This window comes from Panthera leo, chromosome E2 (assembly GCF_018350215.1).
Source record: "Panthera leo isolate Ple1 chromosome E2, P.leo_Ple1_pat1.1, whole genome shotgun sequence".
NCBI classification, from domain to species: Eukaryota; Metazoa; Chordata; class Mammalia; order Carnivora; family Felidae; genus Panthera; species Panthera leo.
In genome coordinates, this window is record NC_056693.1 from 21,027,661 (window position 1) to 21,099,749 (window position 72,089).

Consider the following 72,089-nt stretch of genomic DNA (forward strand, 5'->3'; position numbering starts at 1 on the left):
ACACACACACACACGCACCCACACACCGCAGCCAGATGCATTCTGATCTCCCCTGTTCGGCTGCAATCAGGCCTCTCCCACTCTATGTCACATGACGATGGGGAAAAAAATGTGTTAAAAAAGAAACTCTCTCGTTTGTGTGTGTTATCTTCTCCATGAGCCATCAGTAGAGTTGAATGCCTATAGCGAGCCAACTGCTCTGTAGATTTTGTCCTGATTATTAAACACGGAATGTGAAGAGCTAAGCATATAGAAGGAAGAGTTATTCTCTAGTTTATGTAAAGTCAGCAGTGAAAATAAAAATTGTGGCATGTACATAGATGTTTATTTGCTTTACCTTATAGTCTCACTGCAGAGCTCTGTCTTCTGCGCCAAAGTTTTTTTTTTCCCCAGCGATGACAATGGATTATTTCTGTAAGCAAGTGCTCTATCCATTATTAAATTGATTATTCAAATCTCATTTAAAAAAAGAAGCCAGATGGCAATTTTCCATTATTTGTTGCTACTGACAACCACCAACCCTAAACCGAAAGATTTTCCCTTTTTTTTTTCCCTTCTACTGCTGCATTTTCATGAGGACTGAACGTAGCACCCATATTGGAAACAAATAGCCAATTACCAAACAAGATTGTCGTTATTGATTATTTTAGAATCATCTTTGCATTGACAGAGCCGTTGTTCTTTTGATGATTCCATAATTGACTTATCTATATTCAGGCACGATAACTTTGCTCCCCGTCGCCACTCGGATGTGAGCATTACTGTTGTTACTCAGTTGTCATGACAGCAAGAAACATGTTTTTACATGTCCAGCGTCCTGGTTATTTTAAGATCCTAATAAGTATGCCTTGCTAATGAATCAGAATAATGGCGATCCTGAAAAATAATGATTTTTGAAATTCTAAGGAGGCTTAAAATCTAAGCGCGAGATAATTGCTTGCACTTGTGATAATCATGAAGCATGTTCCTTACACCACGTGCACTCACGTGCGCACTCACACACGTGACCTCGTCCTCTTCTCTCTGTGAGGGCGTTTGCACATTTGTATTTGGGAGCTAGCACGCTCCGTGGAGGTGGAACTTCCCCTGGAGTACCTTTCAAAGCCAGCATATGTCCAGAGCATCTCATGGCGGGGGCCGTGGTTAGCATGTTTGTGCTTTTAGGAACTTACTGTGGGGATCCATTTTCAAATTTTTCAGTTGCTAATTTTTAGCACTGTGTGTGTGTGTGTGTGTGTGTGTGTGTGTGTGCGTGAATGCGCCTCTTTAGATGTCTTCTGCTTGTGGGTGTGTCCAAGTGGGATTTGTTTTAAGTAACTGAAACGAGGAAGGTCACACTTCTAATTGAGTGGATTCTTGCAATTCGAAAATGTTGGCCCTTCCAAGACTCCAATGCCACTTGACATTCTGGGTTGGTTGATCTTGCCAGGAGAAAGGGCATTCAAGTTACATACAAGAGACTTGTCTGCTGGAACTAAGACGTACACGGGCACAAAAGTCTTTGGAGGCGTCCTCAGCAAATGCAACTGCCTCTCTAAGTTCGAGGGGATTTTTTTTTTTTTTTCAACGTTTTTTTTTTTTTTTTTTTTTTTTTTTATTTATTTTTGGGACAGAGAGAGACAGAGCATGAACGGGGGAGGGGCAGAGAGAGAGGGAGACACAGAATCGGAAACAGGCTCCAGGCTCCGAGCCATCAGCCCAGAGCCTGACGCGGGGCTCGAACTCACGGACCGCGAGATCGTGACCTGGCTGAAGTCGGACGCTCAACCGACTGCGCCACCCAGGCGCCCCCGAGGGGATTTTTAAAACCATCTGATGAATAGTCAGTTAATTCCCTTGGTATTGAGGAGGAACTCAACAGTTTGGGCTGTGGCGCTTAATTCGAATTCTGACCAAAAGGATTCAGCTCCTTCTGTCTCATAAACTCAGGATTATAAGATTGGGATTGTTTCTCTTTCAGAGAATGCCTGGTTGTTAAGAGACCGCAAGGTAGGAGATGGGCTGCCTCCTTTTCTAGTTGTTTCTGGAGGGCTTCCAAATAATTTAACAGCTAATAATCAGCTCCAAACTGAATGTACCTCATGAACGACTCCCTCCACCCTCTCAAAGTGAAATACCCCTTTAGCATCAAGAAGCAGTTCCTGGTAGGAAGACTTTACATATTGTTAACCAGAAATACACTCCGGTTCTGCAATTCAGAATATCTGTCCTGGCAATTGTAAGAAACAAAATATTAACATATAAATGCTCTAATGGTAAAATGTGCTAGTGTACGTGTTAAGTTTCTAATCAAACATTGCAAAAATGCATTAATCAGTATTTCATAGTTCATTACAGTCTGACTAATTTTGAAATCCCTCATGTAAATTGATTAAATGTCTTCTGCAGGCAGATAAATGGGCTTTTGTTTTAAGCAACCTTTACTGAGAAAACCATAATTCTCTGGGACTCAGTTCTTGTGCATTTGTGACTGGCGGTCTGGTAGGCTAGCTCTAGATAACGTAGAATTTTCCTGTTTGCCACTGGACCTACAAGCTGGCTGTGACACACTCTATGGGTCTAAGTATTTAGTGAGCACCTACCCTGTGCCCAAGGTGGTGCTAAGTACTGAGAGACCAAATAAGAGAAGCAGGGGAGACACAGTCCTTTCCCTCATGTATGTGAACAACGATAAGCAAGAACTATACCCACTTGACCAAGACTGGTTTATAAGCTTTCTTTATTTTCCTAAAATATGAACCAACTCTAATATTTAAAAAATTTTTTAAATGTTGATTCCTTTTTTTTTTTTTTTTTTGAGAGAGAGAGAGACAGATGGAACGTGAGCTGGGGAAGGACAGAGAGAGGGAGACACAGAATCTGAAGCAGGCTCCAGGCTATGAGCGCAGAGCCAGAGGCGGGGCTCGAACTCACGAACCGCGAGATTGTGACCTGAGCTGAAGTCGCATGCTCAAACAACTGAGCCATCCCGGTGCCCCTAAGTAGCTTTTTTTTTTTAAAAGGCAGGTGGTTATTTATTTTCGGGATTCTGGAGTTGTTTTCATGGGAAATCAGGCAGAAGCCAGGAGCATCTGGAACCAGAGAAAATTGATACTCTCAGGACTTTCTGTCTTTACCTCCCTTGACCTGCTTCCATGCGTGTCAACCTCTCCATAAGACTGGCACCTTTTCCCAGGTAGTTCTGAGCTTATCTCCCAGGGGAAAGAAGCTGACTCCATGAGCTCCAGTTAGAAACTCCCCAGGAGTCACTCTGATTGGCTCGGCCCACGCCCTTTGACCAATCACTGGGGCTTCCCGAAGCCTGTATGTAATTAGCTTAGCTGGGTTAATTTCCCACAACGTCAGACCAGAGATGGGGATGAATGAGTCCAGGTCTCCTGCCAGCTCCTTGGGATGTAAGGGCAGCAATGAGAGTCAGATGTGCTACTTGAGGAAGGGGACTAGCTTCTATAACCATGAAGGGGGCGGGGGGCAGAGGATTGGGAGGTATACGGAGGTGGTCTGAGCACACCTAGTTGGGGATTGGGTGGGAAGATCTGACCCAGGGTGACGAGGTGTGTGGGGACTTTAAGAAATATGAGACATATGAGTGGCAGGACTATGTCCAAGTAGTGGTAGGTACACTATAGGCCAAATATAGTAGGACTTGGAGGCCCATCAGAAAGCTTACCCTCGAGTGGTTAGGAAACAGGGAAATATTGGATGTTCCAGACAGAAGAGCAGAAAGGTGATCTGAGCGAAGCTGGATGGGTGGAGGTGAGGTCTAAGAGATGTAGTTTGTTTGAGGCTGGTGCCATGATCTGAGAATGAGGGGAAGAGAGAAGGGTCCAGGAGTGGCAATATGGAGCTGGTGAATCCCGTGGCCTTCTCCCACGAAGAAATAGCAAAACTGGGTCTTGGACAAGGAGGGAGGCACTCGAACTTGAGAATTTTGAAGGGTGAGGTACTTGGGAGAGAAATCTATTTAGTGGGATGTAATAATAAATGATAACTGTAAGGATAGCTCACATATAGTGTGTTTTTACGTTCCAGGCACTAAGTGTTTGCACGCAATAACTCATTTAACTGGGCCCAATGACTCTATCAGGGAGATGGTGTTATCATCCCGCTTTTACAGATAATGAAATTGGGGCACAGAGAACTAACGAGTATGTTTATAATCACACAGGTATGTTGTAGGGCTGGCTTCTGAGCCCAGAGGTCGGGCTCCATAGTCTACTCAGAATGAGTTCAGTGGATACCAGGTTGAACTTCAGTGACATTGGCCCACCCCACTCGTGATGCCCAGGTTGGCAGAGAAGGTTTAGAAGGACTTGGGAGAAGGGAGAACGGCTCAGAAGAATAAACACAATTTGAGACTCAGTGGGATTGAGAGATGAAAAGTCAAAAAAGAGATTCTACATCCCAGACTTGGAGAGCTGAGAAAAGGCACACCCATTCATCAATGCTGATTTGTTTGCCAAAAAAAGTGGCTTTATTTAAGTGGCTTCAGAGTGATGCCTGAGGAGTTTGAGGAGTGATGCCTGAGTCCCATAACTGGAGCTCATGGGAAAAGGCTTTGTCACGGTCTTGCTTTTAAAAACAATTTTTTAAAAATATATACTTTTAAAGTTTATTAATTTATTTGAAAGGAGAGAAAGAACACAAACAGGGGAATGGCGGAGAGGAGGAGCGAGAGAGAGATAAAGAATCCCAAGTAGCCTCCACACCATCAGGGCAGAGCCCGACGTGGGGCTCGAACTCACAAACTGTGAGATCATGACCTGAGCTGAGATCAAGAGTCAGATGTTTAAGTGACTGTGCCACCCAGGCCCCCCATGGTCTTGCTTTTTGACAAAAGAAAGAATAAGGAGCACGTCGTCCCAGTGTGGAACCCAGATCCTTGGTTCAGTGGGTTAAGTACTTTCAGGTGGGAGCATATGGGCTTTTGTGGTAATATTTTCATTTTAATGCATATCAGAAGAAACATAATAACTGGCATATGAAAATCATGAATTTGCTGGAGCTCATTGTTAAGATGACAATACTTTTTTTTTAAGTTAGGCAAATTTTTTAAAAAAGTAAATTTTAGAATAGACAGTTTATAGGTAGGCAAAAATGCCGAGGTGGAGTTGAGAATATTATTTTGGGGAAACTTTGGGCCAAGGTCACGTGTCCAATGTCCTGGCCCCAGAGAGCAGGTCCCAGCCCACCTTGATTTACAACCAGACCCTCACCTCCCTGCTCGGGCACATTCTTTCCTTCATGGCAGCCCAGAGCTGACTTCCCTCCATTGCCAAGCACACCAGGGAGTGCCCCTAACCTTGAACTTTTCATTCCTGCTTTCCTCCCATCTGCTCTGCCTCCGTATTTATTTCTCCTTATCAGAATCCTACTTTTCATTGCAGAATCCTATGCTTTCCCTTACTTATTCCCAGGGTAGCAAACGCCAGTGCCTACCTGGGCCATGGCAAAGATCCAGGGGAAGCCGACAGGGGAGACAGGCAAATAGAATGCCTACGAGTCCTGGCTGTCCCGAGAGAACGCAGAGTCAGGCTAGATTTGGTTTTCAGGCTGCCATTTGCCACTTCTATCATGTTTATGGGGCACATGGTGAGTGTCAGACACAGGTGACAAAGGAGGTGCACTCGTGAGAGGGTCACATGCTCTGTGGAGGCGTGCACACTCTGTGGACATGAGCACCTGCCCCATGGGAACACAGTGTGGACGAGCCCCGCCTGTCCTCTGGGAGGCCTTCCCCACTGCCCATTCTTTCCCTCTGGCCTCGAGTTGATTTCTCTTTGCACGACACACACAGATCGGAACAGAGAGGTAGCATCCGGGCTCGCTGGGGAGACCCCAGGAAAATCTGAGGCGACCTCTGCCACATGCAGAGACACAGGGGATCTCCCAGCTTGGGTGTCAAGGCACGGTCTGGGTGAATCAGGCTTCACAGTTAGTCTGAATCGGCTGTATGTTCAAGGCAAAACCCACCACGGGATCCCATGTGCTGGTGGCCCAGATGTGCGTGTGGAACGCACACGCAGAGCCCCCGCACCGGCTGGCCCTCCTGTGATGACATCGTGGATGATTATCCCCATTTTACAGATGACAGAACATGATGAAAATGGCTGGTGGCTGTTCTCTCCTGCCTCTGAGGGTCTCAGCCCCCTCTGTCCTCAGCTCTGTCCCTGGCTGCTGGCTGATGCCTCTTGGGCGGCTTAACTCACTCATCTACAATGTCTCCAGAATGCAGCCATCTGGACCGGATGCTGGGCAGAGTGGAGGCCATGGGACTCTAGCACGCAGCGGTGGCGGCCTGGCGGGAAGCAGGTGTCACCCGGGGTGGACAGTGGGGCCAGCTGTAATGGATGCTGTCTCCAAGTGCATACCAGGGAGGAAGACGGAAGTGTTCCCAGCCCACATTCTCCAGTGGGCTCTCTTCTTCTGTCCTCAGAGAGAGAATGTGGGGAGAGAATTACCTGCAGGCTCAGTGACCCCAGCCCCAAGGTCCGGAACAAACCATCCAATGCATTTGGAGCGTATGTATGAAATGCAAAATCGAATTATGAAATACGGTGTCAGGTGTTCTTTTTAAATATTATTCTTAACACGACACCTCCTTTCAGCAGACGGTCTGGCAGTAGATGGTCTTCAAAGGCCCTCGAGGATCTTAAATGATTCTGCTACAGTCAGATAAAAATAGTTAAAAAAAAAAAACAAAAAAAACAAGGCAAGGCAAACTGATTCTTGAAGTGACTGATTTGTGCCTGACTTGTCACTCCTCTTAGCTAAAATTTTTGAAGTTCGGCTGGAATTTTTTCTTTTGGTTGTCATGACTGATCTCTTCAGTATTCACCGTGAGATTCTAGTAACAGGTGGGGCTGGAGGCCACAGCCTTACTCGACGTCTGTTCTTGTCACCTGTACTCACTGATGTGGGTACACGCAGGCCAGGCCGTCTCCGCAAAGGGCAAGTGGAAGGGACAGGTTTCCTTTGAGCAAATCACAGGGACTCCCGGAGCTGGAATCTGCCCACCAAATGACCTCTGATTATTTTTATGCATTTTATTTATTTTTTTTTTAGCATTTATTCATCTTTGAGACACAGAGACAGAACGTGAGTGGGGGAGGAGCAGAGAGAGAGAGGGAGACACGGAATCCAAAGCAGGTTCAAGGCTCTGAGCTGTCAGTACAGAGCCCGATGCGGGACTCGAACTCACTGACTGCGAGATCATGACCTGGGCCGAAGTCGGACGCTTAACAGACTGAGCCACCCAGGCGCCCCAACCTCTGATTATTTTTATTTCTCTTTCAGATTGATCTGAGTAGAAAACACTCTGTGTGAAGAACAAAGTGTCCCCAGTTTACTTTTTTTCTTCTTCCTCAACTTTTCAGTCTGATCTCTTCACTGCCAGATTCTGAGTCTATGGAAAAATTGATCCAATCTCTTCTGTGCGCCGTTAATAAAATTACGATTTAAGTTTTGTCCCCAAGGGCGCCGTGATGGAGAAACCACAGATATGCATTCTTTTGTTGGAAAGACACGGGAGTACTTATATCCAAATTGTTAGTTCGCCATCATTATCTGATGAGGGAACAAGACATAAAGGTGAGGTTCTGTTTTCAGAGTGAACTTGTTTACCTGGATTCTTCCCCAGCAAGCAATGAGTAAGGCCTGGAACGCATGCCTTTCACGTTTGAAATATTAATAAATCACGGGTGCCAAGTTACTCTCTCTGCGTGTCTAACATTTCCCTTATCCTGCCATCTAAGGGAAGCTTTCATGCCATGCTTCAGTGCCAAGAGCATCTTCCGGGATAAGTGGTAACCTCAGCAGAAAGATGCCTCTCAGGTTGTGTTTCACGTCTTGACAAATCAATAGTTCCAAACCTGCCAGCCCCCACCCGCGCTTAGCTCGACTTTAGCTGCGGCCCCACAGAGGCCATGTTGCTTCCTGTGCACCTCCGTGGGTTTCTTTCCTGTAGGGGGCTGTGGATTAATCGGCTCCAGGGACTTATTTCCAGGGGTGGTTTCATCAGGCTCCTTTTCCTATGTGGAGACGAGAGTGAAGTGTGGGTGGCGTTGGGACGAAGCTGAGTGGACAGGCCGTGCTTCATCCCTCTGTGAGGAAGTGAGGACAGGACATGAACATGGTCTCAGAACATGGCGGATGGAAGGGCGCTGGGCAGCCGTACTGGGGAGACAGCAGCGTGTCCAGCCTTCTCGGTCGGCCAGGAGGAGGTGGGAGCCTTAGCCTGGCACCTTCTCTGACCACGCCTCCTGCTTGGATGGGCTGTCAGGCCATTCCAAGGCTGGGGTTTTATTTGGGAGGTCCTGACGAAGCGTAAAGTGTGGATCCTGATTGGGTGGAGTGCTTCTGTTTTCCAGGCCAAGGGAATACACAGCTGCTGTCCCAGCAAAGGGCAGCGGGGTGCGTCCTTGGGTACGGAGTATGGCAAACATGTGTTGCTTTTCCCCATCCAGTCCTTGCTGTACTGTTGTTTTTCAGAGGGTAACAACTCTCCAGTTGTCTTCCAGAAAAGACCCGTGCCCTGTCCTCACTGGGTATGGTCTTAGTAGGTCTGTTATCAAAGGGTCTTGTATCCCATCCAGGCCCAGGGTGAGCACGTGGCCTCAGCCTAGCCAATTACATTCTTCCCTGGGATTTTGAAACTTGAGCAGGGCTACTCAAGAGCAGAAGGGAAAAAATTGGCAAAAAATTATTTCCAAAGGCCGTGCCCTCACAGAAACTTGGGGTAGTCCCTGCTACTAAGCCCCCAGATCCGCCCTGCTCCTGCCCTTTGCTGAGCCTGGTTCCACAGCCTTCCTTTATGATTCTGGAATGTGGCGCTGACCCAAAGCATTCTGAAATATTCTTCTTCTAAGAGTTGATTCCAGTCTCTGACAACTGACAATTACATGGCTGAAGCAAATATTTTGAGGGTCTGTGGCAGGCCCTTGTGGAATATAATTTTTGTTTGGTGGAATAGAAGAGGGAGGGGCTGGTATTACTAATTAATCTCTGACCCAGCAGAGGCCTTTTGTGATGTAGGAGGACTGGCTGGTGGGGTAGGAAACAGCATCTTAGATTGTGACAGAGACCATTTGCATACGATGATGATAATGATTATAGTAATAGTGAGTGATATCTGATCTCTTATTGCGTGGTCAACTTTGTGCTAAGGACATGACATAAAAATATTTTCACTCTCGCAAAAACCTCATGTGGTTGGCATGCGAAGTATCATCCCATTTTACAGGTGAGAAAATCGAGACCCAAATGTGAAATAATTTGATCACGGTCCCCCTGGAAGTGGTAGAGCTGGGACTTGAACCCAGGTCAGCTCTCTCCAAGGCTCTTGGTGCACTATTTTTTTTTTTTTTCTGCACTCATTTTTCAAGTTTATCTGTAAGTCTGTCCAGTGGTTCTCAACCAGGGGCAATTCTGCTCCCCAGGGGACATTTGTCCACGTCTGGAGACATTTGGTTGTCCCTCTGGGAGAGGGGGCTGCGACCGACATCTAGAGGGCCAGGGATGCTGCAAAGCGTCCTAAAAATACACAGGACAGCCCCCGACAACAAAAAAACTTCCAGCCTCTCAATATTGATAGAGCTGAGGCTGAGAAGGCTTTTTCCTCCACACAATTTGACCCAAGGAAAACTTGTGGTGCCAGAAATCGGGGCAGGTGAAACCCATAGTCGCGTGTCCACATCTCCCTGTTCTTCTTTCCTCTTTCTTTCCTTCCCTTTTCTTTCTTCTTTTTTCCCCCACCCCCCCCCCCACCCTGCTGTTTTGAGAAAAACACACAACGGTTTCCTCCTCCCTTCTTTCCGCCCCTTTCCTTTAGCCGTTAGCCACTTTTGAAATGTTTTCGCTGGCTTGGAGTCATTCAGCCACTGCTTATTAATAATTTCCCCCTTGGCATCTGCTGCCGCCTCCGTGTTAATGGCTCGGATCGGAGCGAGGCCCTCTGTGAGGAGGACTGACTGCTCATCCAAGGGGTTAACCTTCATTTTTGCTGCCCAGAAAGAGGCCTAACTAGGTGGAGGGGAGCTAAGTGCTTGAGGAACACACCACAGGGCTAAAGGCTCCGAAGGAGCCGTTGTGATCCATCAGATAAATAAATATGCTTTTCCGAAATTGTCTAAAGCTTTATTTATAGAAGGGGTCCAAATGGCTTGGAAGGAATCTACTTAAGAAGCTCTTAGCTCTTCTGGCACTCCTCAGAGTGGAATGAAACACTTTATGGTTGTTTTCTTTGCCTTAATGATGCTGTGAGGAAAGCCAAGATGGCCCCACCCTCAGGGTGGGAGCATGGGGAGGAAGCCTTGTCTCCTCCTGGGAGATGAGGCGCAAGATGACCCAGCTTGTCCCCAGCCTGTGACGTCTTCCCAGCCCTGGGCCACAGCCGTGTGGGCTGTAGGAGAGGTGGGCGCCTACCGCCCGCAAGGAGCTGCCCTCCAACTGCTGGGAGGGAGCACACAGCCTACAGGCCAAGGGCTGGGCTGGCCACCAGCAGACTGGTTGGCCAACTGATGGATAAAACTTCTATTGGATTGGTTGCCAATCCTAAGACATTTAAAAAAAAAACCCTGGTGACTTGTTTCAATTTCTTTTTTCTTTTTGTGAAAGGGAACATTGGGCCGCATCGGTCCAACCTCGCCACATGGCAACAGCTGCCCCCCCTTGAGCCCCTGCATTGTCTCTATCCTCACTCAGGCTCCTGCTCTGAGCTCCCTTCCTGGCCCGTGCAGGCAGTCAAGTCCACGGTCCCTGTCCTAGAGAAGCAGGGTTTGCTTTAGCCATCGTTCGGGAATAGTTAAGGAATGACAACAACCACAACAGTGACAGATTCAAAAAAGGGAGGGGTCCCATGATTCTGGGGTTAGGGAGGGGGTGAGGCTGGAAGTGACGGAGAGCTTGTTGGCCCATGCCGTCAGGAAGGAAGGGGAGCTGGTGTTTGAATGCTTTGTCAGTGAGGATGGGAGGCCAGGAAGGAAGGTTCTGGCTGAGGATAGTGGGGCGAGGAAAGGGCATGAGGACAATGGAGAGAAGGCTGTGCTGGGCTTGTGTGGGGAAGCTGGGGGGCACTGATTAGAGGGTTCACCTGGGGAAGGAAAGGGGGATGTGACCTCAAAGCCGTGTACCGACCCTGGGGTCCATGCCATGTGTTCAATGGTTACATGCCCATCTGCCTGCATGGTTCCCTGGGGGACAGAGGAGCCAGGGGAGCCAGAGGATTGACTGCAGGAAGCGGCAGGTTTCCTGTCAGACTCTTCCAGAGAGTCGTCCACTCTCACCCTTTCCTTGTCTCTCCCACCTCAATCCCAGATCAGGTCTCCTCCCCGGGGGGGCCCAGCACTCTGAACGCTAATGGACCCACTTGCCAGAGAGGGGTGGGGCGGGGGAGGAATGACTCGGACTCAATGACCAGGGACTCAATGTCCTTATTGGTCCCAATGCCCAGAGGCCCTGGAGGTGGCCCAGACTGGGTTATTTGGGGCCAACACACTACTAGTTCAAGGGTGGCATATCTAGTTCCTCCTTCCAATTCTTAGAAATACCCTGCCTCTGAAACAACTCCTTTCTCTCTTTCTCTCCTTCCTTCCTTCCTTCCTCCCGTTCTTTCATTCTTTCTTTCACCGAACCACATGTGTGAGGCTTTATGTAATCATTTTCTTGGCAAACTTTTTATTTGTAAAATTCCCGTAGTGTGGGAATCCAGAGGAGGTCGCTGGGAGCCCGTATGGCTGGAGAGAGGGGAGAACTTTGCTGCTCTGATGGTTTGGGCCATAGAATAGAGCCCGGCGTGGGGAAAAGACCTGGTGCGAACTGGCATCAGGTGGGTCATGGTCAAAGAGAGGTTTGCCCACCTGCAAAACTGTCCTTGATGGCAGGAAAACCCAGAGCCCCAGAGCCGGCTGGGCCGTGGAGATGTGGTCAATCCGCCCAACACGTGAGCCGGCGGGGTGTGGAGTCTCCGGGTTCCAGGCTACAAGGAACACACGCATGATTTCGGAGATTATTTTTGACTGGGGGAAAATAAATTGCATGTTCGAGGATTTGAATAGATTAAAAACATTAAAAAAAATGTTCCGCTTCTGCTTCTATTGTATTTTTACTTTATTGCTGGTGATTTCTCCTTTGACTCGCTAACGGGAATGTATTTTTTCTTGGTGCCGCCATTACCTCTTCCTGCTACTTTCCAGGTCACTAATTTTTCTGCTTAGAGTTCATTCTGTTTAGACTGATATGCTGTCTCTTTTAATGAGGTTATTTCTGGGTTATTAGCCTTCCTGTTATATGATACCTTATGTGGAGGCCCTAATTGATGTAAATCAAACACAGCTCGCAGAAAAAAAAAAAATCAAAGTCATTCTTCAGATATTTGGTGGATCTCGGGGCATCTCAGGATTTCAGTATTTAAAACTACGTCTTCGACAAGAGGTTACATGTAGCTAATAACACAAATAAATCCTTTCTTATTCGTAAATTAGCAGGTTCAAAGAAGTGGAAATTGAAAGAGAGCATTGGCATTTGGGTTTGCTGAATAAGCTTTAGACAGAAATTAGGCTGAAAAGAACCGAGTGGGAGGGGTGTAGCTGTACAGTTCAATAACCTTGCCAACATATTTTTATTAAGGCATTCTTACATAAGCCATTAAGTTTTAGGTTAATTTTTACAGATATTTTCTGGCCGCACTTCACGAAGAGTAGTAGAATGAAGCAAAAGAATTTCCTCCAGAGCTCTCCTAGGCGTCCTGGCTCAGCTCCCCTCGGGAGGGATTGGGGGCTATTTGGTCGTCAGAGGGCCCCATTGTTATCTTGGCATTAGCAATAGGAGGTTGGGTTTTTTTTTCTTTTTTTTTTTTTTTCCTTGTTTTGCTCCTGGACATTAGCTCTGTCATGGGAGATTCTGACGTGCAGGCATATTATTTTTATCTCGAAAGAAAAGAAAAATATGGTTTGCTCTCCTTTTTCCTTAAGGTCTTGTTCATTCATTATGTTCCCTGCCTGTCTCAGAGAGAGAAATTGATCTCCGCCTGGAAAGGCGTGGCCAGCTCGCGACTCTCCAGAGGGAGAGCGTCTCCGCAGAGCTGGGGGCTCTTGGTGGGTGCAGGTTTGCACCCGAAGCGGGGGAGGTGGGGACAGGGCACCCTCCAGAGACCACACCGAAGGTGCGGGAATGCAGGGATCGCAACACCTGCGTTCAATGCCAGTTCTGTCCCTTAACAACCATGCGAGGCTAGGGAAGGGCTTACCTGCTGATTAAAGCATGAGAAACTCTAAGGTAAACCCACCTGACCCAGCTCTCCAGATACCCAACGTCCCCCGGAGTGGTCAACCCTCCTGAGACACACACACCGCCCCTGGTTTGGCAACATGAAAATATCACCTGCACAGGTTGGTTCATGCGTGTGGAGAAAAGCAATGTGGAAGCTTCCAGACATCGTACAAAATGTTTTCCGCGGGGTCTTGCCAGCGACAGTTACGGAAGTCTGCGGAGGGCCCGGGAGGACACCACCATTGGGGTTGGGGCCCAGCCTCCCGGTCACTGGAGGCTCGGTCACAGGGCGCCTTGGGTTCACACCGAGGTCAAGGCCTCCGAGGCTTCTTTCCCACGGGCCTGAGCCACATCTCCCCACTGCGTGCAAAGGTGAAGAGAGTGTGGGGAGGCTGAAGCATGGCGGAGATGGGGTATTCTGCTTCATCCTCGGGGTGGTGGGCTTTTCCCCGGGGAGGAGGCCCGCTGCCTGTGGGCCTCTCGGGAGACACCAGTTAGCCAAGCGTCAGCGCCAGGGTGTGGGCTGTTCCCGCATCCTGCCAGGAGGCGCCCCAAGTCAGGTGAGCCCACGGGTCCCGCGCCCCCGGAGGCCAGAGGGTGATCCACATCTAGGCCGGCTCCTCAGAGGGCAGGAGAGCGGGGCTCCTCTAATTCCATCTGATCCATTTATGAATACTTGCAGTAGCCTCCTGTCACGGAGCCTGAGTTTCTGGAAGAAACACGCCGACCTTGTATCCCTGAATCGTGGAGAAGGAGAGAAGGATGCAAAGTTCCTCTAGTGCCGGGCGGCCCAGACTTCCTCCAGGATTATTCACTTGTACATTCTTTTTAAAAATAAACTTCCTTTTGGGGCACCTGGGTGGCTCAGTCGGTTAAGCGTCCGACTTCGGCTCAGGTCACGATCTCACAGTCCCTGAGTTCAAACCCCGCGTCAGGCTCTGTGCTGACAGCACAGAGCCTGGAGCCTTCTTCGGATTCTGTGTCTCCCCCTCTCTCTGAACCTCCGCCCGTTCATGCTCTGTCTCTCTCTGTCTCAAAAATAAATAAACATTAAAAAAAAAATTTAATAAAAAAAATAAGTAAATAAAAATAAACTTCCTTTTAAATGTTCCGATCCAGTTATTTACTTTTAAAGGAAAGTATTTGCCAATTTAATACCTGGATCCATATCAATAGCCGTAAAGAGGGGATAGTTCTGAAGTGGCTACAATGCCCAGCCCATCGGCCCACTCTGCTGCCCCCAGAGTCTCACGCGCACGCACACACACATACACACACACACACACACACACACACACACACACGCGCGCGCGCGCGCCCACGCGCGCGCAGCATGGTGCGTGAGACACACACCCATCCCACACATCCCACAAGACGCACACGCGTGAAACGGTACACGACACCGAGAACACGTGGTACGCTCACCCCACACAACGCGCAGGCGCACAACCACGTGACCGCTGCCAGACTAACACCGTGGCCGCCCCCGCCGTAGTCGCGCAGCGCACGCAGAGCGCAGGCGCGCGCCGGCCACACCCAACGTACACGCCCTGAATCCTGCTGCACACAGAGCACGCCCCCACCGCAACGCCTGCGAAACTAGCACACGACGCAGCCACGTCTGCCACGACACACAGCAGGTACGATGTGCGGGCACACGCGCGCAGAGTCCACACTCTTAAGAAAAAGAAAGGTGGAAGGAAAGCCCGGGAAGTGGTGTTTTGGGTAATTATCCGTTTCCTTGCAGTGCTTTTCTGCATTGTCTAAATTTCCTACAAGGAGCAGGTATTGATTTATAACATGAGGAGAGGATCACCATTTTGTCAGCCAGTGGTTCCTTCCTGTGGCAGCCCCTGGCCCCCGTGGGTTCCTGGCAGAGGAAGTTGCTGGTGGCCTGGGGAATCCAGGGATTTTCTGCGAGGGCGTCGCTCAGCCCTTGGCCCCTCCATCTGCCCTGCCTCGAATCTAATTTGGCTGCAAGGATGCCAGGGTAGGGGGCCCAGGCTCTGGCTCCCTGCAGGGTCTCCGGCTCAGTCCTACCACCCTACCCCACTCTCCCATCATTTTGTTCCGTGGAATGGAGTTTGTTTATTTGCACTTACTTTGTGTATTTACTTATTTTGAGTTTATTATATTTTGTTTATATGTTTATTTATTTTGGGAGAGACAGAGAGAGAGACTGCACTTGTGTGTAAGTTGGGGGAAGGGCACAGAGAGAGAGAGAGAGGCAGAGAATCCTAAGCAGGCTCTGTGCTGTCAGTGTAGAGCCCAACTCAGGGCTCGATCCCACGAGCCGTGAGATCATGACCTGAGCCGAAATCAAGAGTCGGACGCTTCACTGATGGAGTCAACCAGGTGCCCCTACTGATATATTTTTATAGGTTACAATTGCAGAGGGCTGACCCGATGTCCAGAGGCTATTAGCCACAGTGATGCATAATATTCAAGCAGAATTGCGGTCAAGGATGCAAACTTTGTCTCCCGCCTTCTCCATCAGGTTGAAGAGTGCAACAGAGTGGGCGTTCACCTTCTGGCTTTACAATTTGTTCTGCTGAGTCTGTACGTCACCTGATCTCTTGTAGGCTCCCGGAGCCACATGCTTCGCCTTCTGATGGCAGCCCAGAGTCCCTGAGAAGTGTCGCTTTGGCAACTGGAGACCTTCCGAGCTCCCTGCTCCTTTTGGGGGCAGTGATGACACGTCTGGATTCGAGAAGGAGCAAAGGCCCTGGGGCTCAATAAGCATGGTTGTGTTGCCATCCTGAGGCGAGACACCTGGACAAGATGTGTGAATACTAGGGTTTCTGATACTGATACAAACTTGTTCCAATCCAATCCAACAGCAATACCAGGGTTACCGTTTTCCCTCTGAGCAAGGCTCGAACAACGTGTCAGTCTCCAACGGGACAGTACATACTATACGATGAATAAAATCAGGTTTCCTATTTTGTCTGTGTTACCCGAGAAGCCGAGGAGATCACCGACATTGGGTGCACGATGCCAATGCTGGTGATTTCGTAAACAAGCTAGGAAAGTGTAATGAGCAAGGAGACGCACACACACGGGTGTATCTACCAGATGGACTTTGGCGGTGTGAGGGAACAGGGACATGGAAACTGGAGCCTGAGGTGTAACAGCGGATGAGCAAAGCTACGGCTGAGAAAACGAGTTCACGCCACAGGAACAGCACGCATGGACACCCTGAGGCAGGAGAGGACAGACGACGCCCAGGATCTCAAAGGAGCAGAGTGGCGACAAAAGGGAAAGCCGGTGAGCCCACACTGGCTGAGACTGAAGGGCTGGGGCGGGATGCAGACCAGGAAGCCACATCAGGTTTTGGTGTTTATGTGCCGGGCAATGTGACATGTGAAGGACACGTTTTCAACAAGTATGCAGCAGTATGTAAGGCATTCAAAAATATGAAAAAGAACACGACCCACACCATCTGGGCTCTACATCTCTCTGCCTCCAGGTGGAGTCTTGTTGGCTTGATCTGTGCTCTAGTGGGTTGACCCCTCTGCACCCCCCACTGGCTTCCTCTTGCATTCGTCCAGGGGGAGCCCAGCAGGAGACTGGAGGACATAGCAAGTGAGGGATTGATTAGGTCAGGCTCCATCTATGCAGCCGTTTTGTTCCTGGTAACTGCCTCTTTAGCTCAGCCGGTGGGAAACACCCCAAGGGCCCTTGTGGTGTCCCAGCACCCTGTAAACAGCCCCTCAAAACTTACTCAGTCGAGTGTGCCTGCTGTTTCCTGCAAGGACCCACCTCCTGGGCTTAGGAATAAAGGACAGGGACATTTGTGTGTCTCTCCTCGGTTAAAACCCCTTCTTCTCCCTCAAAAGTAACCACTATACTTCATGCTGTGTTCTCATCCCCTTGCTTGGTTTTCTGCTCTTAGCCCCTCACTTACAGCCGCAGCTCCCAGCGCTCTGCCCCGCACTTTCTATTCCAGTGCAGTCTTGGGATCAACTTCCAGTTTTCAGCAATAGCATTTTTTCGTTGTTTTTGTTTTGTCTGAGGACTTGCTCTGGCCATCAAAGTCTACTTTGTCCCCATCACCGCATGCCAGAAGTACCCGGGGATTAATACCTCCTCCCAGCAGCCCTCAAACAAATATGGACGGGAGTTGGTGCATACATACTCCAGCTCCCTCACCTCTCCGATGAGATATCCTGGGACACAGGGTTTCTCTGGAGGATTAAGCTCTGCTTACCCAGCAAGGAAGGTGCTTTGACACTGCACCTCTCACTGGCTCCCTTCCCCTCCCTCTCACTACCTCTCTTCCTGACTCGTGTTTTCTAAGATCGGCTCTTAATTTTTTTTTTAAAGTTTATTTATTTTTGACAGAGAGAGAGACAGAGCATGAGTGGAGGAGGGGCAGAGAGAGGGAGACACAGGATCAGAAGCAGGCTCCAGGCTCTGAGCCGTCAGCACAGAGCCCGACGCGGGGCTCGAACTCACGGACCTCGAGATCATGACCTGAGCCGAAATTGGAGGCTCAACCGACGGGGCCACCCAGGCGCCCCAAGGCTCTTAATTTTTTTAAAAAAATTTAATGCTTATTTATTTTTGAGAGACGGGGCACAAGTCAGGGAGGGGCAGAGAGGACACACAGAATCCGAAGCAGGCTCCAGGCTCCGAGCTGTCAGCACAGAGCCTGATGCCAGGCTTGAACTCACAAGCCGTGAGATCATGATCGGATCCGAAGTCAGACACTAAACCGACTGAGTCACCCAGGCACCTAGATCAGCTCTTAATTTTACCTCACATTCCCTTTTGTGCAATAAGAGGTATGTATCTTTAAGCAAACAAAGTATTTTGCATACTTCTAGGCTTTCTAAAATTGATATTACATTGCCTGAAATTTTCTGTAACTGGTATCTGTTCTATATCGTGTTTGTTAGATTCGCCCATAATAGTATCAATTTCTGTGATTTGTTCATTTTCACTGCTGCATAATATTTCATCGCACACACAGTCATTCCCCTTTGATGGGCCCATAAATGTTTCTTTTGCTATTTGAAGCAGTACCGCTAAGAACATTCTTATCTTCATATCTTTTTTGTCTATGTAACAGGTTTTCTTGGCTAAAAACCTAAGAATAGAATTGGTGGCTTCTAGGGGATGCAAGTTTTCAGATATAGTTGTTCTCTAGAGTGGTTGTACCAAATGATACGCTCTCTAGCAGCGTTTATGATTTCTGTTGCTCTCTCTCTTGCCAGCACTCGATATTGTCAGACTTTCCAACACCTTCTTGTGTTGGGAGGTATCATTAGAGTTTCAAATTGCATTTCCTTGCTTAATGGGAGGTTGAACATCTTTTCATATGTATGGAGGGGGTAATTTTTGTGAATGGCTGGTTAATAATTTTTCTTTGGGGTTGATTTTCCTGTATTTTAATTGTTTTCAAACCTTTCAACATTCTGTGTATAATTATTTCTTGATTAGATAAATATTAGACACTAGACATATCTTCCAGTCTGTGGCTTATCTCCTCATCCTCTTATGGCGGCTTTGAATGAACAGAAGCACTACAGAATTTAAATGTGGAAACCGTGGCATGATGTGGTTGTGCTTTTATAAAGGACTCTCTGGTGCTGATGAAGGGATTGGAAAGTCGTTAAGGGAAAACCAGTAGAGGAAAACCCACTGGGGACCACTGGCTGTAACAAATCAGAAGGAATAGTTGGTAGTCGAACTAAGGAAAAGACAATGAAAAGGAGAGTTACTAGTACATCCAAGAGAGATCTTGGAGAAGATTTTATAAAGATTATAAAAAAAGTAGATGTTAAAAGTCACTGCCTGGAATTCAGGTTCCAGCCAAGATGGGGTAGCAGGGTGCAGACTGATCTTCCTACCTGAAAAAGAGAGACAACATATATATTTGAAAAGTTGCATTGACTATGAGGCAATAGGAGACCCAGATTCCTAAGAGATGGGAAATAAATTAGGAGATCCCTAAATGAGATGCCCCCGCCTGCTGCCTGGGAAGAGGTTCCAGACCATAGTGAAGGGAAAGGGAGCTGCAAGGCAAAAATGGGAAAATTTACAAGTGTAGTCAGAGATCGGACACCCCTCTCTCATTATTGATAAGAGAAGTTGAGAGAAAAATCATTAAGGATATAGAAGATTTAAACAGTACTACCGACCAACTTTCCGTGATCAGTATCTATAGAACCTCCCGTCAAACAATAGTGGAACACACTATTTAAATTGTAACTATGGCTTTACCAAGACAGAATATGCGCTAGACCACAACGATAAACCCAGTGAATGTGAAAGGATTCATATACTGTCAAATATATGTTCTCCAGCCACAGTAGTGGTTAGAAATAATAACGGACAAATATGTGAAAGATGTCCCAATATTTGGAAAATAAACAACACGCTTCTACATAACCTGTTTGTCAAAAAATACATAAAAGTAGAAATGTGGAAGGATTTTGAGCTGAATGGAATGAAAATACAGTACACAAATGCTTGTGAGAAGCTGATTAAAACAGCATTTGGAGGGAAATTTATAGCACTAAACATCTATATATAGAAAAGAAGAAAGATCTCAAACAAATTACCTCAGCTTTCAGCTTAAGAAACTAGAAAAAGAAAAGCAAATGAAACTCAAAGTAAGCAGAAGAAATGAAATAATATAAATCAGAGTGGAAATCAATGAACTAGAAAACAGAAAGACAATCCAAAAAAATAAATGGAACAATAACTATTTTCTCTGAGAAGTTGAATAAAGTCAGTAAATCTCCAGCTATTCTGATCTGGAAAACAAAGAGCAAAGGCAATAATTACCAACATCAAAAGTGAGAGTACTCTTTCTATGGATATTAAGAAGTTAATAAAGGGATATTATAGGTACCTATATATAAATTATATATATATATATAACTATATATAAATTATATATGTATAATTTATATATAAATAGCTATAAATAAGTTAGTTGACTTAAATGAAATAGAGAGATTTCTCAAAAGACAAAACCACCAAAAATTACTCAAGAAGAATTAGATAGCATGAGTAGCCCTATATCTATTAAAGAAAATGGAATTTTAGTTAACAGCCTTCCTTCAGTCCATTCAGTTTCACTTGTGAGATCTACCAAGCATTGAAAAACGAAATGGTGCCAGTTCTACACAAGCATCTGCAGAAAATGGAAGAGGAAATTATGCTTCCCAGCACATTCCATAAGACCAGAATGATCCTGATACTACAAATCAGACAAAAAGTGTATAAGATAATTAAAGTCCAATATCCCTCATGAACATAGATGTAAAAGTTCTTAACTTTGTTTTAGTAAATCAAATTAAAGAAGTATAAAGGGTAATGCATCATGAGGAGAGATTTGGGAAACATTGAGGGAAGTGAGGTGGAGGGAGGGATTTTTGTAGTGAGAGACTGAATTGTGTTTAAATACTTCATGGACAGGAACCAGCACTCACAGAGGCAATAATGGATGGCCCCAACATTTTTAGATTGGAGTTTGTCAACTCTGGTTGTGTATTCAAATTGCCTGGGGAACTTTGAAAAAATCCTGATGCCCCAGCCACTATCCCTATCTACTCCCCTACCCTGCACCTCCCAAGCTGTCACTCCCTTCTGGAATGAGCCTGGGATTTTCTCCTTCTCCTTCTCCTCATTCTTCTCCTTCTCCTTCTCCTTCTCCTTCCCTTTCTCCTTTTCCCTTCCCCTTTCCCTCCCCTTCTCCTTCCCCTTCTCCTTCCCCTTCCCCTTCTCCTTCCCCTTCCCCTTCTCCTTCCCCTTCCCCTTCCCCTTCCCCTCCCCCTTCTCCTTCCCCTTCCCCTTCCCCTTCTCCTTATCCTTCTCCTTCCCCTTCCCCTTCCCCTTCTTCTTATCCTTCCCCTTCCCCTTCCCCTTCCCCTTCCCCTTCCCCTTCCCCTTCTCCTTCCCCTTCCCTTTCCCCTTCCCCTTCTCCTTATCCTTCTCCTTCCCCTTCCCCTTCCCCTTCTTCTTATTCTTCCCCTTCCCCTTTCCCTCCCCCTCCCCCTTCTCCTTCATCATCATCGTCATCTTCTTCTAAATAAGAGCTCATTAGGGATTCAAATGTGTAGCCATGATTAAGAACCTTGTGGGGGGGGGTGGCAAAAAGAGTGAAGGGAAGTAGGATACAGACTTCCAGTTATGGAATGAATAAATCACAGGAATAAAAGGAACACCATAAGGGAATATAGTCAATGACATTGTAATGGTGGTGTGTGGTGACAGATGGTCGCTACACTTGTGAACAGAGCATAATGTACAAACTTGTCAAATCACTATGTTGTACACCTGAAACTAATGCAACATTGAACATTGTGTGTCAGTTATACTAAAAAAAGAAAAAAAGAGAAAAGAATCGTTGTTCTGAAAGATACGGTCTGGGATGCCAATCATAGGTGAAGCAATTTGCCTTAGGTGTGAGGAAAGCTGCTCATTATAGCAGGAAGGAAGGAAGGAGGGAACAGGTGCCGGTAAGTTTGAGAGCTTGATGGGGAATATTAAGGTAGGTCCGCTTCGTCGTCTTACATTTTTAGGAATCTCTACAAAAGTGATCATATAATTCTTTTAAAAATATTATTATTGCAGTATAGTTAACATACAATATTATATTCGTTGCAGAAGTACACATAGTATTTCGACAATTCTATACATTACTCAGTGCTCACTGTGGCAAGTGTAGTCACCATCTGTCACCGACAACATTATTACCATGTTATTGACTATATTCCCTATGCTATTCCCTCTTAATTCTCTTCATCTGTTTCACTCACCCTCTTCTCCCACCCCTCTGGCAACCACCAGTTTGTTCTCTGTATTCATGAGTCTGTTTTTTTGGTTGTTTGTTCATTTGATTTGTTTTTTAGATTTCACATAGATGTGAAATCATGTGATAACTGTCTTTTTCAATATGACTTTTTTTCACTTGGCACAATACCCTCTAGGTCCATTAATGTTCTCCCAATGGCAAGATCTCATCCTTTTTCATGGTTTAGTCAATATTACGTTGTATATATGTATGTATGTACTACGTGTTCCTTTTCATTCATCTGTTGATGGGCATGTGAGTTGCTTCCATATCTTGGCTATTGTAAATAATGCTGCAGTGAACATAAGGGTGCATATATCTTTAAGAATTAGTGTTTTCATTTTCTTTGGATAAATACCCAGTAGTAGAATTACTGGATCATATGGTATATCTACTTTCAATTTTTTTGGAGGAACCTACATACTGTTTTCCGTAGTGGTGGCACCAATTTACATGAGGGTTTCCCTCATGTACAGTGAGGGTGCATGAGGGTTTCCCTTTCTCCATATCACTTTTCTCCATATCACTTGCTATTTCTTATCCATTTGATGATAGCCATTCTGAGAGGTATGAGATGATCTTTCCTTGTGGCTTTGATTTGCATTTCCCTGATGATTAGTGATGCTGAGCATCTTTTCATGTGCCTGTTGGCCATCTGGATTTCTTCTTTGGAAAAATGTCTATTCAGTTCCCCTGCCCATTTTTTATTTGAAATGTTTTTGTTTGTTTGTTTTTTTTTTGTTTTGTTTTTGGTATTAAGCTGTATAAGTTCTAGATGTATATAGTTTGAATATTAACCCCTTTATCAGACATATCACTTGCAAATATTTTTTTCCCATTCTGTAGGTTACATTTTTGTTTTGTTGGTTTCCTTTTCTATTGCAAAAGCTTTTTATTTTGGTGTAGTCCCAATAGTTTATTTGGGACATATTGCTTGTCTTCTTTTAGGAATTTTATTGTTTCAGGTATTACATTTAGGTTTTTAATCAATTTTGCTGATTTTTGTGTATTGTGTAAGAATTGGTCCAGTTTCATTTTTTTTGCATGTAGCTGTCTTGTTTTCCCAGCATCATTTATTGAAAACACTCTTTTTCCCTATTGTATATTCTTGCCTCGGCTATTGCAGATTAATTGACCATATCAGTGTGGTTTATTTCTGGGCTCTCCATTCTGTTCCATTGATCTATATGTCTATAAAAATAGACATAGACATAAAAATAGACATAAAAATGTAGGTACCATACTGTTTTGATTACTATAGCTTTGTAGTATATCTTGAAATCTGGTGTTGTGATACGTCCAGCTGTGTTCTTTCTCAAGACGGTTTTGGCTATTTGAGTTTTTTTGTAGTTACGTACAAATTTTAGGATTATTTTTTCTAGTTCTATGAAAAACGCTATTGGTATTTTGATGGGGATTGCATCACATCTGTAGATTGCCTCGGGTAGTGTGGTCATTTTAACAATAATAATTCTTCTAATCCATGAGCATGGTATATCTTTCCATTTGTTTGTGTCACCTTCATTTTCTTTCATTAGTATCTTATAGTTTTCAGAGTATGTCTTTTACTTGCTTGGTCAAATTTATTCCTAGGTATTTTTTTCTTTTTGGTGCAATTTTAAATGGGATTTTTTTCTTAATTTCTCCTTGCGAATTCAGAAGTATAGAAATGCCATGTCATCCACAAATAGTGCAAATTTTATTTTTTCCTTACCAGTTTGGATGCCTTTTTTTTTCTTGTCTGCTGCACCTAGGACTTCCAATACTATGTTGAGTAAAAGTGGTGAGAACGAATACCCTTGTCTTGTTCCTGTTCTTAGACAAACTCTAAGTTCTCAGTTTTTCACCACAGAGTGTGACGTAAGCTGTGGGTTTTTTATATATGGTCTTTATTATGTTGAGGTATGTTCCCTCTAAACCTACTTTGTTGAGAGTTTTTATCATGTATGGGTATTATACTTTGTCAAAGGCTTTTTCTGCGCCTATTGAGGTAATCATAATGGTTTTAATCCTTCCTTTTGTTAATGTGATGTATCACGTTGATTGATTTGTGAATATTAACCATTTGTATTCCTGGAATAAATCCCACATGATTGTGGTGAATGATCCTTTTAAAGTATTGTTGAATTCAGTTTGCTAGTATTTTGTTGAGGATTTTTACATCTATGTTCATCAGGGATATTGGCTTGTAGTTTTTTCTTTTCTTTTTATGTAGTGTCTTCATTTGGTTTTGGTATCAGAGTAATGCTGGCCTCATAGAATGAATTTGGAAGCTTTCCGTCCTCTGTTTTTTTTTGGAATAGATCCATAACGTATTTAGAAAATTTTGTTTTATTTCTAAACACTGTGGATTTAAAAATATATTTCATACTTGTTAATTTCTAATTTAATTCTAATAATTTAATTCTGTTATAGTCAGAGAAAATACTCTGTATGATTTCAACGTATAATATTTGCTGAGTCTTTTTAAATCTCTCAACAAATGGTCTGTTTTGGTGAATGCTCCATGTGCACTTGAAATAAATATGGATTTTGCTGTTGGATGGAGTGTTTTATTAGGCTCAGTTAGGTTAAATTGGTTGATTATATCCAGATATTCATTTTCCTTATGGACTTTTGTTGTTGTTAACTTGTTCTATTAACCACCGGCAAGAGAATAAAAATCTTCAGTTACAATTCTAAATTTGTCTATTTCTCCCTCTAGTTTTGTGAATTTTTATTTCATGTATTTTGAAGATCTGTTGTTATGTGCACATGCATTCAGGGCAGGTCCTTTACGAGTTGAACCTTTATCAATATTAAATGTCCCTCTTTATCTTTAGAAGTATTTTTGACTTTGAAATCCTGTCTGATTATAATATAGCTGCATAGCCTTTCTTGTTCTTATTATTTGCGTATCTCTTTTCATCCTTTTACTTTTAAACTTATCTCTGTCTTTATATTTAAAGAGTGTTTGTTATAGGCAGCGTATAGTTTGGTCTCAATATCTTACTTGAACATTAATGATACTTAGTAGTATTATTGATGTCAGGTTTAAGTCTAACAATGTATTTTCCTATTTGCTAGTTGTTCATTTCTTTCCACTTTTGGATTAATGGAGAATTTTTAGTGTTTCATTTTTTAATCAAAATATAACTGACATATGATGTTAGTTCCAGGTGTACAACATAATGATTCAACGTTTGTATATTTTGTAAAATGATCACCACAAGAAGTTTAGTTACCATCTCTCACTTTATTTTTTTATTTTTTATTAAAAAAAATTTTTTTTAACGTTTATTTATTTTTGAGACAGAGAGAGACCGAGCATGAACGGGGGAGGGGCAGAGAGAGGGAGACACAGAATCTGAAGCAGGCTCCAGGCTCTGAGCCATCAGCCCAGAGCCCGACGTGGGGCTCGAACTCACGGACCACGAGATCGTGACCTGAGCTGAAGTCGGACGTTTAACCAACTGAGCCACCCAGGCGCCCCACCATTTCTCACTTTATAAAGTTACAAATTTTTTTTTCTTGTGATGAGAACTTTTAAGATTTCTTTTCTTAGCAACTTTCAAATTTGCAACACAATATTATTGACTGTTATCACCATGCCGCTCGTTACATCCCCATGATTTACTTATTTTATAACTGGAAGTTTGTACTTTTTTTTAATTTTATTTTTTAAAATTTACATCCAAATTAGTTAGCATATAGTGCAATGATGATTTCAGGAATAGATTCCTTAGTGCCCCTTACCCATTTAGCCCATCCCCCACACACACCCCCTCCAGTAACCCTCTGTTTGTTCTCCATATTTAAGAGTCTCTTCTGTTTTGTTCCCCTCCCTGTTTTTGTATTATTTTTGTTTCCCTTCCCTTATGTTCATCTGTTTTGTCTCTTAAAGTCCTGATATGGGTGAAGTCATATGATATTTGTCTTTCTCTGACTAATTTCGCTTAGCATAATACCCTCCAGTTCCCTCCATGTAGTTGCAAATGGCAAGGGATGAATGTATAAAGAAGTTGTGGTATATATATATATGTGTGTGTGTGTGTGTGTGTATATATGTGTGTGTGTGTGTGTGTGTGTGTGTGTGTGTATAGATATATACAATAGAAACATGTGCGTTTTGACCACAAGTGGTCAAACAAGTGAAGCTTGTTTCACCCACCTCCCACTCTCTCCCCTCTGGCAACCACAGTCTAATCTCTGTACCTGTAAATTTTGCTCTGTTTTTGTTTTTTCATTTGTTTTGTTTTTCAGATTCCAAGGGTAAGTGAAATCATATGGTATTTATGTTTCTTTGCCAGACTTATTTCATTTAGCATAGCCTTCATTTATTTCACTTATCCTCAGGGTCCGTCCATGTTGTCTCAAATGGCAAGATTTCATTCTTTTTTATGGCTGAGTAGTATTCCATGGGATCCATATATCTATCTCACGCTTTCTTTATCCTCTCATCCATTGATGGACACTTGGGTTCTTTCCACAGTTAGGCTGTTATGTTGCAACGAACATAAAAGTGCACATATCTTTTCAATTAGTGTATTTATTTTCTCCAGATATATACCCAGAAGTGGAATTACTGGATCATAAGATAGTTTTATTTTTAGTTTTTGAGAAACTTCCATACTGTTTTTCATAGTGGATGCATCATTTTCCACTCCCAGCAACAGTGAATGAAGCTTCTCTTTTCTCCACATCCTTGCTATTTCTTATCTTTTTTTAATAATAGCCATTCTTACAAGTGTGAGGTGATACCTCATTGTGGTTTTGATTTGCATTTTCCTGATGATTAGTGATGTCGAACATCTTGTCATGTGCCTGTTGGCCATCCGTATGCTCTCCTTGGAAAAATGTCTATTCAGGTCCTCTACCTATTTCTTATTTGGAGGATGATGATGATGATGATGATGATGCATGATGTATGATTTCTTTATGTATTTTAGATATTAACCTCTTACCATATATATGATTTGCAGATACCTTCTCCCTTTCAGTAGGTTGCCCTTTTATTTTGTTGATGATTTACTGGCTACGTACAGTTTCTTACTTTGCCGTAGTCCTATTTGTTTATCTTTACTTATGTTGTCAATGCCTTTGGAGTCAGGTGCAAAAGAATATATCCAAAAGTGATGGCAAGGAACTTACTGCTTTTTTCTCTTCTAGGAGTTTTATTATTTCTTGTCTTACATTCAAGTATTTAATCCATCTTGAGTTCATTTTTGTGTGTGGTGTAAGATAGCGGTCCAGTTTCGTATTTTTTGCACGTGGCTCTCAGTGAGGCACTTCTCAACCATGACAGCAATGCCATATTCCACGTAGTATAGAAAAATAAGAGGATGTATGATTTTTAACTCAGTGAATGTATAAAAATTTACCTATTGTATAGGCAACTTCTTACATAAATTCCCCAAATCTCTCCCTCCTGGTATCACACACTTTTGTAATCTCCCACTCTTGAGTGAGCAACTTAGAAAGTTGCTTTGAATGAATAAAATACAGCAAAATTAACGGGAAATTATTTCATGATTAGTTCACAAAGGATTCCTAACACTCTTTTGCATTTTCTCTGCTTGCTTGTTATGATGAAGTAAGCGGCAATACAGAGAGGGCCATGAGGCAACAAACGGAGGGCTGGCTCTTACCAACAGCCAAAGAGAAAATAAGGCCCCAATTGCAAGGGCTTGCAAGGAACTGAATCTTGCCAACAACCACATCACTGAGCTTGGACATGGATCGTTCTCTGGTTGATCCCTCGGAAAAAAACTTCAGCCTCAAATGTCATCTAAGGGTAGTCTTAGAGACTTAGAGAACCCACAAAAGCCATGACTACATATCACAAACATTGTGATATTATAAATGTTGTTGCCTTAAGTCCTTAAGGGTTGGGATAATTTGGTACACAGCGATAGATTAACAATACATTTTTCCTACCTACTATTTTTGGACATTCCTCCCCACTCTTTTATTTGATGTTATAAATAATGCTGAAGTAAATAGCCTTGGGCACATCTTCCTCATCTTCAGAAGTGAATTTCCGTAAGTGGAGTTGATGAGTCTAAAGGTGTGAGCAGTGCTCACTTTGGTAGTGCATCTAATAAAAACTTGGAATGATACAGGGAAGACTGACATGGCCACTGCATAAGGATGACGTGTATACTCATGAAGTGCTATTCAGTGGAGGAAGGATAGTCTTTTTCAACAAATGGTGCTGGAGGGAGGGGACCTCCATAAGTAAGAAAATGAACCTCAACCTGAACTTCACATCATGTACGCAAATCAACTCAAAATGGATTATGGACTTCAATTCAAAATGTGAAACTATAAAGCCTTCAGGGGGGAAAAAAAACACCTTGGCATCTAAGGCAAGACAAAGAGTCCTTAGACCTGACACTAAAAGCACACTCTAGAAAATAAAAAGTTGATAAATTAAGTCTCGTCAAAGTTCAACACTCATCTTTTGTGAAAGTCTAGGTGAAGAAGATGAAAACAAGCAACATGCTGGGAGTAAACATTTACAAATCACATGTCCCACAAAGGAATAGTATCTAAAATATATAAAGAACACTGAAAACTCAGTAGCAAAAAAAAAAAAAAATCAAATTAGAAAATGGGCAAAAGGCACAAACAGACTTTTCAATGAAGATGATATGCAGATGGCAAACACACACATGAAAGATGTTCAGCATTATGAGCCATCAGGGAAATGCAAATTAAAACCATAATGAGATATCACTACATATGGATCAGAATGGAGAAAATAAAAAACAGTGACATTACCAAATGCTGGCAAGCACGCAGAGGCACTCGATTACTAATACATTGTTGGTGGGAATATAAGATGATATACCCACTCTTGAAAACAGTTTGGCAGTTTCTTATAAAACTAAACATGAAATTACCATATGAATCAAAAACTGTACTCTTGGACATTTATCCCAGAGAAATAAAAGCTGTATTCACACAAGCACCTGTACATTAATGCTTTTAGTGGCTGTATTCACAGTAACCCCAAGCTAGGAACAGCTCTGATGTCCTTCAGCAAGAGAATGGTTAAGCCATGGTACATGGAATATTACTAAGCAACACAGATAAAAGAACTATTGATACGTAGAGTGACTTAGATGGGTCTCCAGGGAGTTATTCTGAGTGAAAAAAGAAATCCACTCTCCACGTGTTACATACCATGTGATTCTTTGATATAAAAATTTTGAGATGACAAAGTGTTATAAATGGAGAATAGTTTCCAGGGGTTAGGGATGGAGGAAGTGGGGAGTAGGAGGGAGAATAGGATTGTAAAAGGGCAATTTGAGGGATTCTGGTGTTGATGGGATCGTTCTGTTCCTTGCCTGTGGGGACAGATATATATACCTATAAATGCGATTAAGTTGTATAGAACTGAATACAATCTACACTCAAATGAACACAAGTAAAACTAGAGGCATCTGAATGACGTCAGTGGGTTTTATCTATGTCAATATCTTGGTTGTGATATTGTACTATAGTTTGCAAGATGTTACCGCTGGTGAAAACTATGAAAAAAGAACATGGATCTCTCTCTATTATTACTTTCAACTAAATATGAATCTACAAGTATCTCAATAAAACTTCCAAGTTTTCTTTTTGTTTTCTGCTTTTTTTTTTTTTAAGAGAGAGGGTGTGAACAGGGAGGGGCAGAGGGAGAGGGAGAGGGAGAGAGAGATAGTCTCTCTCTCTCTCTCTCTCTCTGTCTCTCTCTCTCTCTCCGCACCTTGCATGGAGCCTGACTTGGGGCTTCATCTCATGACTGAGGTGAAATCAAGAGTCATATGCTTAACTGACTGAGCTGCCCAAGCACCCCAAAACTTACAATTGAAAACAGTTTTTTAAATGCTTATTTATTTTTGAGAGAGGAGAGAGAGAGAGAGAGAGTGTGTGAGTAGGGGAGAGGCAGAGAGAGAGGGAGATACAGAACACAAAGCAGGTTCCAGGCTCTGAGCTGTCAGCACAGAGCCCAATGTGGGGCTCAAACTCATGAACCGTGAGATCATGACCCAAGTCGAGGTTGGACACTTAACTGACTGTGCCACCCAGGCGCCCCATTTGAAGATGAGATGAGCATTTTTATAATTTTAAACATACAAATTTTACTCCAAGAAGAATGCAACAGGTTTTAATTCTGCTCACCATATAAATGAGTTAGTTCACCAGTGCTCTCACTATGATGGATCTGTCAGTTCTTAGCCCATGTTAATATGATAGGAAACTCTATGCAACCAACATTAAGCAGGAAAAGAAAGTGGTTTTGCACTGATAAAAAATCACTTCTTGGGGTACCTAGGTGGCTCAGTCACTTAAGGGTCTGACTCTTGATCTCAGTCATGTCTTGATCTCAGGGTTGTGAGTTCAAGCCCCGAGTTGGGCTCCATGCTGGGAGTGAATCCTACTTAAAAGAAATTCACGTCTCCAGAATTGTCGTATAATTACATATAACATATAATTCTTTTTTTTTCTTTTATAAAATTTTATTTATTTATTTTGAGATAGAGAGAGAGTGTGCAAGTGAGCAGAGGAGGGGCAGAGAAGACAGAGAGAGAGAGAGAGAGAGAATCCCAAGCAAGCTCCATGCTGTCAGTACAGAGCCCAATTTGGGGCTCAAACTCATCAACCATGCGATCACAACCTGAGCCGAAATCAAGAGTTGGTCGCTCAACTGACTAAGCCACCCAGGTGCCCCTATATATAATTCTTGTATAATCCTTATATAATGCTTACATAATTCTTATATAATTAGTGACTTTTTAATTCCTTCTACAACATAGCACAGACGTATATGAAGCAAAATGACATGACAATAACAATAATAATGCTGTTATTACTCACTAATTACAGTAGAGAAAAATTTGAAACACTACCAACAAGGTTGATTCCATATCTAAATCAAAGCCTACATATATCTGTATCTGTGTGTCACAAAACAAAAATAGTCACTTTCAACTGTTGGTGGGATATTAAGAGTTAAACACACACACAACAGATAACTTTAGAAAACCTGAAGAATAGAGGTACCAGGGTGGCTCAGTAGGTTAAGTGCCTGACTCTTGATCTCGGCTCAGGTCACGATCTCACATTTCATGGGATCCAGCTCCGTGTTGGGCTCTGTGCTGACAGCACAGAGTCTGCTTGGGATTCTCTCTCTCCCTCTCCCTCTCTGCCCCTCCCTGGCTTGCACATGTATGCTCTTTCTCTTTCAGAATAAATAAATAAACATTAAAAAAAACCAATAAGGGCACCTGAGTGGCTCAATTGGTTAAGCATCCAACTTTAGCTCAGGTCATGATCTCACAGTTCGTGGTTTCCAGCCCTGCGTTGTGCTCTGTGCTGACAGCTCAGAGCCTGGAGCCTGCTTGGATTCTGTGTCTCCCTCTCTCTCTGCTCCTCCCCCTGCTTGCTCTCTCTCTCTCTCTCTCTCTCTCTCTCTCAAAGTAAATAAACATTAAAAAAATTAAAAAATCAGAAAAAACCCAAGAAAAGAAATAATTCAAGCCAAATTATAAAACCAGAATATAGTAAAAGTAAAAAAAAAAAAAAAGAAAAAGAAAAAAGAAAAAAGACAACTTCAGGCTGAACAAAATCAGTCTAATTGCAACTTAAAAATAGTTTTCTGAATGCTCATGGATTAAAGAGGGAACCCAAGTTGAAGGTATGCTTTGTTTGTAAACACTCAAGGTTGAAAAGGACTGAATTCTTCAATTAAAGAGGCCATAAATTGAAAAAAGAAAGACAAAAAGCTGTGGTGGTTACAAAAATGGGCGCACATTCCTCCTTTCTTGTCAGCCAAGCTCTCAGGTGGGTCCTCCCATGCTGACTGCTCTTGACCAAGGGGGTTACTTTAGCCGATGGACTATGGAAAACATGCTTCCGGCCGAGACCCGAACAGCACGTTCAGCCTCCCTGTCTTGCTTTGACCACCACGCAAAGAAGCCAGGGCTCGGTTGCTGCACGATGACAGCCATGTGGCCCAGTTGGCCTCGTCACCCTGGCCAACAGCCTGCCAGCTGCTAGCCATATGACCGAGGCCACCTTAGATCTTCTAGCCCCCGGCCCACTCACCAGCTGATCAGAAATACTTGAGCGAGCCTACCGGGGATGCGCTGAACCAGTTTGAACCGCAAGAACCCCTCAGCCAACACGCGGAGGCATGAGCTAAATGCATGGTGGTCCTATCTAAGTCCTACGTCTTGGGGCGGTTCGCGACCCAGCAAAGGCTGTGGCATGAAAACATCAGGGTAAAAAACAGAGGCCGTTGTCGCAAAGTCCACAAGTATCATTACTCTTCTGTCGTCCCTGCTAATGAAATAAACGATGCAAATAGCCTTAAATGGTTAGTGGGAGGCCGAAGAATTCTAAGAAGTGCCTGGAGTCAGGCTGGGAGCAGGGAATAGCCCCCAGCCGGGGCTCTCCTTAGAGCCCATGCCCCGAGGCGGAGCATTCACTCCGGTGGCTTCTATGTCTGCTTTTTACACCAGGTATGGGGCCAATTGACGTGAGAACAGGAGGATCCACACACTCGGGACCCACTGGCTTAGGTCCACCAGGTTGGGTGGGCATGGGACTTGCCACCCTCACGGTCTGGTCAAGCCCCTGCTCTCCATGCAGGGGCCCTACGACTAAGTAGAGACAAGGCCCGGTAATGGGAGCAAACTGTGCCTGGAGGAGCCCGAATGAACCAAGAGTCAGCTCACAGGCTGACCCCAAGGCCAAGAGCCCCCTCGCAGGTCCTCAACACGTGTGGATCGGTGTGTACGCATTGAAAACGTCGCATGCACAAGGTAGTGTGGTGATGCTAAGGTGCCTGGGACTACCCTATGCGTGATTCAAGTTTCCCTGGGCTTAGAGCATTTGTGTGCAGAAGAACCCAGCATCTTTTGCAGACGGTGTGGCAGAGCCGGCTGGCTTAGTCTCAAGCCATCTGAACGGAAGTCAAGGATTTCTGCAGGGACCTGTCTTCCACAGGTGCTCCTGCGGTATCGTAAACAAGATGGAAGGGACAAGCTACATCTGTCTGTTTGCAATAAAAAAAAAAACCCTTAAGAACAGACAGGATGGTGCAGAGGCACCACATCTGTCACAGTGGGACCAGCGGCCGCCAGCAGTTTTTATTTGCCTTTGTGCAGCTGAGAGGCGGGCTTGGTGGGAGGGTTACAGAGCTGGCTGCCCGGGTGTCAGCAGTACGAGGACAATGAGAGCCACGCCTGGCCCCGCAGGATCAGGAGCTGCCCTACCCCAGGGCTGGTGACCTCTCCTTGGCCCAAGACGATCACTGCCTCCAGGGCACCGTCACCTCTGCCTCCCCGTGGCACAGGAGCTTCCCACGCATTGGGAAAGTCCCCAGTGAGACAAAACAATGAGACGATGAAACAATGAAACAATGAGACAAAAGTCAAAATCAAATTCTCTTTTCCAAAACTAACAATTTAAAGGTGAGCTGGAGTTACCATGTCTGCTTTCCTGATTGTAAGATCTGGAAGTTCTGGGTAAGTTCCCTGCAGCCGTGGTTTCCTCCTTGGCCACGGCCGTGTGTGTGACCCAGTCTTTTGGAAATGGTGAGCTCCCGGGGGGAGGCAGGACCTCAGCTAGCTTTGTTTTTGAAGGTGCTCCCCACCCCACCCTGCCCCAGTCTGGAGCTCGGATGCCCTCAGGTTGTTCGCTCACTGTAAGCCCCAGGTCAGCAAAGTCAGCTCCAGAGGATTTCTAGAGATTCCTTCCAACGGTCAGTCTCTCTTGTGAGGTCTTTGGATTCTTCAAAGCTCTGCACTTGAGCATCTCTGTGGCAGGTGGACCACAGGAGGGTGAGCCACGTGATGACTCACACTGTCAGCATATGCCACTTATTAGCTTTGTGAGTCTTGTAGAAACTCTGAGTGAAAAGACTTAGAAATCAGGACGGGCAGTAAAAACCAATCACTCAAATAAACAGACAAATGGATAAACCCTAGAATTTCACCGGTGAGGTTGTGCGTGCCCGTGTTGCCATCCAGTCAGGGATATGCGCGCACTGCCTCACCTATCCCAGGAATTGTACACCCTCCCTTTGCAAACCTTGGTCCTTCTTCTTCTGAGCTTTGCTGTCAACCCTGAACAATGGCTTCTCCTCTCGGCTTCTCCTCCAGCTTCCAACGCACTGGAGGGCTCTGGGGACCCGACGCGTCTTCCATTCACCCGGCCAGCTTCCCTCTGTCCTTCGTGTCCTGCATCTTCACGGGTGGCAGCAGTTGGGAGGCCACCGACACAAGAAGCTTCGAGGATGCCACTCCTGAACCAGAGTGTTCGTGAACGCTGGTATTGCCGACGTGGTCCCTGTGGACCCATCTGCCCACAAGAGGGAATCTTCCCTTAGCTTTGAGTTGAATTTATTTTTGTTCTGTGAGCTGCAGAAGTCCAGACCCATAATGCCTATCTAAAAATCTAGGCGTATCAAAAGCAAACCTTCGCTCTATAAACAAGATTAGCTATCTCCCAATTTCGGTGTATAAATTGGCTTTCGACGTGGACTTCCTCCTCTGCAGTACTCCTTCACTGCAAGGCGTCTTGCATGCGGGTAACATTGGAAAAAAGAAAAGCAACACAACAAAATACTTAATTTCATTAATCTGTTTAGCCATACCAATATAATGAGGCATAATATTGATTTTCTTACTTAGGATTTAAAATCTCTCCTTCTTTCCGCAGAATTAAACGCTTCAAACTGATATTCCACCTCTTTACAGTCCCATCTTTAATTTAGTTGTTATAATTAGGCATTAACGGGTGTCAGTAGGATAGCCAGTTAGAGACCATTCTGTTCTGCTTGTCTTGATTATCACAGTTTAGATGTAAAGTAAATTAGAATGAAAGACTATACCGTCCAATTACAGATAAAAGCAGCAAACTGCACTGTTGTAATTAGATGCCAGGACTATTTTTCTTAGATTTTGTATCTCGGAGGGCCCTTCCTGTAGCTACTTGGCTGAAGCCACTGCTAAAAGATTTCAGAATGGATCTGACTTGTTGCGGCCATATTGTCTCTTCCAAAACTTGAGCCTCTGACTGCACAACTTCTTCAGCCAGAACCCGGGAGGACTTGCTGGGGTTTCTCTCCCCTCGGAGCTGGGGGTCTGCAGCCATCCCTGCCTTCACTGCCTGGGAACCTCAGGTCAACCTTGAAAGGAAAGGGTCAGTTTCTTTGTGTGTCTGTCCAGCTGTCCCTATCCCTCACCCTCCTATCCTTCCTCTGTCTTTTTCTCTCTTCCACTTCCTCCTTGATGTCAAACCTTGGGTATCACCCTGAGTTTTGGGCCCAGACCGGTGGTCAGAACCATGCTTTTGGAGCACCTGGGTAGCTCAGTCTACTGAGGGTCTGACTTTGGTTCGGGTCATGATCTCGCAGTTCATGAGTTGGAGCCCCACACTGGGCTCACCGCTGTCAGTGCAGAGCCCGGTTGGGATCTCTCTGCCCCTCCCCTGCTTGCGCTTTCTCTCTCTCAAAAATAAACCAACATTACAAAACGAAGAAAAAAACATGCTTTCAACCCTGGTGTGGCATTTTCTGGAAGTGCAGATATGCTAAGTACTGCTTATCTTTGAACGGAGAAAACCGGCCAAGTCAAATGTAGCCACTGACACAGTGACGTAGAGATAGCATGACCCATTCATTCACTTAAAAAACGTGAACTGACTGCCCACCCCGCCAAGCGTGAGGCTAGACGGTGGGGGGGGTTCACAGACACACACCTGCTGAGGGTTGGGTCCTCAAGGCCCCAACCTTGAATGTGGGGCAGCCATGGGGCAGATAGTGATAATACACTGTGAAGTAAACCTCTGTGTCCCATCCCATGCGAGAGGTGAGAGATCTACCCTCACCGTAGGCTACGATAGTTGTTTTGAAGGATGAGAGGAAATCATTTCGGTGGGTAGAGACGCAAGAGGGAGTTCCAGAAGGACTATCGTGTTCAGGTCAAAGGCACAGAGGTGGTCTCCGGTGGCAGAATGTTGTGGGAAATGAAACCCCAGGCAGTAGACAGGGTGGGCCCTGAAGGATCTTGTGAATGCCACGGAAGGAGATGGCTCAGTTAGGGTCTATGTCATGGGAAAATGTCCATGGCACCTCCCAGAATAGACTCTCCGGTGTTTGGTGCTATTGAAATCCTGGCACAGACTGACCTCTCTGAACTCCATTGAAGGACCTTGGGATTCCAGGCCCAGTGGGGAAATTTCTAGCAGTCAAACCACCCAAGATGTGACGGGCTGAGAATCAGTCAGCTTCCTAGCTCTTTACCCATTCTGCGACAGGCTAGATCCCCATTACCCAGGCCCCAAATGGCGAAGGGAGGAGACGCCTTCTTCCTCACCACGTGGGAGCCTAGCGTCACTGGCTTCTGTGCAGAGACCACGGCTGTTTGAACCCACCAGGCATTCGCTGTAAGTCAGAGGGTGTACATACATTCACGGGAGAAGCTTAATCTTGGCATTGCGTATATCTGATATTTCCTGGAGTCTTTTGTAAAGCACGCCCACATCAGAGCGAGTGAGGTCGCTCTGCTGAACCCGAGGGCTGAGCATACAGTAATCTGTGTTTTTCTCAAAGTACATCCCAGCCATCCGCCCTCTCCATTTTCTTACGAGGCCGTCCACTGGGACATCTCCATGCAGATTTGGGCCGGCCGCACTTCTGTTCGGGTGTGGCTCACAGGGGGATCCATGGTATCCACGTCTAAGTCATGCAATTTCAAGTGCTCAGCAGCTAAAAGGAAAGGCATCTGAATAAGTTGGAATAGTCTGGTGGTGAGGTCACCAGCCTGATCTTCCCTTAGGTAGGTCTCAGGTTCAGGTTCCTCCGACGGCATGCCCTTGCCGAGCACTGAGTGGATTCTGGGGTGTAAAGGGATGCGACTTTTGTGTAATGAGGCTTGTAAACCTCAACTACGTACTTTAGGCGGCAGTCTTCCGTAGAATCGGGGGTCTGTGCCAAGAAGCGAAGACTGATTGAAGAGAGATGGAATGTCATCTTCGAACTTAGTCTTTACCAACAGATCTCAAGGGTAGTTCAATCATGTGGGATTTCAAGCCTGGGTCCTGCCTTTGGGACTCAGCTCCTCTGAAAGACGTGATTCACTGTTTCCGGCTGCGGTCTCCCAGGGATGGGGGTCATCACGAGTCTGAGCTCTGTGGGACCATCAGTCCGCTTGGCATGACCTCTGTACTGGAATCATCGCGTGTTGATCTTCCATGCTAAAGTGACACTGCAGGGGGAAATGCCACTATCCCACCCAATCCTGCTGCCCCTGGCACATTTTTAAAGCGAGCTGATCCCGTCGGGGGAAGGAGGATCATACTCGACAATGTGTGAGTTCATAGGGGCCCAAGGCGCTTTAAGTCTCCAGACTTCTGGGTCACGTTTCATGCCCCACTAAGGAGCTGGTTAGTCCTCTGGGGTGGCGTTGTGGAAACCGACACGTCACCTGTCTCCACTCCAACACGTGCACACACAGGCGCCCGTACCCACACACACTGGGCGTCTAGCAAAAGCCAAAGAGAAAACCTATTTCCTGCAAATGTTCTAGAGACCCCCTGTTAACTTAGGAAGGTCCCTTTTCTCCACGATGAATTCATTTCCCAAAGATCAGTCAAGGTGTGATCCGGGCATATATTTTCTTTTGCGACCAAGCGGATCTGACCTCTTGCTAATTTTGCCTACAATTAGTTTGCTGTAATTACCGCCACTTACAATTCAGTCTGCTTTCACTAAAAAAAATTATTGTTCGTGGGGTCATAAAACTCTTTAAAAATTGCCTAATGAAAAATGGAGCCTGGGGAATGTCGCACAAGATAAGCCCGGCCATTAAATCCCGGACTTCCTGTGTGCACGAGGTAGTAGTTTGGGCTGGGGGCTCCTCGGCAGGGCGTGTGTGTGTGCGTGTGTGTGCGCGTGTGCGTGTGCAGGTGCGTGTCTGCGTGTGTGTGGTGGGGATGGAGGGGTGTGTGGAGCAGCATTCTTAACATGTTCTCATTCCTTTAGACTGACAGAGGGCCAGGGGCCGAGAGCGAGAAGGCGTTAACGGCGAAGAAGACAAGGGGGAACAGAATGAGGATGCCAGGCCATGGGGCTGTCGGGACAGTCAGTCCTTTGCAGGGTGTTCAGGGCTAGATGTCTTAACGTATGGCTGGCAGGGCAAGTCCTCCCCCCAGTCGGGCCTGAAACTCCCACCCCCAGATATAAGAGCTGCCCTAAGCCCGCTGACCAGCTCAGCTTTGCCTCTTCAGCTGAGAGCGGACCGCTCCTGCACAGAAGGTGAGTGAGAGATAAAAGGTAAGATTCCGAGGAGCCGCTGGCCTGGGAGCGTAAAACCTGGCAGGGCTCGGAGGCTGGGCATCTGGCAAAACAGTTTTCCTCAGTGCGTCGCCACGCGTTCTCAACAAGCCCCGGGCACTTCCCTGAAGAAGATTCTAGTTGCATTAATCCTTATGCTCCCGACCGCACGGGTTGGTCGGGACAGCAAGACGTAAACCGTGGAACAGCACAGGAGAGAACGAAGGGCGCGTTGGGGCAAATGGTGCCCGGAGGTTTGGTTGTGGCCTAGCGGTGCGCTTGGTCTGTGCATAGGATTCTTTGTAAGTTCACAAGTTTGAAATGAGGGTTTGTGGATTCCCTTGAACACTTGGGAGATCTGGCCATCGGCAACCAGCACGTGCTGGCTGAAGCCCGTGCTTGGGTTTGCCATGGGCCCTCACTTGGCCTGTGGCCTCACACCTCCTTCCCTTTACTGATTCCCTTTTGCCTGCCTGGCCCCCATTCCCAGGCTGGTCCCCACAGTATGCTCTAGGTCCCCAACCTGTCTGGCCTGTGAAGTTAAATCTAGCAAAGCTCCAAAGATCATGGTAGTGCCCCCCTCAAAGGGCTTCCCGTCACATTCACAATAAAATCCAAACTCCTTGGCAGACCCCACGAGGCCACTGCGATCTGCCCCGTCCTGTCCTCTGGGCTCATCTGCCCCATCTCTGCCCCCACTGACCTCACTCCAGCCACACCAGCCACCCCTGAAGGAGCCTGGGCCGCTCCCTACCTGGAGGTCCCCCCATACCTTTGCGTGACTCTATTCCTACAGGGGATTCCTGGAGAGGCCACCTGCTCACCATCTGCCCCCCTCCCCATGGCTCTCTGCTCACCAGCCTTTATTCGATCATGGTATCCATCACTGTTGATATTAGGCCCCAAGACTAGGGTTCTGATGGAACTCTGCACCTACCAGCTCTATGACCTTGAGCAAGCCACCTAGCCCTTCCGTGTCCCACCCCCCTCATCTGAAATGAGAGAAGATCGTACGGTCTCATGCCCTGGGTATAAGGATGAAGCAAGACAATACTTGTAAAGGGCTTAGAATGGTGTTTGGTAGAGAGAAGCGTTGGCCATTGGCTTTTCTATGATTGCATTCATGTAATATTTAATTATATAACTTGTAGAGTTTACATTTACTCTGTAAGAACAATTAGTAGGAGTGTGTTATTTCCTACGAGCTGACGCAGAAGCCTGCACACAGCTCAAACTAGGGATCGAACTGCATGTCCCAACCTGTATTCCACATCGTGCCAGGAAAATGACACACAGTTGTGTGTGAGTGCTGAATATTATCTTTTCATAAATGTATGACCCACAGCTTTGTCATCTCCTGCAACACTCTTTATTTATTTACTTCTTTCTTTCTTTCTTTAATTTCTATTGATTTTGAGAGAGAGAATGTGCATGCATGTGCACAAGTGGGGACAAGGCAGAGAGAGAGGGGGAGAGAGAGAGAGAGAGAGAGAGAGAGAGAGAGAGTCCCAAGTGGGCTCCACACCGACAGTGCTCAGGACTCAGTGTGTGGAGCCCTGCCGTGTCAATGCAGGGCTTGAACTCAAGAACCGTGAGATCATGACCTGAGCCGAAGTTAGATGTTGGACAGTTAACCGACTGAGCCACCCAGGTGCCCCAGCCTGTAGCACTTTATACAATTAAGGTTGTGCCAAATGGCAAAAGTAACCAACTAAAGCCTGCCTAACTGAAATCAAGAACCCCTGGCCTGACGGGCCCCATTTTGTTCCAGAATTCTCAGGCAAATATAATTGTATTTGCTATGGGATTCCCATGTGCATCACGGAAGGACAGCTTTCCAACCCACAGAGCCGGCAACTTCATGGCTCGTGCTCAGAATGCCACAGAGCCCTGGCACCTGAGTGTGGGTCATGATAAATGGACTTCTTTTGTTTACATAACTTAAATCTGGGAATTCTTTCCAAGGCAGGAGAGCTCCTTCCAAATTGTCTTTAGGAACAAATAGTTCCTTAGATGCAGTGTTCACTCCCCTTAAGGGAACGGCATCTTTTGTTAAATGGAATTTGTTTCTAGAATGCAGTGCTGGGATTTTGTGCAACTGTGCTCCAGATTCTGTGTTGTTATCACCACTTTTAAGCCCTTTCTTTAAATTATCTTTGATTATTATAATATATATCACTTCGAAGTTTTATGATTGTAATAGGTATAGTTCAAAGATAAAATGATATAAAAAAGGTCACAGCAAAAGGTTTTGTATCCATTTTTTCCTTCTCATTCCTCCTACCCCAATATTTTCGTTCAGTTATTTTTTTCATATTTCATTTTTCTGTTTCTAAAAAGTAGTTGAAAAATGAATGGCATATCCTCGGATAAGACCTGATTCTTCTTATTTTTACTATGGATTGACCTTTATTTATTTGTTTATTTTATTTATTTTTTATTTAAAAATAAGTTGATACCCACTGTTACATTAGTAACAACGTAATGCTTGGACAAGTCTATGCTTACCACAACTATAGCTACGATCTGTCACCATGCAACACTATTACGATACCATTGACCTTTCCCTATGCTGTGCCTTTCACCTCTGTGACTTATTCATTCCGGAAATGGAAGCCCGTATCTCTCAATCCCTTCACCCATTTTGCCCATCCCCCTCTCCCTTCCCTCTGGCTACCACCGCGTTGTTTTCTGTCTTTATGGTCTACCTCTGCATTTTCTTTGTTTGTTTGCTTTGTGTTTTTAGATTCCACATACAAGTGAAATCATATGGCATTTGTCATTCTCCACCTGACTTTTCTCACTTAGCATTATGCCTTCCAGGTCTATCCATGTTGTTGCAAATGGCAAGGTTTCATTCATTTTTATGGCTGAGTAATATTTCATTGTGTGCGTGTGTGTGTGTGTATCATATCTCCTTTATCCATCCGTAGAACATGTTTTGAGAAATGACCTATATGAATCAAAGGAGACAATAAATAAAGTTAATGATTCAACATTTATTAAAAAGTGAACATTTGTGGATTTTTAAAGCATCATATACCTTCCCTTTGTTTAGACACAAAATAAAGTGGTCTCTCTCAGCAGTATTCTGTTGGTTTCAGGAGGGCTGGAAGGAAAGAGCTGAGTCCTGAGTTCACCTTGACTCTGGAAATTCCTGATTCATCCACTGGGACTTAAATGGCAATAAACCAGTCATGCATCAGGCACTTCTGGGCATTGACTTTTTTTTTCACGCATTTCCTCCTAGGCAACAAGCATTTATTGACTATCTACTGTATGCCCACAACTTTCTTTGTGCTGGGGATACAACAGTATAAAGAGAGTCCGAAGCATCTTCCACCAAAACCTTCTTGACCACCTGCCCCAGGGCTGTTGTGCTGGCCTGGGGACGCAGCAGTTTCTCTCACTTTTATCCCTTTTGTGAGGTCAGCAAAAACGTAAGTGATGTAAGGTCAGCAGTGACAGGTGTCAGAGTGAAAATGAAAGCAGGTGAGGACACAGAGAGCCATGGGGAGAGGTAGAGGGTGAACAGGTGGCCTCTCCAGGAATCCCCTCTAGGAATAGAGTCACGCAAAGGTATGGGGGGACCTCCACATAGGGAGTGGCCCAGGCTCCTTCAGGGGTGGCTGGTGTGGCTGGAGTGAGGTCAGTGGGGGCAGAGATGGGGCAGATGAGCCCAGAGGACAGGACGGGGCAGATCGCAGTGGCCTCGTGGGGTCTGCCAAGGAGTTTGGATTTTATTGTGAATGTGACGGGAAGCCCTTTGAGGGGGGCACTACCATGATCTTTGGAGCTTTGCTAGATTTAACTTCACAGGCCAGACAGGTTGGGGACCTAGAGCATACTGTGGGGACCAGCCTGGGAATGGGGGCCAGGCAGGCAAAGGGAATCAGTAAACGGAAGGAGGTGTGAGGCCACAGGCCAAGTGAGGGCCCTTGGCAAACCCAAGCACAGGCCTGGGCCTCTGTCTAGAGGGTGGATGCTTTCTTCAATCAGATCCAGAGAGATCAAGAGTATTGGCATATAAGTGGCCCAAAGGAGCCCTTCATCAGCAGTCATCGGCATTTACGTGCCCAGCACTTTTGCAGCGTGTCCCTGTACAGACAACCCACACGCTCAACTTCTAGTGCTAAGTAGGAATCTAGAAATCCTGCCCTGTCCAAGCCTACCAGGTTGCAGAGACATCTGGACTTTCTGGAAAGGCATTGTTTCCTTCCCTCCTCGCCCCCCTCCCCCCCCAATTCATGGGCAGGGAAGAAGGGTCCGGGTGCAGCTGAGTGTCTCTGCGTGTTAATAGCTTGTGGGTTGTTACAGGATCCCATGTGGACCTCGGCATCGGTCCGAGGCTGGGAGTGGGTAACATGCCCCGTGGTTATCTATCTTGAGACTCCTTCCCACCCTTTGTTCCCCTAGGGAGCCAGGGTGCCTTAGCACAGGAGCAGGAGCAGAAGTGACCTGGAATGACACCTTGCGTTTCTCCTCTCGGCCCCGAGGGGCCCATGCCCTTGGCTCTGCCCATGTGCTGTGCGTGTCAGTGCGGTTGAGCTGTGGGGCTGTGCTGGCCCTGGGTTCCGAAAGCATCCGTGTGCTGGTGCTTTTCCTGTTCCCTGGCCCTTAGCTGATGCAAACCACCGCAGGGTGCTGACTGGAGGCCTCCAAGCACCCTGCGTCCGAGTTATTACGGCAAACTTAAGAGTAGTAAATAAAAGGAACAAACGAAATAAAAACACAAAATGAAAAAATAATTAAAACAATAACTATTCCATTCATTCTGAGCACCTCATCCAAGATTGCATTAGAAAAAAAACTACAATAAAAACATGCTTTTAATCTGATAGTAAAAAAGCCCAATAAAATAAAAATGAGCTCCATTAATGAAAATAATGGCTCTTACCCCAGCCAGTTAAAATGCTGAGCTTATGCGTTTTGGGGTTTGGGGGAGCTGAGGACGGTTGTTTTCCACGGCTGGTGACAGATTTGCTTCTGTTACATACTGGAGAGGGCCCCGGCTAATTAGGATGGCTCAATCTGGGATCTTACCTTTTGTGTGAAGCCCAGAGAAATTGGGTAGGAAGACAACAGAGTCCTGGGGAGATGGGCGAAGGGGGAGCTGTGCTCCTTTTTAAGATTTGGACTTCAGAAGGCACTAGAATGTGTAGTTGCGGGCGTGCGTGCGTGCGCGCGTGTTTCCTTTCTCTTTCTCTCTTCACCCCCCTCCCTCCACCTCCCTTCTCATTACTTCAATTTGTGTTTGCCCCTTTTAGGAAGCCACTTTAATTTTCTTGCAGATGACAGGTAAGCCCCACCTCAGACTCTTTTGGATCAACTGGAGGTATAAATAGATAAGTCAACCGTAATAGGACACCTCAGCAAGACCCTCTCCTTCTATTTGTGCTAGAAGAATTGTGCACTGAGTGGAACCCAGTACTTGCTCTGGATGGCCCTGCTCAGCACGCCCTTCTCCTGGGTGGTGGGGGGGGGGTCCCTTTCCCCACTCTTTTGTAGCCTGTGTTACCAGCCGGAATTGTAATGCCTCGTATATTTCCTTGCTTGGTTCTGAATCCCTTGAGTAGAGCTACAAAAGAAGAAAGGCCAGCGTTCACGGTCCACGTCTTGACCTCTGAAGACTTTGCTGGCAGCTGACCTCACAGAGCCCAGGACGAAACTTGTTCAAAGAAACTCTCTGCCCGTTTAATCAACTCCTCTGCTGCCCTCCCAGGGCCCTGATGCTACTACTACAAGAACTTATTTGTTCAAATGAATATTAACATTGTAATTTAGTACCTAATTACGCTTCTCTAGCCATAACTGGAAATGTGGTATTAAAATCCTTACATGCTCCTTGGCTATCAGCATGTACCTTTGTCAATATCCTGGCATTGCAGAGATTTCTTTAATGTACAATCTCTGGGCTCACGTCTCTCCCTGTCGCTGATCCTCCCCTGTCGCTTGCAGATTTACTCGCTGCTGTTGCAGGTTGTGTTGAGAGCCGCGGTCTTGCTTGAATCAAATAGAGGAGTTCAGCTCCTTCCTAAAGAAGTGTGTGCACACGTGGTTTTCACAAGGGCTTCATCTTCTGTCTGCTCGCAGTCCCAGCCACAGAACATAAGGTCTTAGGATTCCGCCGTGGGAAAACCCTCAACCTTCAACCGTCGTGCCTGACACATCATAAGTGCTCGATAAAGTTTGCTTCTTTAATACTTTTCACCTTGTTTCGTATCTCTAGGCCAGTGGTCCTCAGTTCCGGAGGCATATAAGGAAATGTGTATCTTAAAAAAAAAAAATGGTCGTGCCTGGTGTCATGTCAGAACAATGAAATCTGCGCCTCTCTGGTGAGGGCTTCCAGATGGTTCCGACAAGCAAGAAGGATTGAGATCACTGCCACAGGCACGGCTAACATATGTACGTTCCGAGGAGCCCCTGTTTCCGGTAGGATCGGTTCCAGTACAGAGCAGCTATTAGCAAATGGTCACAAACTGAGCTTCTGCTTACAACTTTTCTGTGAACTCTTCAGCATCGCCTGGAAGAGCAGTGGCGAAGGAAGGATGCGGGTTTTACAGTGGTAACAATACTTTTGAGGACATCGAGCTATTTCAGAGAAAGACTGTCCTAATAGCGGTTATTTGTGTCTGAAAGAATGTTCGCTGTTCTAACTTCCAAATGTTTTATGTAACTTCTCCCATCAGGCAAAGCCCCCTGTTGGGAGAGCTGGGTGGACATGTGCACAGCGTGCAGATGGCTCATAACCAGCAGCCCCGCTAGCAAGAGTCAGGAACACATCCAGGGCTTCTGCTTTGGAAACGTCTATTTGCAACCAAGGGAAAAAAGAGAAACACAACAACTGGTATGTCAGTAAGTCACCCTCTAAGAAAACATGTTTTCTGACACCTCCTCCGTGTTCAGAGATAGCCTTTCTGAGCAAAGAGCACCTGTGCGCTGAGGATCATGGTTAGTCTGGGTGCCATGGACTTCCTGTAGGCTGACCCCCTGCCCCACCAACAATCTTCATCCACGTCCTCAGATGCCCTGGGCAGTCCTCTCACCATGGCACGTGAAATTCCCAAGCACTGTGGAGCGCCTGGATGGCTCAGTCGGTTAAGCATCCGATTCTTGATCTCAGCTCAGGCTCTGATCTCAGGGTCATGAGTTCAAGCTCCATATTGTGCCCTGCAATGGGCGTGAAGCCTACTTTAAATATACATATATAATTCCCAAGCACTGAATGTTTCATCCAGCAGTTTTAGCACCAGATCATTAAGTGGATTTGGGTTAAAGGGTCCCATGCATGAGTCCTTGCACAACGTGAGCTGATTCTGTTCAGGACCAGACCGTAGAATCGCCTGGTGAACGTCCCCAAACGACAGTCGGTCTAGGGCCTGGAGTCTGGAGATTCTGATTCTGAGAGTCCCTCCAGTGATTCAGGCATCCTGGATCCCTGGGACCCCGGCTGGAGCACAATGCTGATGAACGCTTGCTTTGGCCCACGAAGGCCAGTGTGACTCCAGAACGTTCCCCTGCTTGCCCCTTATCAAATTGTCCATTTTGTGCACCATTTTCTCGGTTCCCAACTTGGTGTCGGTGTGTACAGATTTTCCAAAAGTTCTTTGTCTTCATTTTATGTAAATTGTAAATTATAGATCAGCTTTAGTGAACTGTAATTTACCTTAAATTGAATTAAATTTATAATTTATCAGATGTAAGAGCCAACTTTAATGAGTTTTGGTAGATGAATACAGTCACGTATACATTTACCTCCTTAGTCGTAATACAGAACATTTACATCACCCCCTAAATGTTCCCTTGTGTCTCTTGAAAGCCATTCCCCTTCCCAGCCTTAGACACCAGCAACCACTGTTTGGTTTTCTGTTCCTATAATTTTACCTTTTCTAAAAATTTTACGCAGAATGAATCATGCAGAAGGCAGTCTTTTGTTTCCAGAGTTTTTCACCGGAAATGCGTATCGTCGTGTGTTTGAGATTCAGCTGTTTCTTTCCTTTTTTATTTGCTACTTTGAAAATTATTAATGAATCAATTAGTTTTTAATTGAGCTATGATCGACATCCAACACTATGCCGGTTTCAGACGTATAGATGTCTAGCTCGCGTTTCTTGTCTGTCGATGGCTTATTCTTTTTTCACGGATGAAGAGCATTCTGTTGTACAGATGTATAACTTATCCATTCACAAATTGATGGACATCCGTATTATTTCCAGTTTTATGAAATTATAAGCAAATTTGCTATAAACATTCGCAGAAAGGTTGCTTTACAAATACATAAATATCCAGGGATGGGATCGCTGGATTGTGGAATACGTGCATCTTTGAATTTAGGAGAAATGTTAAATTATTTCCAAGATGGCCATGCCATCTTATGCGCCAAGCAGCAATTTATGGGGGTTCCAGTGTTTTCACCACTTGGCTGGCACTTGATTGCTTTTTTTTCTTTCGTGTTAGCCATTTTAATAGGGGTGTAGTGCCTTCTCATTGTGGTTTTAATTTACATTTCTCTGATGATTAACAATAGTGAACATTTCTCCCATGCTTTTATGCCACTTATATGTTTTCTTTGGTGAAGTGTCCATTCAAATACTTTGCTCATATGTGCTTTTTTTTAAAGATTAATCAAAAAAAATTTTTTAATCAATTTTTTAAATTTACATCCAAGTTAGCATCTAGTGAAACAGTGATTTCAGGAGTAGATTCCTTAGTGCCCCTCACCCATTTAGCCCATCCCTCCCACAACCTCTCCAGTAACTCTGTTTGTTCTCCATATTTAAGAGTCCCTTATGTTTTGTCCCCCTCCCTGTTTTTATGTTATTTTTGCTTCCCTTCCTTTATGTTCATCTGTTTTGTCTCTTAAAGTCCTCATACAAGTGAAGTCGTATGATATTTGTCTTTCTGTGACTGACTAATTTTGCTTAGCATAACATCCTCCAGTTCCATCCAGGTAGTTGCAAATGGGAAGATTTCATTCTTTTTGATTGCTGAGTAATACTCCATTGTATATATACACCACATCTTCTTTATCCATTCATCCATCGATGGACATTTGGGCTCTTTTCATACTTTGGCTATTGTTGATAGCGCTGCTATAAACATGGGGGTGCACATGTCCCTTCGAAACAGCACACCTGTATCCCTTGGGTAAATACCTAGTAGTGTGATTGCTGGATGGTAGGGTAGTTCTGTTTTTAATTTTTTGAGGAACCTCCATATTGTTTTCCAGAATGGCTACACCAGCTTACCTTCCCACCAGCAATGCAAAAGAGATCCTCTTTCTCCACATCCTTGCCAACATCTGTTGTTGCCTGAGTTGTTAATGTTAGCCATTCTGACAGGCATGAGGTGGTATCTCATTGTGGTTTTGATTTGTATTTCCCTGATGATGAGTGACAGACGTGGAGCATTTTTTCATGTGTTGGTTGGCCATCTGGATGTCTTCTTTGGAGAAGTGTCTATTCATGTCTTTTGCCCATTTCTTCACTGGATTACTTGTTTTTTGGGTGTTGAGTTTGATAAGTTCTTTATAGATTTTGGATACTAACCCTTTATCTGATATGTCACTTGCAAATATCTTCTCCCATTCTGTCAGTTGCCTTTTAGTTTTGCTGATTGTTTCCTTCTTGTGCAGAAGTTTTTATTTTGATGAGGTCCCAATAGTTCATTTTTGCTTTTGTTTCCCTTGCCTCCAAAGACGTGTTGAGTAAGAAGTTGGTGCGGCCAAGGTCAAAGAGGTTTTTGCCTGCTTTCTCTTTGAGGATTTTGATGGCTTCCTGTCATAGGTTTAGGTCTTTCATCCATTTTGAGTTCATTTTTGTGTATGGTATAAGAGAGTGGTCCAGATTCATTTTTCTGCATGCCGCTGTCCAGTTTTCCCAGCACCACTTGCTGAAGAGACTGTCTTTATTACATTGGATATTCTTTCCAGCTTTGTCAAAGATTAGTTGCATATGTGCCTTTTTTTTTAAGGAAAAAAATCAATTTGGGGGACATTGTCATCTTTGCTATGGTTAGTCTTCCAGTGCACAGACACGGCACACCTTCTCACATCTTTTAAAAAAAAAATTTTTTTTTTTACATTTTTATTCATTTTTGAGAGACAGAGAATGAGTGGAGGAAGGGCAGAGAGAGAGAGGAGACACAGGATCTGAAGCAGACTCCAGGCTCCGAGCTGTCAGCACAGAGCCCAATGCAGGGCTCGAACCCACAAACTGTGAGATCACGACCTGAGCCGAAGTCGGACGCTCAACCGACTGAGCCACCCAGGTGCCCCAAGAGATTTTTTTTTTTAGCTGAAATATTATGAGTTGTCTAGGTATACAGGCAGCAAAAAGATAAATTAGTGTATGTATTCCAATGTTCCGGCCATAGATGGAAGGTTGTCCATCCTTCACTATCGGCATGGTGCTCACTTACCTGCAGGTGAGTGCCTTTTTTGAGACTGAGGACAGTCTCTTGCTCCTATTTGGCTGAGAATTTGCATCACGGATGCGTGTTGGATCTTGTCAAATGCCTGTCTGTGTCAATTGATATGATCATGTGATTCTTCTCTTTAGCGTGTTCAGACGGTAGATTATGTTGATTGATTTTTGTACGTTGAACCCACATAGTGTATCTAAAAGAAATCCAGGTGGATCATGTCACCTAGTTCTGTTTTTTTATACTGCTGGGGTTATTTGCTAGTATTTTGTCTAAGATTTTTGTTTCTAAATTCATAAGAGATAGTGATTTGTTCATTGCTGTCTTATTTTGTACTGTATTGGAGCGTTTTTGGTATGAAGGTAGTACTAAGCTCATAAAATGAGTTTAGAAGTGTTTCCTCCTTGGGGAGCCTGGGTGGCTCAGTTGGTTAAACACCTGACTCTTGGTTTCAGCTCAGGTCATGATCTCACGGTTCGTGGGTTTGGGCACAGTTGGTGGGTTCGGGTCCCACATTGGGCTCTGCACGGACAGTGTGGAGCCTGCTTGGGATTCTCTCTCTCTCCCTCTCTCTCTGCCCCTCTCCTGCTCTCTCTCCCTCTAAATGAATAAACATTAAAAAAAGAAGCATTTCCTCCTTTTCTATTTTCTGGGAAAGATTGCATAAAATTTCTGTTAATTCTTCTTTAAATATTTGGTAGAACTTTCCAGTAAACCAACCATTTCTTTTTTCAGGAGATTTATGGTGAAAAATTCAATCTATTCAATAGTTTGAGGACTGGCTGGTTTATCTTGGGTGGTTTCCACTGGGTGGTTTCATCTTGGTTTTGGTAGTTTGTGGTTTTTAAGGAATCCGTCAGTCCATTTCTCCTAAGTTGTAAATCTATGGGTGTACACTTGTTCACAGTATTCCACTTGTTCTTTTAGTGACTGTAGGACCTGTTGTACTATCCCATTTCATTCCTGATATTGATGATTTGTGTTTTCTCACATTTTATGTTGGTCAGTCTTGACAGAGGTTTATCATTAAATTAAAAAAAATTTTAATGTTTATTTATTTTTGAGAGAGAGAGAGAGAAAGAGAGAGAGACAGAGAGACTGAAAACTGAGGAGAGACATAGAGGGAGACACAGAATCTGAAAGAGTCTCCAGGCTCTGAGCTGTCAGCACAGAGCCTGAGGTGGGGCTCAAACTCACGAATCCTGAGGTCATGACCTGAACCAAAGTTGGATGCTCAACCAAATGAGCCACCCAGGCGCCCCATCATTAATTTTTTTAAAAGAAATAGCATATCATTTTATTGCTTTTTTCTCTTGTTTCCTGTTTTTAATTTCATTGATGTCTGCTCTGATCTTTGTTATTTCTTCATTTTATTATTATTTTTTTTTTGCTTTGTGTTTACTCTTCCTTTTCAGTTTTCTTGAGGTAGGAACTTTGACATGAGACTTTATTTCTTTTCTAAAGTAATTTAGTGCAGTAAATTTCTCTCTCAGCATTGCTTGAGCTGCATACCATGTATTTTGATATGTTATATTTTAATTTTTATTCAATTTTATGTATTGTAAATTTCTCTTTAAGACTTCCTCTTTGACCCATGGAATTTAAAAGTGTATTGTTTAATTTTCAAATGTGGGGTAGAGGGAAAAATTTATTGACTCCTTGAAATAGAAAATTTGCAAGGTTTGCTTTGGGAAGGTAATCTGATACCAGCCTTCATGCACACATTAAGGGTTTTTACCTACCCTTGAGAAATCTACACGAATACAGGAATACCTCTAAGAGAAACACAAGGGAAACATTTGTTTCCTTTGCTTCTTAGACATCTCTTAATTAGGAGCACTAACAAATCCACTCATTCAGTAATTCGTTTGTTCAAAACATTCCTCATCGTCTTTCCCAGAGCACCGTACTCTGTACTCATGTATGGGATCTTCCGCAACCCAGAGCTCACAGATCCCTTCACTCACTGTGTTCTTGTGTCTCCCATCCTGAGTTCTTTCCTGTTAGCATAAATTGCCGAAAGTGAATATTCTTATAGGGTATGGACGGTGCAAGTTATGAGATTGTGGTGGTCCTTGGCTATTGATTTGGAGACGTGAATGTTAGAACTACATTCACAGCCCAAATACAGCCAATTATTAAGTAAGGTCATGGTTACACCCTTCTTTATTGAAAATGGTTTCTTTTGGCTATAGATATTTAGATAATTGCCTCTGCTTTTCATTTTATGGCATGGTGATGATATTTAGATGATGAAGAGAAGAAAGAGGAGGATGAAGATTCTATGAGACTCTAAGTTCATGTCCTATTCTGTCTATTATCCAACCATCCATCCATCCATCCTTCTATCCATTCTTCTATCCGTTCTTCCATCCTTCCATTTATCCATCCATTCATCCACTGATTTTTTATCTATCTGTTCTTGGTCATCATACCTGCCAAGTTCATTATCAACTTAGGATCTTTTCATTTGCTGTTCCTCTTTCTGGAATACTCTTTCCTTGACTTTTCATGTGACAGTCTCCTTGTCATCTCTTCAGCAAAATCTGTCCTAACCACTCTATCTAAATGAATTCCCTTGAAGTTACCGTCACACCACCTTGTTTCATCTTTTTAGACACTTCTCACTCTTTGAAATTATCTTGTTTCTTTTTATTCACTTTTTTATTTTCAATCTTCCTTGCCAGAATAGAGGTTCCACGAAGGCAGAGACCTTACGTGTCTTGTTTTCCTCTGTGGACCAACATGCACACAGCTGACAATCCCTGTGTACAGTTGCTTATTAATTAAATTAATAAATGTTCTTCTCCTGACATCGTAAGGTAGTGATCAAGAGTGCAGACTCTGCAGCCAATCTGGCTGCATTTAATTGCATGTATGCAAACTTGGAGATAGCATGCCATGACCTTGGGCAAGTCATTTATCATCTCTGTGTCTCAGTTCCTTGAAGAAATGGAAATGACATAAATAGTATGAGATGAGAACAGCACAAAACTTATAGAATTGTCATTGTCAGAGGATTAAACAAAGTTATAACAAATAAGGTAACGCTGTAAAGTGCTTAAAATAGCATCTGGCAACCGTATGCATTAAAAACGAAACACAGCAACAACAACAACAACAACAAATCATCCTCATCATCATCCCCAAGTTTTGGAAAATAAAATCTAAAAAAACAATAAATACAACAACAACAAAAGAGAACAGTTCCCACCTGGAAAATTTAAGTGTGGTGAATACTTCTGAGGGACTTTCAAATTCTAGAAAGTAGTTTCAGCCTTTTGACAGTCTGGCCCCCAAAGTTACTGCTAAGTCCAGGATCCCAGCCTTTTAGGGGCCACCTCACTGGTGCCACCTGTATTGTGATGAGTGAGTTGAGGCAAAAAGCACTCCCTTGTGTACACACAAACATTAGCGATAATAATTAAGACCCTGGCAGTTCTACCCAGTGATGTGCAAGATCAGGACAATGCACTCTGTCCGTCGATGGTGGCCCTGTGGAGCAGAAGAGTGGCAGAGCAAGAAGTCAGTGCCACCCCGTGCAGAGTCGATCTCCTGGCAGAGCCGGCTGTCACTCACTGTCGCCTGGCCAGCATGCAGTATGTGAGGCCTGTCAGTCTTTCTGGATGGGAAGGTGGGGGGTGTGTCTGATCACAAGCTGGCTTTCTGCAGGGTGGAGGTGGTGAGCCCCCAGGGGCCCTTGTCCTGAGCGGGGTGCTTGAGCTCCCAGAGGGAGCAAGCTTGGTTGGAGAAGCTCGCTTTCTCCTGGACTCGCCTAGCATGCCAACCTGGGGCATGAGAGGCCTCCTTTCTACCCTAGATGTTTTGATGGCACAGAGAGAGTCAGCAATGCCTTACTCTGGAGGGCTCGCCAGAGGGAAGGTGGAGACAGAGGCACAAGTTACTGAAGAGGCGGCCCAGCTCAAAGACTCCTAGCTCCTGGTCAGGAGCCCTAAATTCTTGTCCCAATTCTTCTACCTGCTCACCCTGGGTCCTTGGAAACTCTCACAATCTCACTGTTAGGGGACGATAGCGCCAAGCATCAGCTCTCCCATCCCCCATTGCCCACAGACCCTTCGCCTCTCCCTACCCGTACGCACACATCCAGAACAGGAATTCAGAGGCAGCCTCAGGCAGTTGTTTTTTAGCTTTGGAGACTCCACGGGCCAATGTTTGGGCCTCAAAATAAATGTAAAGGAGAATTTGTTGGGCTCCAGCCCTCAGTCCTGCAGGGACCAAGGGCAGGCAGCTCCAAGATGGGCCACTTCGGCATAAGCATTATTTTGAGTTAAATGCAATTAGAACTCAGCAGGTTCAGGAAAAAGCTCTCCTCCTCCTCTTCAATTGCCTTCCTGTACCAGGAAGAGGGGTTTTAACAGGGTTCCTTATTTATCCAGGAAACTTATATGCAGGATAGAGAAACCTTGATTTTCCAAACATCTCTCCTCTTCCCGCTAATGGTTTTTCTCCTCTTTGCATCCCCAGACCCCGCCTCTCTCTTGAGCTCAGAGAAGCCTCATGTCATCTGACTATCACGTCTGTGAGGATTTCCCATGTGCCTGAAGCTAAATTTGATTTTCTCCTATTAATCTGTCGCATCTCAATTTGATTCTTGGTCAGGCTGGAAGGCTCTCGAAGGGCAGAGGCGATTCCTCCTCCCCCACATTCCAAAGGGGAGGAGGTGAGCGCTCTCCCCAGGCTGAGGGTACAAGCTGTGTGGAAGGGACAGGGCCAGCCATTCCTTTCTTCTGGATTCAACAGGTGACAGAACCTCCGGGAAAATTGGGGGACCTCAGAGCAGAGGATCCCTCGGCCTTACTTCCCATGCAGGATCTGTAAAGCAGGAAGCCCAGAGTGGCCCAAACCCTGGCATGAGTTGACTGCAATGGAGCAGCTCTCCAAGCTTCCTGCTCTTCCCTGGAGGTGTGGGAAGCAAGTACTTTTCCAGAGCCCCAAGAAAGGCACAGAAGACATATAGGGGTGAGTTGGGCTACCTGTGGGGGTTTCACGATCCTGGTGAGGGAGAAGAGGATACAAAGTACTGAAACATCATGAACATGTCACCAGCCTCCACATGGGGGATACAGCCATCTTTGCTGACGTTTGAGCGAAGGGAACATTATCGAAGAACAGAACAAAGCCGTGTACAGCTCACCAAATGCCCATGCACACAGGCAACCGTAGCCAAGAAACTGCCTGTCTCCCTCTAACCTGATGCCCAGGGAGGAAGAGAAAGGGGAAACCCTGAGAGCGCTGAGTTTGAACATGAATTAACCATTGACTCAGAATTTAGGTCCAAGGTAGGATTAAGTTGAGTTAAGGACAAATAAAGAAAGTTGTTTCTCTGCACACACAGTGTCCTGAAAATATCGCACCCATTACACTTCTGTGACTTACCGTGGTCATAGTAAAATGCATCACTTGAGCTATTGTGAGGCTCAAATTCAACTACAGGAAACTTACTTTATTAAGCAACTCGGAAGGACCACGGCAGAACCTCGTTGTTGGACCTTGTCAGAGGAGGGCAGGGTGGGTTTCCAGTCTCAAAGTATGTTGGTAATTTTCTGAAGATGCCTAGGTTTGAGGATCAAAGTCACCTGGGGGCATTTCGAAACACCGATGCCTGAGCAACAGCCCATATGGCTGTCCTATTGTCAACCGTGTCTCAGGGAAGTGTAGTGGCCTGGCAAGGTCAGAAGCCACAGTCTGGAATGAGAGGGGTACAGAGATAGTCACCCCTGAGGAGCAGATGAGATCTTGGCATTGCTGCCCTCTGCCCAAGGTGAAGGCCGACTGTGCGGTATTTAGAGGGAAGCAGCCAGGAGTTCAGAAAGAGAAAGGCTTTCTTCCGGCTCCAGGGGAAGAAGTTAGCTTTTCTGGAGAGAGTGAGCTCCCAGTGTGCGTCGAGGCTGATAGGTGGATAGTTTTCAGGATGCCTGGGTGGCTCAGTCGGTTGAGCGACCGACTTTAGCTCAGGACACGATCTCATGGTTTGTGAGTTTGAGTTCGAGCCCCACGTCGGGCTCTGTGCTGACAGCTCAGAGCCTGGAGCCTGCTTTGGATTCTGTGTCTCCCTCTCTCTCTGCCCCTCCCCTACTCACGCTCTGTCTCTCTCTGTCTCAGAAATAAATAAACATTAAAAAAAATAAAAAAAATATTATTTTCTAGCTATGTATTTTGCATGTTGACTTACATTTTGCCAAATGAAAGTTTTATATTTGTACGTGGTTAGATGTAACTCCTTTTACTTTTTGAGTAAAAATTAAATAATAGTTTTTTAATTTATCTTTTTATTTTAAAGAATAAGAATAAATAAGAATAAAAAAGAATAATAATAAATAAGAATACAAGAAATAGATAAGAATGCATTTGTACTCTTTCTTAGGAAGACCACATTCACTCCTGGATTGTATGAGCAGCTTTCTAATTTTTTGGTAAGATTTCTTTGTTTCAGTGGATCCTTTTATCTAGTTAAAATTCATTTTTTACGTATGGTTCTAGGATGAGACTCTTTTAAATTTCCGTTTCATATTGATAACCAGTGTTGCCAGCTTTAGTAAATGGTCCATTTTTCCACCTGAATAAAACTCTATTTTTGTTGAATACAAGCTTCCTGTAGCTAAGGATCAAATCCTAAATTTTCAGTTAATTTCCATGGATTTATTTGTCTTTTCATAAGTCAACACTATGTTGATCTTTATTACATTGGCTTTTGAGAAGATTCTGGTAAGTCCAAAGGTAAGTCTCCTCCCAGTTTTCTTTTTTCAATTGTTGGAGCAAGTTTTAGGCAAATTCTTCCATATAAATTCAGGAATTATTTTAACCTTTTGGAATTCTCGCTGGAATTGCGGTAAGTTATAGGTTAATTTTAGAAGAATTGATATGTGGTACATATATATCAATATATATCATATCTATATTGGTATATATCATATATATGGATACTTTACATATTGATGTCAATATACGTTAATATCACAAACTGATATATATGATATATTACATATATCTTATATGCTTGACAATGTACTTTCTCATCCAAGAGCATGGTACACTTTTCCAGTGTAACTCATTCTTTAGCGTTTTGTCATTTTTGTTGTATTGTAAGTTGAATAATTTTGATCTAATTCTAGTCTAAGTGCTTAGTGTAGTAAGTAAAGTTGCTACTGACTTTTGCACACTCGGCTTATATATAGTTACCTTACGACTGTCTCTTATTACTCTTAGGATACATATATATATATTTTTAATTTATTTTTGAGACAGAGAGACAGAGTATGAACGGGGGAGGGTCAGAGAGAGGGAGACACAGAATCTGAAACAGGCCCCAGGCTCTGAGCGGTCAGCACAGAGCCCGACGCGGGGCTCGAACTCACCACCGCGAGATCATAACCTGAGCCGAAGTCGGACGCTCAACCGACAGAGCCACCCGGGCGCCCCAGGATATATTTTTTTAATGTTTATTTATATATTTTGAAAGAGAAAGAGTGCGGAAGAGGGGAGGGACAGAGAGCGAGGAAGAAGGAGAATCCCAAACAGGCCCCGTGTTGTCAAGACAGAGCTGCAACGAAAGGAAACAGAAGGTCATGACCTGAGCCGAAATCAAGAGTCAGACAAAACACAACCGATTGAGCCATCCAGGCGCCCTAAGAGATTTTTTTTTAATTTTTATTTTTTTTTCCTGTATTTATTTTTGAGAAACAGAGTGAGACAAAGCGTGAGTGGGGGAGGGGCAGAGAGAGAAGGAGACACAGAATCTGAAAGCGGACGGCACAGAGCCTGATGCGGGGCTCGAACCCACAAACTGTGAGATCACGACCTGCGCCGAAGTCGGACCCTCAACCGACTGAGCCACCCAGGTGCCCCAAGAGATTGTTTTTTTTTTTAGCTGAAATATTATGAGTTGTCTAGGTATACAGGCAGCAAAAAGATAAATTAGTGTATGTATTCCAATGTTTGTTACAATTATTTTAGCTTCTTATTTTGCATTTTCTAGAACTGTCATATCTAATATGATAGCTACTTGCCACATTTGACTATTTGAGTTTAAGTTAATAAAATTAAAAATTCCATCACTCATTCACATTAGCCACATTGCAGTCGCTCATTAGTCACATGTGACCAGAGGCTATCATACTGGATAGCACAGTGTGTAGAATATTCCCGTCATTGCAGAAATTTCCACTGGACAACCCTATGCTAGAACATTCAAGGGGGTATGTAATTATTACAGTGGTGACTTCTATGCAACTGTTGATTTTTACAGAAATGTTTTACTATTTTCGTACTTAAAGTAATTCGGTAGTAAAGGAAATACAACTTACATTAATGATGAGATTTTATATTAAAAAATGAGAAAAGATCTATTATCCACTAAAATGGGTAGGCGTGAAGAAATAAGAAATAGGTTACTGTCCTCTGTTGCTGCTGAAAATGTGAAGTGCTACAACTTTTGCGAAGGCAGTCTGGCAACATTTAAAAATAGATATGCCATTCAACCCCGCAATTATCCTTCCATAGAAGGACTCCATGGAATTAAAAGGGCCAATATGGAAGGACAGACAGATGTACAAAGATATTTATTGCAGTGTTGTTTGCACCGGTAAGAAACGGAAAACAGAGTAGATATTGCCAACCAGCACGGGCTAAGAAAGTGGGTGTGACTGCAGCCTGGGATTAAAAAGGAATTGGAACTGTATTCGGTGACCCTTGACACTTGCCTCGAGTGGGGTATGGCTGAACAGCAAAATAAAATGCAGGAAAGTGTGTAAGATATGCCACTTTTATAAATGAAACAAAGGAAAATGCTTCAAATATTACATGTATATGAACAGACATAAATATGTAAATAGGATTGCAAGGAATTCTTCATATAGGCGCGTATAGGATTCTGTGAGTGTGGAGACACTTGTGGGTTGTGAATGCGAGGTTACCTGGCGGAGTGGACATGAGGGTGTGTTGCGAAGAAGACGAGCCAGGGAGGGGCGGATGTACCGTAATTACTTATGCAAAGTCCATGTGTATATATGTGTGCATGAATAAAGAAAACTTGCAACTGAAAAGAAGATTCCAGGGGTTAACAATGGTCATTTCCAGGTTGCGAGATTTCAGAAGACTCCAATTTTTTTCTTTGTAGTTTTATCTGTAGCTGGAACCTATACACAGAGAGCAAATAAAGAGAGCTAAAAACAAACTTTTATTTTGTGGACCCTCCCTTCAAACGGGTAGCGCAATGCCCGGCACATCCCTGTGTGCAGAGAAACCAGAAAGACCAAAGGTTGAAAAGAATTGTCTTTTTGCCGTCATTTCTTTGAAATTAGTCTACATTCCAAGGCTAAGTAGATATGTCTTTATTTCCTGCCTTTAAAACATTACATACATCACAGTGTTTAATCCAGTTGAGTAGAGAGTTTTAAAAATTGTAACTCCAGTTTTTCTTCTCAGATGCATAAAAACTGTTCATTTAATGTATAATTTAAAAATATGTTAATTTTTGAGGGGCGCCTGGGTGGTTCAGTCTGTTAAGCATCAGACTTCTGACTGCGACTCAGGTCATGACGTCCAGGTCAGCGAGTTCGAGCCCCGCGTCGGGCTCTGTGCTGACAGCTCAGAGCCTGGAGCCTGCTTCGGATTCTGTGTCTCCCTCTCTCTGCTCCTCTCCTGCTTGCAGCCTGTCTCTCTCTCCAAAATAAATACATATTAAAAAAAATTTAAAAAATATATATTAAGTTTTGAAAATAAAAAAAAAGAATCCAGCACTATATTTTTGAACTGCATTCTCTTTCTTGAAAGGTTCTTGTAACGTTTCTTTTTCTTTTGTTTAAACCACACTTGTCACCCACAACAAAATAAATGTACACACCTGCACACGTGGGCACATGCACACGCGCGTGCACACACACACACACACACACACACACACACACTCCAGATCAAAAATTACTAGTCAAGGGTGTGGGGTAAAAGCAGTTTCCCCTCATTATTTTCTTTTTCTCAACTTCTTCTGGCATTATCAGCAATTTATTTTTCCAGATAAATTTTAAAATCATTTCGTCAAGCTTCATCTCTCTCCCCAAAAAAGATCTGTTAGGATTTTTTTTAGGACTGCAGAAGTTCAGTGCATTATTTGGAAAGAAGTAGCATCTTTAAAATGTTCTGTCTTCTTATCCAGAAACATAAGGTTTGCATTTTTCCTTAAAAAAATCTTACAAGTTTCCTTTATTTCTTTTAAGACTCCTCTTTAAAATTCAGGTTTCCTGAGTGTACTTTACAGACAGCAAAATTCAGCCTTTCCGGTGAACAGTGTTGCAGACTCTGACAAATGTATGCCGCTGTGTGACTGTCACCTCAGTCAAGATGAAGAATGTTGACGCCATTGCAGAAAATGCCCTTGTTTCTTTTATATCAACCCTTCTCATTCTGATCTTCGGCTTTCTCTTCTTCTCCCAGAATGTCCTATAAATGGAATCCTACAGTGTGCTGCCTTGTGTCTCACTTCAGGCAATGATTTTCAGATTTGTCCATATTTCGTGTGGATCAGGAGTTCATTCAGTTTTATCAACCGAGTGGCCTTCCGTTGTATGGATATACCACAATTTGTCTGTTCGTTCACCTGTTGATGTACATTGCAGTTGTTTACATTTTTTTACTACGAATAAAACTCTGTCAACACTTGTGTGGAACTTTTTTGCGCAAACATATGTTCCCATTTTGCCTGGAAATGTCATGCATATGTTTAATATGCTGGGTAAAATACACTCAGGAAAATATACTGGGTTTTACACGCTGGGCGTATGTTTCATTTTATAAGAAATGACCTGTTTTCCAAAGAGATTGTATCTTTTTTTTTTTTTTTTTTAATTTTTGAAGTATGATTTTTTTTTTCTTAAAGAATTGTTTTATTCAGAGCTGGTACTAGATGTTTTCAATAAATTGGTTTTATTATTTATTTATTATTTCCAATTTTTATTAAGGTGTAATTAATGTACAATGTCATATATTAATTTCAGGTGTACAATATACTGATTCAACAATGCTATACATTATTTACTCAGTGGTCATTATGATTAACTGTACTATTGATACCCTTCATCTGTTTCACCCATCCCCCCTCTGGTAACCACCAGTTTGTTCTCTATATTTAAGAATCTGGGTTTTTTTGTTTGTCCCTTTTTCTTTGTTCATTCGTTTTGTTTCTTAAATTCCACTTATGAGTGAAATTATATGGTGTTTGTCTTTCCCTGATTGACTTATTTCACTTAGCAGTATACCTGCTAGGTCTATCCACGTTGTTGCAAGATCTCATTCTTTTTTATGGCTGAGTAATATTCCATTGCACATATATGCTACATCCTCTTTATCCAGTCACCTATTGATGGACACTTGGGTTGCTTCTTATCTTGGCTGTTGTAACTAATGCTGCAACAAACATAGGGGAGCGTATATCTTTTCAAATTAGTGTTTCACTGGATCATATGGTAATTCTATTTTTAATTTCTTAAGTTAACTCCCTACTGTTTTCCACAGTGGCTGCACCAATTTGGAGTCCCACCAACAGTGCATGAGGATTTCTTTTTTCAAAGCCTCACCAGCAGGATTATTTCTTGTTATTTCTCGTTTTGTTGATTCCAGACATTCCGACAGGAGTAAGGCAAATCATTGTGGCTTTGGTTTACATTTCCCTGGAGATTAGTGATGTTGAGCATCTTTTCATGTGTCCGTTGGCCATCTGCATGTCTCCTTTGGAAAAAATGTCTATTCAGGTCCTCTGACCACTAAATCCTTATTATTATTGTTGATTTGGGGGCATTGGGTTGTATAAATTCTTTATACATTTTAGATATTAACCCCTTATCATGTATATCATTTGCAAATCTCTTCTCCCATTCTGTAGATTGCCTTTCTGTTTTGTTGACGGTTTCCCTTGCTGTGGAAAAGCCTTTTATTTGGTGTAGACCCAATTGTTTATTTTTTGTAACTGTTACATTCTCATCAGCAATGTATAAGAGTTACAGTTACTCCCTACTCTCTCCAACATTTGGCATTTCCAGTCTTTTTTAATTTTAGTTATTCTAATGTATATGAAGTGATACGTCATGAGGTTTTAATTTTAATTTCTGTGTTGCCTAATGATGTTGTGCTTTTCCCCATACCTATTGGTTATTCATATATATATATATATATATATATATATATATATATGATCATAACTAAATATATATAATTATATATATTTGGTTAATTGTGTATCTTCTCTAGAAAGTATCTGTTCATGTCTTTTGCTTATTTTCCTCTTGGGATACTTGTCTATATATCGCTGAGCTATAAGATCTTTATATATTCTGAACACGGTCCTTTATTGTGTATTAGGAATATTTTCTGCCTGTCTGTGACTTGCTTTTGCATTTTTAAATTGTGTCTTTTGAGGAGCAGAAATTTTTAATTATGGTGAAGTCCATTTTATCAGTATTTTCTTTCAATTTGTATGTTTTTTATTCTTTTTATAACCCAAGGTCATAATGATTTTTGCCTATGTTTTTTTCTAGAAGCTTTTTAGTTTTAACATTGACATTTACCTATATAATCCATTTCAAGTTAATTTAAGGGCTGTGGTATTTTTTTCCGTATGGATATCCAATTGCTTTATCACATTTGTTTAGAGGCAATCTTTCCCCCATAAATCACTTTGGTCCTTTTTTTTTAATGTTTATTTATTTTTGAGAGAGAGGGAGAGAGACAGAATGTGAGAAGGTGAGGGGCAGAGAGAGAGGGAGTCACAGAATCCAAAGCAGGCTCCAGGCTCTGAGCTGTCAGCACAGATCCCGACATGGGGCTCAAACTCAGCAACCCCGATATCATGACCTGAGCTGAAGTCAGATGCTTAACCGATCGAGTCACCCAGGTGTCCTGACCGTGGTCGCTTTGTCAAGAACAAATTTACCATATATACATGGGTTTATATCTGGAGACTTTATTCTGTTTCATCAAATCTATACATTTATTCCTGTGCTGGTTCACACGGGCATATGATTACTGTTGCTTTGTATTGGGTTTTGAAATCAAGTATTGAAAGACTTCCATACTTGTTCTTCATAAAATTATTTGGACTGTTTTATGCCCATTGCTTTTATAAATAAATTCTAGCATCACCTTGTCTATTTCTATTAATTTTAAAAAAAAGCATGCTAGGATTTCAATTGGGACTGTATTACATCTGTAGCTCCGTTGAGGGAGAACTGACATCTTAAAAATGAGTCTATGGTATGGAAGATGGTCTCTCTCTCTCTGTTGTTACGTCTTTACATTTCTCAGTGATGTTTTGCAGCATTCTGTTTATTGGTCTTGCGCATATTTTGTTAAAATTATCTTTATGTCTATTTGATATTATTAATACAACCATATGTATTATTTTAAAATTTCAATTGTTTATGGTGAATATAGGAGTGCAATTGATAGTTTGTGTATTTATATTGTGTCCTGCCACCAAATCGTATTGAAGGTGACTTTTGAAAAGGTAAAGTAGGGGCACCTGGGTGGCTCGGTTGGTTAAGCGGCCGACTTCGGCTCAGGTCATGATCTCACGCTCCCTGAGTTCGAGCCCCACGTCGGGCTCTGTGCTGACAGCTCAGAGCCTGGAGCCTGCTTCAGATTCTGTGTCTCCCTCTCTCTCTCTGCCCCTCCCCTGCTCACGCTCTGTCTCTCTCTGTCTCAGAAATAAAAATAATAAAAAAAATAAATAAAAGGTAAAGTAAACGATCAGTCATCTTAAGTGAGTTATGATGTGGGTTTGGGGACCTACTCAAAAGAGCAGTAACCTCTCTACTCTCTTCCTCTTAGAGAATATTAAAGCCTGTGTCTATTGAGAATAGAAGCAAGGAGTCAGATGAAAGAGCTGCATCTGAGAAATTATCTGGTGGGTTCAAACTGCACAGATACATTCACAATCTTCAGCCTAAAATACATGCCTTTATACCTCTTCATCTAAATGTATATACTTAAAAAAATTCCAATATTGTTAACATACAGTGTTATATCAGTTTCAAGTGTAGAAAATAGCGACTCAACACTTCCACGAAGCACTCAGCGCTCATCATATCATAACAAGGGCACTTCTTAGTCCCCGTCACTTATGTCACCCATCACTCCACCCCCTCCGGTAACCATCAGTTTGTTTTCTATAGTTAAGAATCTGTTTCTTTGTTTCTCTTTTTTTCCCCTTTGCTCATTTGTTGTGTTTCTTAACGTCCACTTATGAGAGAAATCGTACGGTATTTGTCTTTCTCTAACTGACTTATTTCATTTAGCGTAATACTCTCTAGCTCCATCCATGTCATTGCAAATGGCAAGATTTCATTCTTTTCTATGGGTGAATAAAATTCCATTATATATATATATATATATATATATATATATATATATATATATATGCCACATCTTTATCCATCCACCAACCAATGGACCCTGGGTTGTTTCCATAATTTAGCTATTGTAAATAATGGTGCAATTAACATAGGGGTTCATGTATGCCTTTGAATTAGTGTTTCTGTATTTTTGGGGTAAATACCCATTAGTATGATTACTGAATCATAGGGTAGTTCCACTTCCAAATTTTTGAGGACGCTCCATACTGTTTTCCACGGTGGCTGCACCTCTTTGCGTTCCCACCAACAGTGCACCAGGGTTCCTTCTTCTCCATTTCCCCGCCAACACTTGTTGTTTCTTGTGCTTTTGGTTTTCGCCATTCTGACAGGTATGAGGTGATAGCTAATTGTAGTTTTGATTTGCATGTCCCTAATGATCAGCGATGAGCAACGTTTCATGTGTCTGTTGGCCACGTGGATGCCTTCTTTGCAGAAATGTTTGTTCATGTCTTCTGCACATTTTTTAACTGGATTGTTTGTTTTTTGGGTGTTGGGTTGTATAAGTTCTTTATATATTTTGGATACTAACCCTTTATCGAATATGTCATTTGCAAATGTCTTCTCTTACTCAGTAGGTTGTCTTTTAGTTTTGTTGATTATGTCCTTTGCAGTGCTGAAGCTTTTTGTTTTGGTATAGATACAATAGTTTATTTTTGCTTATATATATATATATATATATATATATATATATATTTGCTTATACACACATATATATGTATATACACACACAAATATATATAAAATTTTTATTGTATGTAATATATTTAATTTATTTGCATTTATGCTTCATCAGAATCTTGGTGTAGACTCAATTTTGTGTAGACAGAATTTTGGTGTAGACTCAGTGTATTTTTGCTTATAGATATAGATATAGATATAGATATACACACACAAGCATGTAACTTTTTATTATGTATATAATATATTTAATTTATTTTCATTTATGCTTCCTAAGAATCCTGCTTCTGGTATACCTTGCTGGGTAATCTTTGAGACTGTTGTAGGTAATTCGTGTTCAGGCTCAAAAGAGACTTCTCTGTGGAATCCCCCTGGGACGCTTTCTACCACAGAAAACTTACTCTGACTGCCATAAAGGACCGACAGACAAAACTTGATGAGCTATTATGTTTGGTCGGGCTGAGTGATAAACAGGGCTGTGCCTTCAGGCCTGGTTGGATCAAGGAAACTTTCTGTAACTCTTGGCTTTGTTTCTTCCCACATCACTGCGATGGCCCTCGGCAGTCCCCAGCTTGTTTCCACGAGCTCAGCAACTCTGTGGAAAGGGCTCTTAGCTTCTTCACTGATTGTAACAGAACTGGGCTAGCTGGCATCGCACACTCATCCCGGAATATCCCACCTGCAGCTTTGAAGAGGGAACTTCACCCAAACCACGGGGATGACCAAGAGGTCATTACCAAAACAAAGGGAGGTAGATGCTGTGCAGACATAAACAATGCTGTCCCCCACTACAGTGTGACGGTATTTCTGTGGTGACCAATCTTCGGCCTCCTCAAAAGCTGTGGTCCTATGTTCCAGGCAGGTACAGAGCTATGGCTGGAAGTGGACGTCACTGGGACCGTCATCCACCCCGTTTCTTTCAGGTCTGACTTAGAGGTGCCAGCAGCTCTACAGAAATTTGCAATCTCTCGTCTTCCATTTAATAGTTTGAATTCACCCGGTGATTTCCCAGATGCAGCTTCTCCTAAGTGAAAGGAAGCCAGTCACAAAGGACAGATATTGTATGGTTTCACTTACAGGAGGTTCCATAGTCATATTCATAGACACAGTGGTTGCCAGGGGCTGTGGGAAGAGGAAGCTGGAGTTTTTTTCCTCTCTTTTCTTTCTTTCTTGCTTTCTTGCTTGCTTTCTTGCTTTTTTTTTTTTTTTTTTTAGAGAGAGAGAGCGGGGGGTGGGGGAGAGGGGAAGCAGAGAGAGAGAACCTCAGGCAGGCTCCAGGCTGAGCGTGGACATAGACCTTGATCCCATGACCCTGGGATCGTGATTTGAACCAAAATCTAGAGTCAGACGCTCAACTCACTGAGCCACCCAGGTGCCCCTGGATAGTTTGGATTTATGGGTCTGAAGTTTCAGTTTGGGACGATGAAATAGTTCTGGAGGTAGAGGGTGGTGACGGTTGTGCACAATGTGAGGGCACTTAATGCCATTTCACCGCACACTTAAAAATGACTGTCACGATGATAAAAAAACCCACTAAGTGTGACAGTTTGCCTTTGGGGAGACAGCAGAGTGACTGACGCCAAGTCCTGCCGTAAGACCTGCTTTGTCTCTTACCAGATGTGCGTTTCTAAGCAATCCTCTTAACCCCAGCCAGCCTCAAGTTCCTCCGTTGCAAAGCAGGCTTGACACTGACCACCCCCGGGGGCTCTTGCAAAGAGAGCGTGAGCTCACGCCCACAAAGCACGGAGAACATTGGCCAAGGGGAGCACTCGACCAGTGCTGGTTACATAATTATGTTAACTCCTCTTCCTTCCCCCCGCCCTGCTGAGGGGCTTCTCCTCAAAGCCCACCCACCCCAACCGCCTGGCTGCCTTCAGCCCACTGATGCAGCTTTCCTCTGACTGTTGGCACAAGTCTTTTCCAAACACCTCCGGCTGAAATGTGCCCAGGGAAGTGATCGAATCCCAGTGGCACACCTGTCTGCAATGCCACCAATGAAACCAGCAAAGTGACAACACCCGATTACTAGACATCTCTGACATGGTAGGGAAAAACGTGGTAGCTCATTTGTAAGTTTCCTAATTTCAAAGCCCTCACCATGGGCTCTGCACAAAAACTGTTAAACGCGTTTAAATAAAAAACTATACACAAAAGTCTACAGCATGTTAGGGGAATATGCCAAACAGTATTTTTATTTTTATTTGTTTTTATTTTTTAAAGGGTTTTTAATGTTTATTTATATTTGAGAGAGAGGGAGAGACAGAGAGTGAGCGGGGGAGGGGCAGAGAGAGAGAGGGGGAGACACAGAATCTGAAGCAGGCTCCAGGCTACGAGCTGTTGGCACAAAGCCCTACGTGGGGCTCGGAATCACAAACTGTGAGATCGTGACCTGAGCCGAAGTCGGACACGTAACTGACTGAGCCACCCAGGCGCCCCCAGAACAGAATTTTTAAAAGAATCTCTGGTATAATTAGTAACCATTTTATTATTACTGTTATTGACAATTGTATTACTGATTGGTAATAATTTCGCTATTTTTGAGGCCAAAATATATCAACATTATGGTGATCAATTCCATATAACTGATCATTAGTATTTATAATTATATATGATGACCATTACTTTCATAATTAACATCCAAAAGTTCTCATTTTTAACCTAATAGCAATAACAGGTAAAAACAAAAAGAATATCAACATCCAGAAAAAAATTTTTAAGAAGAATGGCATAGAATCTACTTGAAAAACAAATGGAAAAAATAGTGATACATATTTTAAAAATATCTTTTGATTGAAGAGAGCTATAAATATAGCTGAATGAGGAGACTGGATGTCTAAATTCCCTTTAAATTAGGTTAAGGTTCAATGTAATCCTAATCAAAGCATGAAAAGGCTTTTTTTTTTTTTTTCCTGGAGGTCAGTAGGGAACAAAATGCTTCTAAAGAATACGTGGAAGAATGATGGGCAAGTAACAGTTAAAAAATTAAAACCAAAGAATAATTGGAGGAAGAGGGACTAGTTCTGCCAGATAAATGCGTTGCAAAGCAAGAATTATTCCATTGATTTGCTACTGGTACAAAAATAAATACACAAATCCAGATCGCAGACTGGAGAGATCCCGAACAGTTTTGTTAGATGGTCTTAATATTTGGGAACTACTCCCCAGATGAGGCTGGGGTTGATGGAAGCCTCCAGAGGGGAATAGTAGCTTTTATTCTTGGAACAGATCCCGAAATAAGTAAAATGATTGAAAAGTTAGGTGTTAAAGAAAAACTCAAACTATAATAAGCTAGAGGAAAACATCAGTCCATACTGAAACAATAACCTTTAGGCTGCAAATGACAACGCTCAACACTAGAGAAGAAATTATATTGGATCAACGGATTTGGCTATGGAAGACTGAAATATTTTATCCATCACTGAGGTCACGAAGAGAACTTGTAGCTGGAAAATATTGTCTACAAATATAACAAAGCTTTTATCCTCCGTACGTAGAGGATTCCTATACGTAAATAAAACAATACCGAGTCTCAAATGGAAACAAAAAATGCAGAGGCCACATAGGGGAAGCTGAATCATAAGAGAGTTAAGGTAGATGGCTACTGAGCATAGACAATGATCTCTCACATGAGTAAACTGTGGGAATCATCATCAAAAAAATTTTTTTTAATGTTTTTATTTATTTTTGAGACAGAGAGAGACAGACCACGAGCAGGGGAGGGGCAGAGAGAGAGGGAGACACAGAACCCGAAGCGGGCTCCAGGCTCTGAGCTGTCAGCCCAGAGCCTGACATGGGGCTCACACTCACGGAGCGTGCGATCATGACCTGAGGTGAAGACGGACGCTTAACCGACTGAGACACCCGGGCACCCCATGGGGATCACCATTAAAACAAGACTATGCTACCATTTGAAACCTTTGAATGCACAGACTTTTCAGCCCTGCAGCTCCCAGCACCGGCAAGGACATGCCAAGGCAGAGCAGGGAGCTGGTGGGAGAGAGCGATGTTAACATCTGTTAAAGAGGCATTTTGGGGCTTCTCGCTTGGTTAAGCATTGGACTTCGGCTCCGGGTTCGTGAGTTCGAGCCCACATCGGGCTCTCTGCTGTCGGTTCAGAGCCCGCTTTGGATCCTCTGTCTCCCTCTCTCCCTGCCTCTCTGCCTCTCTCTCTCAAAAAGCAAATAAACATTTCAAGAAGGCAGTTCAACAATTTGCAGCAACAGCTTTTCAAATGTTCAGATTTTTGGTTTAATAAATTTGCTTTTAAAAATAAAATTCTCAGTTTTGAAATGTAGATGCTACACTGTCTCACAGAAGTAACACCAAATACAGACAAAGAGAGGTCCCCACATTATTCATAACGTCAAAGAGAGAGAGGGAGAGAGAAAGAGAGACAGCTGAACGTCCAATGGCGTACAGAAAGTGCCACACTCCGGTACATTATGCAGACATCCCCCATGTTCACAAAGAGGATTGCAAGATAGGAGGAATCGTGTGCGGACTTCATGGTCAATAGATTGAGAAAGATATTTACAAAACCTGGCAGCCAAGAGGTTAAGTGCGTAATATACAAAGAGTATCTACACATCAGAAAGAAAGGAAGAAAAAAAAGACAAGCGACCCAGCAGCTACCAATAGGCAATTCACAGATAAGGAAATGCCAGCGGTCAGTAAACTTCTGAGAACAAATTCAGCCTCTGGGAAGTGGGGGAGTAGAAACAAAGAGAAAAGGAAATACAGTGTTTTAGCCAGCGCCCCCACCGGCTGGTAACATTAGGTGTTGGCAAAGACGCAAGGTTCAGGGCATCTCCTGTATCGCTTGAGGGTATGGGACTTGCTTCAGCCTTTTGGGAAAGTAATCTCAGAGTATCTATTAGAATTAAAATATGCACACCCTTTGACCCAGCAGTTCCATTTTATGTCTCTATCTTACAGAAATAAAAGCATTATTTATAAAGGAAGGAGGCAGAAGAAATCTTTTGAATGTCCATTAATAGAGGAAAGATTGAATACATTGTGTGTGTCGGACAGTAGGATACCGTGTGGTTAGGAGAGAGCTGTGGCTGCTTTCTCAGAGGGATAACCGTGATCAGACTCCTCCACGGGAGACAAAGCTGCAGGAAAACGACTTGCCCGGTGTATACAAGAGAGTAAAAATGCATTTTCATTAATCTTTCTTTTGTTTTTCTTCTTGGCTTTTGCTAAATCAATTCCTTCTTGTTTCTTCTTTCCTTCCACCCTTCCTTCCTTCCTCCCTCCCTCCCTTCCTTCCTTTCTTCTTTCCTTTCTTCCTTCCTCCCTCCTTTCTTTCTCCCTCTCTCCCCCCTCCCACTCTCTTCCTTCTTTTCTTTTTCTTTCTTTCTTTCTCCCTCTCTTTCTTTCTTTTCCTTCATTTTCCTTCCTTCCTTCCTTCCTTCCTTCCTTCCTTCCTTCTCTCTCTGTCTCTCTCTCTCTCTCCTTCCTCTCTCCCTTCTTTTCTTTCTTGTCTCTCTGTTTCCCTGTTTATCTTTCTTCTTTTCCCCCTTGTGTCCTCTTTCTCTTTCTTTTTCATACTTTCCTCTCTCTCTCTCTCTCTCTCTCCAACGTCCATTGTGTCCTATGGACACAAATATGGTTACGGGAGAAATATCAGCTACCTGCTGATAGCCTTGGTTATTTTCTGAAGACAGAGAGGAAGGAATGAGGCAGGTTATTGATTACATTTTTTGTGTGTCTTTGTTTTTCATCGCTGTTCCCTGGGTGGTGGGGAACACAGGGTGATTTTATAATTTTGTAAAGAGAGAGATTCTAGGACATGATTATGCGCTGAACTGTGGTTTTTTTTCTTTATTTTTTCTTTTTCTTTAAGTATAGGTAAAAAAGATAAAAAATAAAGGCACCAAAAGGTTAAGAGTTTGCCTCTGAGAAGCAGAGGGATGTTAATGAGTTTTGCTTCTTTAGACTATCATGTGCTTTCCCAAAAAAGCATTAATTCCAACATTAAAAAATTGTATTGGGGCTCCTGGGTGGCCTAGTCAGTTGTCAGGCTCTTGGTTTTGGCTCAAGTCATGATCTCACAGATTGTGAGTTCCAGCCCTGTGTGGGGCTCTGCACTGACAGTGCGGAGCCTGAATGGGATGCTCTCTCTTGCTCTCTCAAAATAAATAAATACATTAAAAACAAACAAACAAGTGTATTAATGAAATCATTTTGCCCATCCTCTTTCATTCATGAGACAGGTGGATTTTGCTTTTTTCGAGGCGCCTCTAGGAATGGGCCCCCGCCAGTTGGGAGAGGGTGTGGCTGGGGGAGGGAGACCGACTGGGAAGTAGGGGTGAGCCCTCCCACTGAGCCCCGCCAGCCTCTGCTCACGGTGGGTGTGGGCGGCCTCACGCTGCACCCCGGTGCTCCCTGTGGCCTCCACTCCTCCGCCTGCCAGGTCCCCGTGGTAGAGAAGGGAAGGGCTCCATTGGCAGGGGCAGAAACACAGTCAGCCTGGCGGGGAGGCTGAGGGAGAGGCGCACGGAGGCACCATCGACGCTGTTTGGGTTTGGGCCGCAGCCTGTCCTGCGGGGGCTCAGCAGGGCCAGAAAGTTCTGGAGAGATCCCGCATTGGGGACCCTTCTGTTCTGGGCATGGATGAGTAACTCTTCCAACCCCGGCAATAAAGTGAGGTGGGAGACAGTAAATAAGCAATGGGCAAAATTAAAACCAGTAATGAGCCGTATGAATATTGTGGTGTGATAATGCTGGAGACACATTTATTTGGAGCGCTGCATGTTCTGGGAAAACATAATGGCCTTGTGGTTGCGTGTCCTCGTTTTCCTCCGCTGAGTTTCCGTTACTGGCCCCGGAGGCTGGTGGCACCCGCACCTGTGCCCAGACGCTTTCAAAACCTTGGCAGGGAGAGGCAGGCCCATCGCAGGGGTGGCCGGGGCTCTGGGCGCCTTCTCGGTGGGGAGGCCTGCGAGGGCCAGGGAGGCAGCCTCTCCACCCACGCTGGCCCCCCAGAGCCGGGGATCGGTGGTGAGGTCGACCAGAAGGCTGCCCGAGACGAGGGTGTCGCGCTTCGTCACGCAGGGACGCGTGTCCCCAAAGTTCACCCCGAGGGGATATCGTGCATACGTGGCGTGTGCTGAAGAAAGGGCTGGACATTGTTTGAGTCAGCTGCACCCTCTAGGGAGCTTCTCCTCATTAGGGTCGGGCAGAGAGAACAAGCCCGCCGAGCTGTAAGAGGAGGCCTAGCCAGAGGGGTCTGGGTGGAAAGCTGGTCAAGATGAGACACTGTCTAGGTTTGTTTTTGTTGATTTATTTATTCATTTTGAGAGAGAGAGAGAGAGAGAGTGAGAATCCTAAGCAGGCTGCGCACGATCAGTGCAGGGCCGGATGCAGGGCCAGAACTCATGAACCGTGAGGTCACGACCTGAGCTGAAAGCAAGAGTCCGATGCTTAACCGTCTGAGCCACCCAGGCGCCCCAACCAGCTAGGGGTTTTTGACTGTCAGGAGGCAGTGTCAGGGGAAGGAGCCCCGAGGGCCCACCCACCCCACAGAAATGCCAGGGTCAAGGTACCATGGAAATGTGCCAGGTGCCACGGAAGGATTCCAAATCGCTGAGCTGTATTATGAGGCAGGTCAAGACACGACGCCGCAGAACACGTGGAGGCTGGCGGAGTGTTTTATTAAAGGAGAGACGATCACGTCCTCAGATGGGCTTCCCGCTCCCCACACCGTGTGGGTGAAGAGCCCGGCGACGGTGGGGGAGGGCCCTCTGCACGGCATCTTGTGGCTTTCCCGTTGTGCGCGAGGACACCTTCGTGCCCGCCCACTGCTCCTGAAGTTGCTGCAAGAAAGCACTTGTCTGCTGGAAATTTTCAGCTGGATCTCTTTAAAACCTGGTCATGGGGTTTGAGCCCGATCCGCGTGTGGTACAGTTGGTCATACTCCTTCAACGCATGTATGTTTATGAATTAAAATATACATGCTTGGCAAAAAAGAACTAATTTAAATTGTGCGATGTATTCATACTTTACATATGTACTCTTAATCTGCCCTCACCAAGTATACATATGGAGTAGTTTGTAGGAGCAAGTTTGACTCAGCATGATTTTGACCATGTGCCGAGGCCAGACCCTCCCTCCCTTCATTCCTACTGTAGCTGGGAAGTTCTAGAAGTCTTGTGAGCCAATGTCTCCATTATAAGAATGG

General features: G+C 44.0%; 3 long non-coding RNA genes and 1 other non-coding gene across 4 annotated transcripts; all 4 read left to right on the forward strand.

Moving 5' to 3' along the window:
* Positions 1–14,793: 14,793 nt before the first annotated feature.
* Positions 14,794–17,061, forward strand: LOC122208397. The gene is made up of 2 exons (XR_006197217.1): positions 14,794–14,906; positions 15,764–17,061. It is a non-coding gene; the product is annotated as an uncharacterized LOC122208397 (long non-coding RNA).
* An 11,069-nt stretch (positions 17,062–28,130) lies between these two features.
* On the forward strand, positions 28,131–28,239 carry LOC122209275. Its single transcript, XR_006197546.1, has one exon. It is a non-coding gene; the product is annotated as a U6 spliceosomal RNA (small nuclear RNA).
* A 13,642-nt stretch (positions 28,240–41,881) lies between these two features.
* LOC122209018 lies at positions 41,882–44,322 on the forward strand. Its single transcript, XR_006197406.1, has 3 exons — positions 41,882–41,963; positions 43,652–43,682; positions 43,961–44,322. It is a non-coding gene; the product is annotated as an uncharacterized LOC122209018 (long non-coding RNA).
* A 348-nt stretch (positions 44,323–44,670) lies between these two features.
* Positions 44,671–59,461, forward strand: LOC122209019. The gene is made up of 3 exons (XR_006197407.1): positions 44,671–45,231; positions 55,192–55,240; positions 59,256–59,461. It is a non-coding gene; the product is annotated as an uncharacterized LOC122209019 (long non-coding RNA).
* Positions 59,462–72,089: the final 12,628 nt, after the last annotated feature.